The sequence below is a fragment of the Theobroma umbraticum genome, unplaced genomic scaffold (assembly GCF_002168275.2).
Source record: "Theobroma umbraticum cultivar Fairchild unplaced genomic scaffold, ASM216827v3 scaffold_81.0, whole genome shotgun sequence".
NCBI classification, from domain to species: domain Eukaryota; kingdom Viridiplantae; phylum Streptophyta; class Magnoliopsida; order Malvales; family Malvaceae; genus Theobroma; species Theobroma umbraticum.
In genome coordinates this window covers 3,806,573-3,874,289 of record NW_018397268.1, presented here as the reverse complement: position 1 = coordinate 3,874,289, position 67,717 = coordinate 3,806,573, and the positions used below count along the sequence as shown (strand labels likewise).

At 31.8% G+C, this 67,717-nt stretch overlaps 6 protein-coding genes and 2 pseudogenes across 9 annotated transcripts; all 8 read right to left on the bottom strand.

Moving 5' to 3' along the window:
• Window positions 1–10,339: 10,339 nt before the first annotated feature.
• On the bottom strand, window positions 10,340–12,635 carry LOC110425153 (protein NUCLEAR FUSION DEFECTIVE 4-like). The gene has a single exon (XM_021439968.2). It carries the CDS (start codon window positions 12,481–12,483, stop codon window positions 10,612–10,614), a length of 1,872 nt encoding a protein of 623 aa, XP_021295643.1. The 5' UTR covers window positions 12,484–12,635; the 3' UTR covers window positions 10,340–10,611.
• Window positions 12,636–20,784: 8,149 nt separating this feature from the next.
• Window positions 20,785–26,116, bottom strand: ATRZ-1C (RNA-binding (RRM/RBD/RNP motifs) family protein with retrovirus zinc finger-like domain-containing protein). Of its 4 annotated transcripts, none has more exons than XM_021439857.2 (4): window positions 26,026–26,116; window positions 25,764–25,911; window positions 21,439–21,929; window positions 20,785–21,178 (listed from the first exon to the last, which is right to left on the bottom strand). In XM_021439857.2, the coding sequence occupies exons 2-4, from the start codon at window positions 25,872–25,874 to the stop codon at window positions 20,950–20,952; spliced, it is 831 nt and encodes a 276-aa protein (XP_021295532.1). In that variant the 5' UTR covers window positions 25,875–25,911; window positions 26,026–26,116; the 3' UTR covers window positions 20,785–20,949. The 4 variants fall into 4 exon arrangements, with proteins under 4 accessions (XP_021295532.1, XP_021295533.1, XP_021295534.1 ...); XM_021439858.2 differs by having other exon boundaries at window positions 21,472–21,929; XM_021439859.2 differs by lacking the exon at window positions 26,026–26,116 and adding an exon at window positions 22,477–23,401 and having other exon boundaries at window positions 25,764–25,881.
• Window positions 26,117–26,710: 594 nt separating this feature from the next.
• SPD1 (P-loop containing nucleoside triphosphate hydrolases superfamily protein) lies at window positions 26,711–31,620 on the bottom strand. The gene is made up of 9 exons (XM_021440301.2): window positions 30,738–31,620; window positions 30,059–30,273; window positions 29,456–29,606; window positions 29,156–29,347; window positions 28,736–28,898; window positions 28,384–28,625; window positions 27,817–27,993; window positions 27,476–27,637; window positions 26,711–27,150 (listed from the first exon to the last, which is right to left on the bottom strand). The coding sequence occupies exons 1-9, from the start codon at window positions 31,203–31,205 to the stop codon at window positions 26,848–26,850; spliced, it is 2,073 nt and encodes a 690-aa protein (XP_021295976.1). The 5' UTR covers window positions 31,206–31,620; the 3' UTR covers window positions 26,711–26,847.
• Window positions 31,621–32,318: 698 nt separating this feature from the next.
• Window positions 32,319–37,312, bottom strand: LOC110425430 (ACT domain-containing protein ACR10-like). The gene is made up of 6 exons (XM_021440343.1): window positions 36,967–37,312; window positions 36,302–36,523; window positions 35,116–35,221; window positions 33,359–33,695; window positions 32,754–33,038; window positions 32,319–32,663 (listed from the first exon to the last, which is right to left on the bottom strand). The coding sequence occupies exons 1-6, from the start codon at window positions 37,118–37,120 to the stop codon at window positions 32,526–32,528; spliced, it is 1,242 nt and encodes a 413-aa protein (XP_021296018.1). The 5' UTR covers window positions 37,121–37,312; the 3' UTR covers window positions 32,319–32,525.
• Window positions 37,313–52,080: 14,768 nt separating this feature from the next.
• LOC110425531 (uncharacterized) lies at window positions 52,081–53,002 on the bottom strand (annotated as a pseudogene).
• Window positions 53,000–54,737, bottom strand: LOC110425433 (uncharacterized). The gene is made up of 2 exons (XM_021440353.2): window positions 53,460–54,737; window positions 53,000–53,372 (listed from the first exon to the last, which is right to left on the bottom strand). The coding sequence occupies exons 1-2, from the start codon at window positions 54,608–54,610 to the stop codon at window positions 53,000–53,002; spliced, it is 1,524 nt and encodes a 507-aa protein (XP_021296028.1). The 5' UTR covers window positions 54,611–54,737.
• Window positions 54,738–62,961: 8,224 nt separating this feature from the next.
• On the bottom strand, window positions 62,962–63,955 carry LOC110425359 (putative cysteine protease RD19D). The gene is made up of 3 exons (XM_021440257.2): window positions 63,912–63,955; window positions 63,440–63,683; window positions 62,962–63,233 (listed from the first exon to the last, which is right to left on the bottom strand). Exons 1-3 carry the CDS (start codon window positions 63,912–63,914, stop codon window positions 62,962–62,964), a joined length of 519 nt encoding a protein of 172 aa, XP_021295932.2. The 5' UTR covers window positions 63,915–63,955.
• A 1,545-nt stretch (window positions 63,956–65,500) lies between these two features.
• Window positions 65,501–66,106, bottom strand: LOC149526632 (putative cysteine protease RD19D pseudogene; annotated as a pseudogene).
• Between the last annotated feature and the right edge of the window lie 1,611 nt (window positions 66,107–67,717).

Below are 67,717 nucleotides of genomic sequence, written 5' to 3'. Positions count from 1 at the left end.
ATTAATAATTTTAATTAAGTATGTAACAATTTTTTATATCCCACCCTTAATAAATAATTTTCTTTTTATATTATAGACATACGATGCTTGAAAAGGTTTCTAAATTATTTTTAAAAAATTTAAATAAATTTTTTTTTTTATGAGTTCAATTAAATCACAATATTTTTATTTTGAGTCAAATAGTTTTTTTTTCATTAACATTCGATTAATTATTATTAATTATAATATCACTTATCATTTTATATCTCAAAACAATGTTGCGATGATGAGTTAAATGTTGAAAAATAATCATGCCATTATATCATATCATCATGCATATCATGTCATGTACTATAAAATGACAAATGATGTTTTATAATTTTTAAGTTTAAAATAAAAATAAGTTTAATTAAGTGTAATAAAATAAAACCTTTTGTAGTTCAAACTTTTTTTTTAAGTTTTTTTTTTATCAAATGTAAAAAGCAAAGAGCAATGGGAATTACAAAATTACTGGGGGTATAATTAGATGCAAGAATCTAATATTTTATTTTTATAACTAGAAAAAAAAGGAATTTGAAATTTAAACTTTTTTTTAGCCAACAAAAATTTGAAGAAAACAATAATTAGTTAGAACTAAAATTAAGATTTCTTAAAATGGTTAACCCTAGATTTGGAAACTCCTTTATAAATTATACACACCTTTTGTTTTCATTTCTTCTTGAGTAATTTCTAAACATTTTTTTGCTTTGCTTGTTAATCATCGGACCAATTTCTTCATAGGTCCACCTTTATTTTTTGTTATTTCCTTTTTTGACATCTATAATTATGTCTATATATCTTTAAACTATATTTATCTATAATATGGATATAGTTATTGAAAATGGTTTGAAAAGTGATCCCATATTTGAATCAACGCTTAGATCGTGTATTTAATTTTTTTTATTTACATATATTTGTAAATATATAATCTGTAATTATATGTTTAAAAAACTAATGGTTTAAAATTATATACAAACATAATACTCGATTCAATAGTTATAAAGGCTTCGATAAGAAAACCAACCTGTATTTATACAAAATTGGTTTTATTCGTTAGATTAAACATAGGTTAATGCCAAATTTTGAAATATCTACTAGTTTTCTTAAAGAATCTTTAATTCAAATATTATTCTATTTCCTGTAAAATGTGTCATATATATATATAGAAAGAAAACTATGAACAAAACTCTAAACAAAAAATCAAATTTTCCTACGTATACCTACCTATATATTAATCTATCCTTGCCTCAAAATATGCATTTGACACATGAAAATACTTGGTTATAGGACTCATCCTATAAACCTTATTGCAATATAAATTTCAATTAATTTAATTATAATTAATTAACAATTAATTACTCTAATTACTTCTAATTTTTTAAGAAAGAAAAATATTGCTCTAGTCTTGTTAATCATATAAATAAAAACATTACTGGTAACATATGACAGAGTAACCCGTGACCCACACATGACAACGGAACTAGTATACATAAAAACATAAATGTAGGTAAAATTTTTAATTGATGAAAAAGGACAATGTCACCTACTATATTTCTAATTAAATTATCATTAGAAATTAAATTCTATTATAATTTTGAATTTCTAATTTTAATTATTAATAGACTTTTAATTTATATTGAATTGCTTTTGTTAATTTAAAATAAACTCATCAATAGTTGAGGGGGCAACCTTGACAGTTTCTTCTCCCTGATTAATAGGTAACAAATTACCTTGATTGTTGTCACACAATTTAAGCTTTTTCAAATAAGATATGGTATTCTGGTTTTAGGTCAAGGTGTGCCCTGAAATTTCTATGGCATTTCCTGTCATGCAAATATCGCCGGGCAGTTAAACTTTTCTTCATATTTAATTAATTAGCAAGGCCAGTCATCATAGTTATTATCATAAACTACTGCCATTTTCTTATTCATCAATGTTCACATCTGTTTGCTCTCTATTTTTCTATTTACTTTGTTATGGCCAATGAGAGATAATATATAGCTTCCCATTGTTTTGTTACGTTGAGAAACATGAACATTAGATAATGGAAGTGCATTCGTTTTGTTATATAAATTGTGAGAATAAAATACACATAATATGTAAAAATTAATTAAAATTTAATATACTTATGTATTAGAAATAGTATAAGGAGAATAATTTCATATTTAATTACAAATAGCTATAAGTATTTCACAAATTCACCACTCAATAAAAATTGATCAAATTTATGAATTGAAAATAATTATAAAAATCATAATTAAATGTGTTTTATCACACAATTTATATTAAATTGAAATCCAAATCCTTCTTTTAAATTCAAATTACCAAATTCAAACTGTATTTTCAGTAACGAGATTTGAATTTGACTCGTTGGTTAGGTCAAATCTCATTTTCAATGATTGTCAAATCAAAATTTAGGATAAAATACTTCCTTAAGTTACTTTAAATTTTTACTATAGTTTCATCAGGTATATTAGTATTTAAAATGGACAATCCATTTCAAAAAAAATTTTTTTGTCTAACAAATAAATTTTATCATTAGTCAACCGTTAATGTTTTCGTTAATTTAATAACATGATAATATTTTTAAGATAATTTTACCTTTCATTAATTTGAAAAATTACCACTCTATAAAGTACAATTTCTTTCTCTCACTACCCAAGCATTCTCTCTCGCTCTCTCACTAAATTTTTTTTACCGCATACAGCTATGGCAAATAGCAGGACAAGTATTGATCAAACTCTTCTCGACCAAATCCCTTTACCACTAACATTCCCAACAACATAAACAAAGTCAAACTTGTTAAGATTAACATTATCAATAGCGAAACGCCTTTTAAAAATAGATATAGAAAAAGAGCTACTTGTAATGACGGACTTAAACATTGTTTAAAGAGGAATTGCAAGTATGATTTCCAAGTATAGGTGGATTTTCTTTGAACTTTTATGTATTTAGAATGAATTAAACACATCAACTCATGAGATTGATCAATGTTTTTTTTTTTTATTTTTTATGGAAGACAAAACCTTCTTCAAAGCTTTGCCTCTCTTTTTCTTGCTCTTAGTGTGTAATGAAATATCCACTTTCAAAGATACTAGATTTGCAACAAAGCAATCAAATATACTATTTACAATGATCAAAGAATCTGGAAATAAAATTTATTTTATGAAGTTAAGTACCAATGCACAAGTAGAAATTACAAAGACGATGAAATATTATATCTTATTTAAGTGGTCTATAACATAAAATAAACGGACAAACCAATTAAAAAACTAGCATATATAGTTGGACAAATCTAATATAAAGTTAAATCAAACCAACTCCTTGGGAAATTTTAACTTGAAATCCCAAGATTTCCGAATCTCTTCCTTATCATTGAAACAAGACTTCATTGGCAAATTTATTGCTTATCTTAAAAAACAAAATTTTATATGTAATAAAAAATTATATATTTTGGGCCTCACCACAAGGTCAGGTCTAACATCAGCAATGGCCTCACAGCTATTTGGGTTTGGTTTTGATCAAGAATCCCGACTACCAATGTAGGCTGTAGCCCATTTTTCTTGTTGATTTGCTTTGGGTGCCTGTTTCGGCCTCAAATTTGACCAATTGTTTTTGTTCTTTCCAAAATAGACTACTGGCAATTACAATTATACTCTATTTAATTCTCCCACGTGTTTTGTCCCACTGCCGATTTTCTTTATCTTCATAGTCAAGATGTTGAGGCTGCATATGCTGCCTTTTTTATATCTAAGGCAGATTCATTTATCACAGCGCTAATTGTTCTTGAATACATGGGCATCTAAAAAGCAAGAAGAAAAAGTTTATCTTCGTTTTCAAGGGCTTCATAAAAATCCAAAACGAACAGAGCAGAAATTTCTAGAATGGGTTTTGTAAAATGCTTGACCTAGACAAAAAGAAGTCAGTAAAGAAGAAATATTTAGAATGGACTTTGTAGTGTCTACCTTTGACAAAAAGAACAAAGTGAAATTTTCTAAAATGAGCTTTCTAGAATGCCCATCCTAGAAAAAGAAAAAAAGAATGGGTTGCTCGTCATAAATTCAAAAATGCCCTCACCAGCCCACATATCCGTCAACTAATGTTCCACATGGTATAAAAATTATAACGATCCAAGTCCAATTACTAATTCAGTAACTTTTTAAACTTAAACTATGTGACCCTCAAAAGTTTAAGTTTAAGTTGTTAGTAATGGTAAACTTGGATTATTATATAGGTCTTAACAATCACATTCACATCAGATGTGAGATGTTAAGTATCACAAAAATAAAGCTCCACGTGATGTAAAGATCAAATTCGGAACGATTTCTTTTTATATATAGTTATAGATATGTGATGACAATCTATTTTTTCTCTTGTTAGAATATTTTTGTCTCTTTGCTTTTCTGTAAAAGCAATATAATTAAGATTAGAGATAAGAAGAACTAAGTCAACAAAATGCAAAATCCTTTTATTATATAACATAAACATAATAATTATAGCAAAAAAATGATTAAATATCAACATAAACTTACATTATAAAATGACCTAAAGGGGAAAAGCTTGCATCTTGAAACATTGAAACATTGAAACATTTCAAGGTAACGGGCTTTTTCAAGGGCAAACTTGTATCTCTCTTAAATGCAACATATATGGAAAGAGATACTATACATAAAATTACAAAGTAAAGGCAGTTCTGAACTCACGCATCTTATTTTCTGAGAATGGATGGAATGAAAAAAATGAGAATGCAGCATGGTGAGAGGAAGAAGCAAGTTGAGCAAGGGCTAGGATAGCACCAATGGTAGATTTTTCCAAGAGAGGTAGCTCAGAGATGTCATGTGGCAACCATAAGTCCAACCTAACATAGTTTAATGAAGCAAGATTTTGCAAGGAGGGTTTTATGATGCTATCTTTTGAGAGAAATGAATAATACATAGTCCCAATGCAAATGCAAGAGTGTTTGTAAATGGCATCTTTTCCATAAATTATTTAGCCAACATGAGTAGAAGGATGCAAATAAGATAGATTAAACTAATTATACAAGTCAAAATTTGAATGATAATAAAAAAGATTTGATTTTACATACCTTTTGGCCATTAATCATTAATGTTAATGATCTGTTGAAATCATCAATCACAATACTTAACAATTACAAAAAACCATTAATCCCCATTTTTAAGTTCCACAATTGCAGTAGCAACAAGAAGTAGCACACAGTTCCCATCAATTGCTATAACTACTAAAGAGCTCTTTTAGGCCTTTTTAGATGACATCAGTCAACACCAATAAGAAGGTCTACATCCATTACTAAACTCTCGCTTCATGACATCAAATGAAAAAAAAAAAAACCTTTTCAAAGTAGGATTCCCACTAATTTCATGTCTTTCTAATTGCATGATGGTAAATGTTACCAAGCTTAGTATCCCTCACCATTTGAATTTGAAATAATTATAAAAATTATATTTAAATGTGTTTCATCACACAATTTATTTCAAATTCAAGTTACCATGTAATTTGTATTTACATGAATGAGATTTGAATTTGACTTGCTAGCTAGGTCAAATCTAATTTTTAATGATTGTCAAATTAAAATTTAACATATCCAATTGGCCTACTCATTAATTTTTTTTAAAAGGCATAATATGAATATTCATTCCTTCAAGATGTACAAAAATGTTGCCGTAAGTATTCTCCCTAAATAAAAAAAATACTTATTTTTGAAAAAACAACACTTTCAAACATCAATTAAAAAAAGGTCCAATGAAGCAACGAAAAATCATGGACCAAGACCTCACGGGGTCATTACCCTCTCCCCCATAAATGCGCTTACCAGAGTGCGCAGCACAACCTTCCAGCAACATCTCTGTTGCCATTGATCACCCTGCCTACCACTCTTGCCTACCCCGATCCATTGGGGTCGCTCAGCCTGGTGCTCGGCGTGGTCCACAGGAGTCATTACCTTCTCCCTAGCAAACGCGCTTATCAGAGTGTGCAGCACAGCCTTCCGGCAACATCCCCGTTGTCGTTGGCCACCCTGCCTAACACCCTTGCCTACCCCGATCCGTTGGGGTCGCTCGACGTGGTTCACGGGAGTCATTACTTTCTACCCAGCAAAAGCGCTTATAAGGGTGTACAGCACACCCGCTTATAAGGAGCCCAGGACTTCTCGTTCCTGTCCAATGTGGGATAGAGGCACTTTCCTCGTGACACTCTCTCCCACCGAATTTCGACAACGCCCTCGTTACCGTTAGCCACCCTGCCTACCCTGAGTCCCCTTGAGCCCGAGCGCTTGACGTGAGTCAGACAAGGTCCGGTCCGCTCTGATACCACTTGTCACGGGGTCATTACCCTCTCCCCCATAAACGCGCTTCCTAGAGTACGTAGCACAACCTTCCAGCAACATCCCCGTTGCCGTTGGTCACCCTGCCTACTACCTTTGCCTACCCTGATCCGTTGGGGTCGCTCGGCCTGGCGCTTGACGTGGTCCATGGGAGTCATTACCTTCTCCCCAGCAAACGCACTTATAGGGGTGTGCAGCACACCCGCTTATAAGGAGCTCATGATCTCCCGTTCTTGTCCAATGTGGGATAGAGGTACTTTTCTCGTGACACAAGACCCACCTAAGTTCAAAACATTTCAACTTGCTCACTGTACATTAAGTAAATAGGACCAATATCCAAAAATCAACACCACTTATGTTGGTTTTAAAAAGAGTGCTATAGGAGATGAATAGCATTTAAAAATATTTTTGAGGGTAGCTCTTGAAATTTAAAATCTATTTGAAAGATTTAAGATGGATGGTTTAAAATTTGTTGAGATTAGCAAACACTAAGTAACGAGAGGTTAAGAGAAGTGGATAAAACACAATATTTATAGTGGTTCGATCCACTTAACTTACAGTCGCTAACTTGATCTTTCCAATTAAGGATTTTCAACCTAACTTCATTAAAACTAGTAGAATTAACAGTTTTCATTAAACTTTTACAAAGTGAGCTTTTAACCCAAACTCTAACTTTTTACAACAAATCTTAACTTACCCAAGCTTAAACTAGTTCTTAGAGTGTCTCACACACTCCAAGTAAACAAGAAATAAAAGATAAAAAGAGATATAAATGATCACCTAATTAATCTAAGTTGTACAAGTTTCAGCTCAAACACTTTCACAAAGATAAGAATGGAATACAAGTGTAAAAGAGAAGGGTTTTACACTTTAAGCTTTTCAAACTCTTTGGAATTTTTCTCTTTGATTTTTAACTGTTAAAAAGGCTTTAAATACTTGGAAGACACATTCTAACCATTAGAGACAATTTCTAGTCATTGGAGGTAGTTTCTAGCTATTATTTTGTTTTCTAGTAGTTAAAATCAAATGTGCTGGTAATGTTCCTTTAATCGGTTAAGGATAGGTTTTAACCGATTAAAGCTTCTCTATTTGAGAGTTTGCTTCATTATGTTAAACGATTAAAGAGGGCTTCAATCGATTGAAAACTTTCAATTTTTAGACTTCTTTGATAGATGTTTTCCACTAGCCATCCTCTAACTGATTTGTTCTCCCTCTAACTAATCGAAGCTTCTCTCCTTTCAATCTTTAATTGATTAAAATAGACTTAATCGATTAAAAATTCTTTAACTTTAAATCTCGTGGTTTGATGCCTTTGGACGATCATCAACATTTTGAATTTGGATTTGATGCATTTGAAACTTCAAGCTTGACCTTTAACCAATTAACTCCTTGGGTTAACCGATTAAAAAGATTTTGCTTTGCACCTAGTATATTATTAATTAGTTATGCCTTGTGTTAACTAATTAAGGCTTTTCTTCCTTCGTTTGATGTAATGCCCTGTATAGCTTTAATTGATTAAGGCTCTGAATTAATCAATTAACATTATTTTGACTTTACTTAGCCACTTGTTCTTTGCTCATTTAACTTATTGACCATTCTTATAAGACAATAAGCTTTTTGACTTGCTTTCAATCAACCATTCTATTAAAGAATTTAAACTTTATCTTGCACACTTAAATTATGTAATTAGACACCAATGAATAAAGATTATTTTATTATCATAAAAAACATATGGAGTTAACATTTTTTTTTATAATGACAAAACATTTCTAAATTAAAAATGTAATGTCTCTGTATATCTTATATCTATGTGCAGATGGGGGATTGCTCCCTCTAATTGTGTGCTATCTCTTAATATGTGCATAAAAATTCAATTCTTTTTTTGCAAATTCAATGTATATCTATATACAGATATTTCAATATTAACCACTCATCAATTCTTTTTCTACAAATTCAATATGTACCTGCAGACACTTATACCCATGGTACCCAAATAAAAAATAATAATAAATAATAATTAAAATAAATAAATCACTATTAAAAAAACTAAATATTTTCATATTGGTTTTGAATGGATATTTTTTAAAAAAATTTTAATCAGATATCCATAGAAAAAAATTAAATATAGAACATAAAAATTTGAAGATTTATATATATATTTGAGCCTCACTCTATAGTCAGATCTAACATCGGCAATGGCACTATTTGGGTTTGGTTTTGACAAAGTATCCCCTACGCAGCAACCCAAGTAACAATATGCGGGCTGTAGCTTATTTTTCTTGTTGATTTTCTTGAGTTGCCCTGTGTCGGCCTCAATTTTGACCACTTTTTTCGGTTCTTCCAAAATAGATGCTGCATATGCTGCTTCTTTAATATCAAAGGCAGATCAATTTATCATAGCAACTATTTATTCTTGTATATATGGGCAGAGCATCTAAAATGGAATAAGAAGATAAAGTTTATATATCTTCGTCTCCAAAGGGTTTCATCAAAACCCATATGCAAAATGTGATCGCAGACATGGCTGAATTCGGCATATGCATGCAAATTTGTTTGTTAAGTAATTTCTGTATAGAATTTGGGATGTTGATCAAAACAAAGCAAGAAGTGAACTATAAGCAGTCGGCATGTATGGGATACAACAAGGACGTAGCATAAAGGCCATAAGACTTTTATAGGAAAAAAGAGTTGTACATGTGGGACAAAATCAATGAACATCCATGTTACTCTAGAAGGAGCAAGGAAACTCAAATGGAAAATGGAAGAAAAACAATTGGAATCTTGCAAAGTTTTTCCTTTGCCTTTGGACTGCTTTTGTTTTCTAAGAAGGACATGGTAGGCATAGGTTGAATTGATTAACAAGGAAATTACCCATAGATAAGTTAAATGCTACGACCTTGGGAGTCTTTGGAAAGTTGTCATAAGATTCCATTTCTTTTCCTTCTGTTCATTTGATAATTTAATTTGCATATGTGCCTATGCAAACTTAACTATAAAGGAAATTTCTTGGGAAGCCCCAGGGATGACAATTCTCTATTCCATTACCAATAAGGCAAGATCGAATAACGAATAACTTTGGAATACATGAAATGTTTTTTATCTAAGTTTGCCGGTAAAATTAGGGAGAGTACCCCCAATATTTCTTCATATTTAAAGAAAAAAAGGGTTGGTCCCAAGATATTTATATATATATATATATATATATATTTATCTGTAGGGGACCTTCACAGTGTCAATCGAAAAGGAACTTTGGGTCCACTTTGAATCTCGATAAGCATGATACCTCCTTATAAGGCAATTGTTATAATTTGATATTTTTATTAAGAAATTTTAAATAAAATAGATTTTTATCATGATTAATTATTATTAATTAAAATATCACATATCATTTTATATCACACGATGCTAATATGTTGATGCGATATAATAACATGATCATGTGACATTTTTATTATCACTGTTAATAAAATGTCGCATAAAAAATAACAAGTGATAATTTTGACTAATGATAATTAATCAACGGTCAATTATAAAGATATATTTGATTTAAAATAAAAAAAATTTAATTAAACATAATAAAAATATAAAAAAATTAATTAAAAATTTTAAATAATTTAAAAATATTTTAAAATATTATTACCCAAAAAGAATCATGTTATATTAAAATGGAAAGGATCCGAACATCTTATTTTATGCCTATTGAAGGCTTAAGATTATAAGTAAACATGGCAGGTGAGCAAGGGCCAATGAGCATTGAGCAGTCCTAGGCTTAATCGCTCCCCAACTCTACACTTAAACAAGGGATCGAAATATAATTGGTTTTTCATTGTTTGCTTACTTCAAGGAACTCATCTTTGCTGTCAATCAGGAATATTCAAATGGTAACGTTTTCAACGCATTGAATCATAATTCAATTATCTATTAATGGAGGCCTATGTGGGCAACCTTAAAATAAATTGATAGGAACTTGTATAGTCAAAGATCACCGTTGCCGACTTCCTTTTTTTTATTCAAAAACCCTGTAAATTTTATAAAATAACCCATGGAGTAATTTTGTTTCTCCTTTGTTGTTGAACACAAACGTCAATACAAATTATAGAGAAAAAAAAAAAGAAAAGAAAAATACAAAGAAAATCCCACCATATCAAATGTGCATTATAATTCAATGAGACTGTCTCCCATATTTTTCTATGCCTATATCTGTCCCACTTGTCAGAGGTTTACAACAGTAAAATATATATGTATAGATATCTCTACCCTGTCTTGGCCTCCGGTCCAATGCCGTTTCCGGTAGCCGTTCCGTTCGGATGACTGACCCCATTTGCGGTCGCCTTTACATCTGGCAACGCAATTCCATCTCCGTCGGCCGCCATCTGCATCTCGGTTGCTTTGGCCTCCTCTCGGAATTTTTTGTAAATGTCACTCTTATAAAACTTTCTGGTCCTAAGTGCCAAAAGAAATGCAACAACAGTGCCAAATAATGTGGCTGCTGCGATTATAATGAAGGACAATTTGAAGCACTCAACCCCATTGCAATCCAGATCCTCACCAGCCTTCCTTTCAATTCCCAAAGCTGCCATTTGCTTCTTAGCCTCTCTGTCATACAAATTCCCAGCCACTTTCACATTAAGTATATAGGACCCAATGGGGCTGGCCACTGACCCAAAATTATACAAGGTAGAATAGTACTTGAGGCCAAAAATTTCAGATATTATTGCGAAAAGTAATGGCCATTGAGCCCCAAAGCAGAACCCAATGATTACTGATGCAATATAAAGGCCTCCAGGGACACCGAAGGCTATCAAAAGGTGACCAACGCATGAGAAAAGCATGATCAAGGTGAGCATTAGGGGTCTAGGAAACTTGTACTTGGCCAAGAAAATTTCTGATACGAAACCTGCTGTAACTCTGCCAAGGTAATTCCATATACTCACAAGGGACACGAATGTGCTTATGCTTCGTGTAGGGTACCCCAGGGAGGTTCCAATCTGTCCCAGATTGTCAATTGCAGTTAAGGTACCCCCGACCCCACAAGTTGTGGCTAGGAAAAGAATTAACATGTCAAGGCTGAAAAGAGCCTGCAAAATTGTGTAGTCGTCGCCTCTGTTTGGTGGATTGAATGCTGTTTTCCAGCAGGAAACATTGGCTTGATCAGGGCCTGATTCGTTATTGGCTAAAATCTTTGCTGTGCTTGATGATGAGTGAGCCTCAGTGTTCTCCAAGGATACCTCGGAGCTTGGCTTCTCAGTGACAATATTCAATGGAGAAGGATCATTTAAGGCCCTATTCTTGGCCTCCCAAAGCTTGTATTCCTCCATAATCACAACACCAAGTGGCAAAAAGAGCAAGAAAAGAACCATGGCAGCACTGCCACCGTATTCAGGTCGTGTAAACACAAACTTTTTCTCTACAATGATAATAATCATAAGGAAAGAAGCAAGACCAAGAGAGATGTAGAGAAATTTGTAGAAAACTTTGACCTCATTAGACTGGTGAGCCACCTTCATGATCCGAATTGTTCTTACAAAACAAAGCGAGATAACAGCTGGAAGCCAACCGATGAGCAAGATCAAGGACTTAGAATCATCTCCATAAAAAGCATGGTACAATTGAGTTATGATTGCCCCACTTAGGCCAACATAACCTTTCAGGATTCCCAGCACAACGCCGCGGCTTTCAGGGAAATTCTTGACGCAGGTAACAAGAGATCCGGTGTTTGCAAAGGCTTGAGAATTGGCACCGATACATATGTACAAACACATGTGCCAAACTTGAGGCCTAGCGATTCTTTTGGTCACGCCCATCCAAATCATGAAGTAGCCAAAAAAGTTGAGGACTGCCCCAACAGACAACACGAACCAAGGCGGTGTGACCTCTGCCATCAGGCCTGCAAGGACTCCAACATTGGTGCCCAAATCCTTGAAGAAACTGAGCAAATTGAGTGTGGTTTGATCATAGCCTAGTGAAGTTTTAATCTCATTGGAGTACAGGCTAAACATGTAGGTTGCACCAGCGGCAGACATGATCAACAATGAACCGAAAACCATTAGCCATGGCCCTGTAAGGATCTGGACCCCAAAGCTCTTCATGTTAGGCATGCCACCACCTGGCCCTGCAACCACCATGTTTGCAATTCTCTTTTGATGTATTACTTGAAATAGTGTTTCTACAAGATTGTTGCAGAGTTTTTTGATAGCCTGCTGCTTAATATATAGAGAAGGAACAAAGAGTGTGGTAGTGCATATGCATGTAAGAAGGGAAGGGACTTAATGGTTGACTCGTAGAGTCTCTCAGGAAAACTTTGGATAATTATTGCCAGAAATATAACCTTATTTGAAATCTTATCCTTATGAAAATTTACTTACCATAATGGTAAAGATTGAGAACTTGGATTTAACTAAGAAGGGTGGGATAGTATTTGCTCTCTTAAATGGACAATTAAATATTTTTTTCCTTTTACTTGTTTGAGGAATTAATATTTATAAGCCGCCAATTTGGACAAGGCTTCTAATTTATTCTGTCTTTTTTCTGTTCCTTTCTCATGTTTTCAGATTGGAGATAGAAGGGGATGGTGGAATTTGTGATAGGAAGTATCATACAAATCAGTGTCACCACCCGCTTTGACCTTCACTGTTATAATAACAGCCACCATTTGTTTCCCCATTTAGTCACCTCCCTCCATAACTGTTCTTCCTTGTATCTTTCTGGCTCCATAACATATATATATATATATATATATATATATATATATATATATAAAGGATTTTTCTATTAAAAGAGTGAAAGTTGAATTTTCTTTTCCCAAATATTATACTTGATTATACCAAAAAAAAGTTACACTTGATAAAAGATGAATAAAATTATTATTTATCAATTATCTTTTAACAAGTGTAATTTTATTATTGTACTTTTTAATTTCATTCAAAAATAATTAAAAAAATTAACTCCAAATTAAAAATACGGTGATAAAATTACGTCTCATTAAAAACTGGATGGTAAGTTTGTTACATCATTTTAAGTAAAATGATAAATTTAGATCTTATTTGAAACAAACTTAATGATTATTTATGGTAAATTTAAAAGTATTTGAAACGGTGCATTTTCATAATAAAATTGTAAAATTTGACAAAGTAAAACGGACGATACCTTGTTAATATCTTATAATTAATTAGCACTTTAGCTAGTATCATATCATGCAGGTACCTCTTCCATTTGACTTAGCCTTATAGTATTTTTTTTTTTTTTAACTTCTAATAGAAAAATGGCAGATCCTTCAATTAATTAAATTAAACAATGATTCATTTCTTAATTTTTTATTTTTATTATTTATCCTTACGTACATAATATACAATAACATCGGAAGAAAACTAAAAAAAAATGGTGTTGCTTTCTTTGGACTGAACTACATCTTATTAGAAATACTCCATCTAAATATTTTAATTCCTTCCAAGTTGATTTTGGATGTTTCTTTATTTTATAAAAAGACAAATTGACTTGTAATTTAAAAATTAATGGTGTATTATCCTGGAAACTACTTGAAGGATAAGATTTGGATGAAGTTTTCTTATGTGAAGTTCATAAATTAAATCAAATTTTAAAATGAAAATAGAGTTTGGAAAATAAATTAGGTATAATGTAAGTAATTTAATCAAATTTTAATGCTTTACATAAATAGGCGATTTAATTAAAAATTATGATAAAATTAATTATTATCACTATTCAAAAACTATTGATTTCATTTTGTCATAGGGAATTATTTTTAATTAGTAATTCTTTATATTTTATCTATTTATATATCAAAATTGTAGCAATATATCAATTTTTATTTTGAATAAGGTTTTAATTAATTATTTATAATAGAAAGTATCAGGAAATTCGCCTATATCTTGCCCATTCTTGAGAAAATACAGAGATGGAATGAATGCGTACTATCCGTAGACTAAGACAATGACTCCTACAAGACAACTTAATTAGAGCTAACCTTTTGTGTTGTCTTAATTCATCCAACAAGGACCAATATTTCTCAAACCCTTAAACCTAACCAATCAAACAAATGATTCTCTAATCTGTGTCCCTGTTTCAGCAAAAGCTTTCAGCACACCATCAAGCATCCATCACACATTAATTTTTATGACAAATAATTCTGATTTGATATGTAGATAAAATTACGTATTCGTAAAATTATTCTTAAAGTACTATTAATTGATTTAATTTTTAATGAACCCTACCATACACAATATCAGTTATTAACTTGATTCAAAAGTTTTTATTATTTGACAATCAACCTTTTGTGGGGTTTCGGCAGTCGAATTAATCTGTCCGAATAACAACGTAAGTGTTTATAAATATTTGTTAAAATTAATTAAATAATTATTAAAAAAAGATAAGATTAAATTATCAAAATCTTTTATATAAATATTACCTTAAGTATACCTGTTAATGTTTCCCATTGTTTTTAATTGAAGGTTAGAAAAGGACTATAGAACATCATCATCATCTAGAAAAATGGTTAAAGAAAAATATCCTTTCTGGTGAAGATTCTTGACGGCAAGAATAATATGATCATCAAGGCTTTCTTCCACAATTGAATTGATAACTCACAAGAGATTCGTGGATGAATTCTTTGGGAAAGGGGCTGCCATCAAATGAAAGCTTCCCTAGAGAGTTACTTGCCCCCTCCCACCATCCTTCCTTAATTCATTGTTTGATTAATTAATTAATTTTTTTGGATTAATTACTTTTTAATCAACCAATTTTTAAAACCCATTTTCAGTATTTTTATAGGTGTGTGTTCACGTTGACTCACAGACATATGATTAAGGCATCATTATCGTTGCATATATATACTTTTTGCAAATAATTGTGAATAATAATATTATGATGCAAGATATCGATATCACTTCAATTCGAATTAATTATACGAGAAATCAACTTTGAAATATATGAATTTATTTCTCGTCGATCGTAATCAAGTTTTCACTATTAAACTTGTGCAATTAATATTTATTAACATGTGATTGAGTGAAATTAATGAGTTAGATTATGTTAGCAAAACTAGTTGAAGGAAATCAAGGATAAATATCTTCAAAATATATAGTATAATTTGCTAGTGCAAAACATCATAGGTGAACACAAAAACCCTGTGAAAATTTAGGAATCATGCTCCTAAAAGAAGGAAGTTGGATTATTGTTTTTCATGTTTCTCTTACCTCAATTAAATTGCTTCGGGACATGTAGGGCATAATAAAACTTTCTTCATACGTTGATGAAAGCGAAATTCTATTTAGATCACAAATCTAAAACTAAGCACATAATTTAGATCACAAATCTCACATTTATAAGAGATACAGCAAGCTTTAAATTTATAAATATAAAACTTTTATAGTCGATTAAGTATGTCTTTTGAACTTATTTAAATTCTATTTTTCAAATTTTTTTTTATATATCAAAATCAGAGATGTCCTCTTTCCCTATTTAACAGTTTAATATATAACCAAATTAATAAATATTTGTGGTTCATATAGGTACATTAATTTGTGGTTCATGTACGAGAAAGTAAGTCTGGGCAATCTCTGCGTCGATGGGTGGAGATCGTATGCGGGACCGTGTTCCGTGAGGGGATCGACAGTCTTCCTGCCTTTATGGGCTCAAACTTGTAAAGTATGGCCAAAAATAGATACGACAAGAATATTTCTGTCTCGTTCCCCACGTTGTACCCATGCCCCTAACTAATTATAAAGTAATAAAATCTGTTACAATCTCATATTCTTTTATTTGGATAATCAAATTCCAAGTCAGCTCTCTTTGGATAAAGCTTCATACACCAATTTATTAAAGTAAATATTTATATATGATAAATTGAGATTATTAACTCAACATTTGAGAGTTTTAAGTTTAAGATAAGGTTAATATATAACATATCACATGATTAATTTTACAACATATTGTTCATACACATTTATTATGTTTCATTCAGTTCAATACACTTTTACTATATTTCTATTCAATTGAATAACTATTTTATAACAATTTGCATTTTTTTTCTTTGTTCTTTAAGCAATTTATTATTTACTAAATATCTTTTGTGTTTACGATTAGTTTCTTTTTTTTTTCCACCATGAGAGGAAACATGGGGAAAATGATAATAATATCTCAACAATATTAACAAGAGGCAAGAAATGTGCATATGGATTGTTGATTAGCTGGTAATATTTATATTAAAAATAAATTTATTATTTATTCTGTTTATCAATATTGACTTAATTTATTGACTGAATTGCTTTTGATTCAATAACTAAGTAATATTTATATTAAAAATAAATTTATTATTTATCTTGTTTATCAATATTGACTTAATTTATTGATTGAGTTGTATTTGATTCAATAATTAAGTATATATATTTTACTCTTCAAAGAGTTAAATTCAAATATTTCATTTCTCAAATCAGACAAAAGGTAATTGGATCACGTTACTTAAAATTATAACCTTTTTCATTCCTTTATAAGACGTGTAAATGAAGTTTAAAATTAATTAATAATTTATTTAATTAAATTATGTAATTAATCTCTATACTCTGATAAAAAAATAATAGATTTAATTTTTATGTAATAATTTATAAAAATTAAGTTCATCTACATTCTAAAATTGACAATATCAATTTAATTATTATTGGCGTTAAAATTTTTAATTATTTATGTTAAAATAGTATTTGAATATACTAACGTGACATATTCTTACTGAAGTGGTATTAAATCTTATAACATGACATTCAAGAATAATGATGCAATGATTATGTTAATATGACATTAATCAAACAGATCCATAAAATTTTAAATAATAATATAATATTGTTGTGTTGTTGACGTGATATTTTACAATTTATACGTCATTTTTTATAACGATTAAGCATTGTGTGAACATTTGAGAGTGTTTCTAAAAAATCTAAAATCATCTGATGGAAAATAGAGGACGCATCTGACCAGATCAAAATATACCTTGAATGAAAGTCTTCTTATAAATTAATTTTCAGGGAAAGAGAGCTATGAAATGAGGATTATGAAAACTCTATGATTTGGTTACAGTTTTATTTAAAAACTCTTTATGAGGCATCTTGTTGGATGGCAACTAGTAACAGAATCTTACATTATTTGGGATTAAACAAAAATAAATCCTAAGCCTTTATGTTTCAAAGAATTGATTTCTAGGTCAATAATATCAATAGTAGAATATTATTTTATTTGACCCATTCATCCTTTTCATTTTTATTTGGGACGCATCATCTATTTGTTAACTACTCTGAAAAGCCTAGAAACTTGGATATCGAATCTACAAATATGTTTCTTCATATTAAACATGATTTGAGGGATCTAATTGGAATATTTGACTCGGTAATAATCTTAAAAAATAACCCTTTTTGACTTAAAAAATAAAGAAGAAGCAAAACTACTTAATTATAGTCATAGGATTAACCTATAGTTTATTTTTTATTAGTATTTAACAAATGTTACCTCTCTAGGTAATCAAACCTAGAGTGTGAAGGTTCATGTACCATTCAAATCCGATAAGATTAAACAGTTGTTTATAAATTTTATTAAAGTTTCATTTTCATCTATGATTATCTATATATATACAAAAAAAATTATTAATCCTTATCGTTCAGGACAAATTCATCCTTCCATTAATCGTCCGTTACAGACGTGTAATATTTGAACACATAAAATTCATTTTTTTAGTCTAAAAAATTTAATTAAAAAAGGTTTCGATAATAAATTTGAGGGTTTTTTTTAAATTTATGGATTAAAAATAAATTTTCTTTTTCAAAAAAGTTCAATGAGTATACAGGAACTTAATTTACTTATTGAAATCAATTACCCCAAGCTTTACCATTACGTGTTTCTCTTTTTATCAGTTACTTCAAACATATATACTTAAAAAACTGATAAGTATGAAGAAACACCGAATAAACAATTATCAATTGGCAATCCTCTTTCGTTATAAACATCACCATCAACTAGAAATGTATTGTTTAGTTACAATAATCACGAATCGATTCTTTGAGGATGCTCTACAGCCTCATCAGATTTTTCAAATATAAAACCAGTCGATGCTCATAGTTTGCTGAAACTTTGGTCAAATGTATTATTATGTGATTGATTGTAATTTGCTTACACTTATTTAAATGGACTTTATGGATTTGATCTTGCTGCAAGTAGCCTTCCCCTGGGATTTTGGGAGGCTACCAATTTGTCGTGAGCATGCAATTTTAGTCAAACATAATTTTCTTACAAGAACAAAATAATCCAAAGCAATTGAATTATTTACAACATACACGGCATGCGATTATTTGGAACATGACATCGTTAAGTGGAAAAAAAAAGTGATTTAAAATGAAACGTAAATTTGCACGTCTTAAATTCAATTTTTTATTCAAAATAATGATTTAAAATCAAACTGCGTATATATATCTCGTTATTATCTAGAACAAAACGTATCATATTTTAAACATGATTGTTTCTAGAAAAAGAAAATTTGATATGAATTTTTTTTTAATTGATTCCACATACTCTATGGAAAAGGACTTGGAGAAAGATATCGATGGCAAAATCTTTTGCTAAATGGAACTTTGACAACTGGGGAATTAAGGGTTTTGGCTTGATGCCATGATATGTATTTGGTAGAAGAAAATGTGTATTTAGAACCTGCTTCACTGGTGGGAATACTTTTAAAAGCCTTAAGAAACGTGCAGATTCTTTAGAAAAAAAATGAAGTGAAAGTGCTGATAGTTCTTAATATGTTAAGATGCTAAAATTGACTTGATGAAGTATTCTTTTTCAGATATAATCTGATTAGGAGCTTAAACAATGATTGTGATCTTCTGGTATTGCTCAGCATATTAATGGCTAGGTCTCAGATTCTTGAGAAAAAATTATTTTGGATTAGCTGTCAAAGGAGATTAAGTAAAAGACTGTTCAAAGATTTGAACTAATCAATCCCTTAACCTAATGCATGTGCTCGCTTGAAGAACAGCTCAAATTGCGATTAAACTTTCTAGTTAAAACCATCCCTTTTGTTCTACTTCATGTGCATGGAAACTAAGATATCAATGATCATATTAAGTTCGAACAATCATCAAAATTTCAAACTCAAAAGCAAAAAGGAAGACAACTTGCTAGTATTCCAAGGGATATAGCTGCATGCTTACTGAAATGTGGAGGTTAGTGGAACTGAGATATAATCAGTTCATTCAGTCAATGCAAACTTTTCTCATTTAGAGATCAGTACTAAAGCATAGCATGCTTTTTATTCTTTCCCATGTCCTTTCTAGCTAAGAAGGTCAATGCCAGTGGCTCAACGGCATCTTTGCATTCTTTTCTCTCCCACAAATCCTAATGGGGTACATTGTTTGAATATTCTGTGGAAATAACAAGCAGAAACAAAGACAAAAATCTGTGTCATTGAGGACCAGAAAGCAATCCCTTGGAATTAACAGTTATTTGCCCACTTGCATATTTCAAAAGTTGTGTTCTCACTTCTAACCCTTAACTTCTGTTTGAATTTCGTTCCCATTATTGAAACTTGATTGCAAGAGTTGTACACTTTGGGTATTTGCTCTTCGGATATGTGTACCACCTTGACAGATGAACAGGCTCTGAAGTCAAACCACGTGGGTAGAGACTCGAGCTGTCCAAGTAGAGATCTTGTATAGGACGAGAAAAACCTACAAATTGAATAATAACCCTATTTATATCCCCAACACCTCAGCGTTTCTCATAAACAAAATCACATCATCATGATGTAAGGAGCCAGGTAAGACCAGATTTGTATTTGTTGCACCTCTTGCATCATCTACTTGGAAAAGAAAACTCTCAGTGCGCCATTTTCTTCTCTTACTTTAAACAGTCAACAGCCCAGAGTCTTGGGCAACAATCATATTCTACTGGTTGCTTCTCCGAAGGGATAAAGCAACATATATTGTACATCAAGGAAGAGTGAAAGTGGAGAAAGCAAGTCAAGCTCGCCGATTTATATTGTGCTCATTTTCTTCAGCAAGCAATATACAAGTCAATGTGTTTACACAAAGAACCCCACGTGTGTACTTTTGTCGTTCAATGAAGTACACCCAATCCTCCAAGTTGAAAAGTTGGGAGGTAGAGAGTACTATTTCATGATTATAAAATTAATTAATAGATTGGCATTCAAAATGGGTTTGCCCCTAACCGTTTGAATTTTGATATTGAGTCATAAATTTCCAGCAAATCTTCTAGGCTTCTGACCCTCTTTATAATGGCTTTGGACCAGTTTAGCTGTGGTCCTGTGATGAGGGGAAAATACATGGAAACAAGCCAGGAACTTTCAAAGTCTCAGAGTTTCATTTGACCCCACAAGTGGCCACATTTTGCGCCATTTTGATGACTACGGAAATGCATTCATGTAGCAAGAAATAAGTGAACAGGTTCTCTAATTAAGTAAAGTTGCATACGTCAATCCTACCATTCACCGAAGTTCAAGCAAATCCTACATGATTGATAGACAAAACGAGTACCTAGCATACAGTTCAGACCTAAAAGTTCAAAGAGTATACTGAAAACACTTAATAGCGGTCAAAGGAAGAAGGGCGTCCTCCCCTGCCTGGACGATCATAAGGACCGCCCCTGTTCCTGTAGCTTCTTCCATCATTGCGTGCTGGCCCTCCACTTCCATACCTATCACCACCTCTTGAAGCAACATCACGAAAGGCTCTCTCTTTGCCATAACCATTTTGAGGAAAATGATCTGAACCACCATAACGATCACCAAATCGATCTCCACTAGGGGGATACCTGTATTGTTCACGGTAGTCATTAGAATGTCTTAAGGAAAGCAAATATGGATTCTGCATGAATAGGAGTTGGGTTTCAAGGATAAGGATTTATATAATGTCATAACATCATACTAAGTATCTTTCAAAGATTATGTTAAATTTGTCCAACGGCGATAAGATTACCCAAAAAACAAAGGAAAACTGAGAAATGAAAGATGCTGTAAAAAATGGCTAGAGAATTATTGGCACGCTGCATTAACATCAAGTAAAACCTTATACCTGTCACCAATATACCGATCGCGGCTTCCATACCTATCATCTCTGCTGTCAAAACGGTCCCTATCCCCATAGCGTCCACCATCATAACGGTCATCAACATACCGATCACGATCTCTGAAGCGATCGCCACGGTCATCAGCCCCTCCATACCTTGAACGTGAAGAAAACATGCCACCACTCCCACCTCGGCCACCACCACCAGCTGAAGGGCAATCTCGGGCCCAATGCCCAAAGCGTCCACATTTGAAGCATTCATCCTGTCCTACAGGCCTGTCTCCACCTGCATAGCCTCCCCTGCCACTTGATGAGTAACCTCTATAGCCATGGTCAAGATCTTCACCCATTTTAGGTTGAGCCTTGTTCACTGATATTATGCGTTCTCCAAACTCCCGTCCATGCATCTCCCTGATAGCTTCATCCATGGACCGACGATCTGCAAATGTAATAAATCCAAATCCACGTGGACGCCTTGTATCTCTTTCCAACATGATCTACACGCACACAGACACAAGAAGCTAATGGCAAACAACAGAGAAAATCTAAAGCAAGTAATAGTACCTGTAAAGCAAGTAATAGTACATGTATAGCATACATTAGCATTTTCTCATAGAAGAAACAAATCAGTAACAGGCCTTAATGGTACACTAAGGGGTAGAAGAAAATAACAAGCATAGAATACACTAAAGATAAGATTATTAGTAGTAGAACAAAAGTCTTTATGCTTTTGACGAAATCATGCTACACAGCTTGAGACATTTAATATATTTGAACATTGCTCTAGACAATAATATGTCTGAACTATCATGCTTCTATCACTTATAGCACCAGATAGTCTTCAAATTAAATTTTAAAAGGAAAAAAAGGGGTGGGAGGGGGGGATGGTGTTATCTGGAAAATTGTAATATTCATTAAAACAAAATACATTTACAGTAAAAATTAACCAACTTCAACTATGTAAAGGAATTAAATGGACTTCAAAACCACGGTCTACACAAATAGTACTAAAAATAGGGAAATAAAGAATGAAACATAACTTACTTTCTCCTTGTTATAGTAAGGCATCGATATGTGTTTGATATTGGAAAGATTCTTAAAACAAAACAGAAGATACTGCACATTTTTCCTTTTTCTGATCTGATAAAGTAGGAGAACTCTGACCTGATCTCATTTCCCAAAGAATCTGACATTACAGTTTATGGATACGTTATCATAATCCCCATACAGTCAAACAAATGGTTTTCTTTCCGATTTTCTTTTTCTCTCTTCCTCTCTTTATGATACAAACTGGACATCCTGATTAAACCAGTAATCAGTGCTAGTATTTCTTTCAAAGATGGTTACATTCCCAATGGTAAGTGTTAACAAACAATAGACAGGTTTCCATGTTGGGCCAAAATCAAATCTTTTCCAAGCCAAAAAACTTCCCATATCAACTGGCTTTTCTGCAATCTATTATTGACATAAGAAGCAGATACAACATCATCAGGCCTCATCACAGTTTTCTTCAATTTGGAAACCAAGCCCAAAAACTAGCTGCTTCTAGGATTGGCTAATCCAGTCAGCAGGGAGACCAAAAAGGATCTATCAGAGGTCATAGTAGCAGAACTTATCAAAATCAAGAGAACAATCGTCCCGCTCATCAACCACGACTTGTTAACAAAATGCATTTCCTGATGAAGTTAGATTACGCTTGCAAGCATAAGCTACCCTAAAATAGCATACTTCTCATATCCACATGCCATCAGCTTAGGATAAGAAATCTAAAAGCTGGTTCAGCTGGCCGCCACAAATATTGAGTGCAATATCTTATAACTTCAGCAGTTTGGGTTGCACAAGTAGATAACTTGAAAAAGCTCTTGTTATCAATTCTGAAGGAGATAATGCAGTCACGGCAATGCTATAAGCACCCAACTTAGTGCTACAGAGTAGTGCAGAATCTATTATCTTCCATACAGATGCAGTCCTAGTAAAAGAACATGGTCGGATCTCACATTAAAAACAATTTCTAGTTCCTGAGGCTTCCATCAGAGGCAAGAGCGAAAAAACAACTAATTGGGGTGTGCTAATCAATTCACTGAACATGGTCCACGCATGAAAATGTAAAATTTGAGTTCACTATACAGATATTCAGGGATTAGTCTTAGACTGATCTGAAATTCACTTTCACTAGTTTGCAACATTAGACAAGAGGAAAGATTAACACAACTGCATCAATACTCCAAAGGAAATGGTGAAACTTATCCTGAACATGTTCACTACTAATCCAGCACTGACCGCATTTCTAAACTGAGTCAATTGAGAAATTCAAAGCAAAATCAAAAGAGAAATCTCGACAGGATTAGGCCGAAAAGCTGGATCTTGGACCTTGGGCTCACCACATCAGCAGAAACAAGGATGTCAATCCCATCCAAAAGCAGGAAACTTTGGCCCCAGGAAAAACTGCATAATCATGCATGAGTATACACAAAACTGTTTTGCATCTTTGCCATCATTTGAAAAATAATGGCCCAGAAAACTTTATGCTAGAGAGTAGAGACAAAGTTGGCACACAAGGACACTCCATAACTAAAAAGGTCAGGCACATAAGATTTGTATAAGGTAAGGTGCCTCAAATACTTCTGGACTAAGAAATGTCTACAAATGCTTCGTATACCCTACAAAAGTAAAATTTATCTTGACAACCCTCTGGGTCCTCTTGGAAGGCAAATTGACACTGATCATTACTCGTTTGTTTCCATGATGAACAAGGACGTTAGTCTTGCAGTAAATTTTTCAGAAACCAACTCCACGAAATCTTCATTTAGATGCTTTAGCACAAACAGCCACTTAAGAAACAAGGAATATTCTTTAGGCAGTCTCAACAATCATTTTAGGCTCTCCAAATTTCAAGCACGAGAAAAGTAAATATCACAAATAAAGTAAAAAATATGGCTTGTGGCTTCAGCCAAAGATCCTTTAATCCAAATAAAACACTTTCTCCATGACATAGTTTAAAAGAATCAGTTTTAACTTCAGCTCCCTTCCATGAACCATACCCCTTAAGTTTAAATGAATTCTTTGCTCTTGAACATTAGAAACAGAGATGACTATGCACTTCAACAACTTGAGGCAGTCACTCTGACCAAAAACACTTCTTAAAAAACCCATCCACAGCATGTCAAAACGTTTTTACCAGCATTCCAACAAGACAAGAAACAAGAAAGAAAAATTAATATGATGAAGAAAAGAGAAACAAAAGCAAACCAAACATATTATTTATAACCCAATATCACATAAGCTGGTAGAAAAGGTTTGAATATTGATGTCTACAAGCAGATATAAAGGCATAGATAATCCACTTGTTATGGTGGCATGATTAAAGCATAATGGAGAATTTAACATAATAACCTTTATCCAGAAAAATAGGCAACATATTATTCGTAAACACAGAAAAATTACATGATATTGTCAAACAAATGTCAATAATGTCTCAATATAGGTTTCACTTCCTAACGATCTGGCCCAATATTTTGCCTTTCGTTATTTAAAAAATAATCCTTTTAATGCTTCGGATTATCCAGGAATAATATTCAAATAACCAAGTATGGCAAAGGACAAGTGTAAAATTCAAATGGATTTTAAAATCTTGTGCTAGTGAAAGTTTTCAAGTCAAATAAATCTAGATAAAAGATTGGAGTGAGTTTTTGCCTGCTCACACTTTGTTAACTATTTGAAAGGTATATCCTTATGAAACACATTACTGTGAAAAATCTTTAGCTTTGTAAAGCTTATCCAGGGCTCAAGTTTCTATAACACCAATATAGAATAATACAAGCTTAAACAATTACAAAAAAGGGTTTCTTCTGAGATGAAATTCAAACAAAAAACGAAGAAGAAATACAGAGTATTCCACTCATACTTTTTTACATGCATTTAAACAATTAGATAAATAAAACCAAAATTTCTTCATTTTCTTTTTACGTGCAACAACAACTACAGCCACTTAGTTTTTCACTTGACAAAAACACCAGCCCAAGAGATCACTCGCAAATTCAGTAATTCACTGCATGCGACCTACTTGCGAAGAAGAAACACACAAAAAACCACTCAAAACTATAGACCCAAAACTAGAATTTTGAAATTATACTACTATGATTCTGAGTGACAAAAGCCCATTATAAAATAATAACTACAACATCCTACCTAAATGACGGCAAATTCAACAAACCATTTTCCCACAAACTTCAAAAACTTGTTATTTTCTCACCAAATGCTCTTCAATTTTCTAGGCAACCAAACATAAGGCAAGACAAAAAACACTTTATTTTTTTAAAAAAGAAGGATACCTGAGATTCAAGGATTTTGCCAAAGCGACTAAACGCATGCTCAAGCTGTCGCTCCGTGACATCCCATGATAATCCTCCTACAAATATTCGGTTCTCTTCCTTCCCCGCCATCCCTCACATATAATTTCCCTTTTCCTCCTTTAAAGACCTGCAAAATTGAAGCAAATAAAGCAAAAAGATTAATAAAAATAAAGCCTTAGATTGTTTTCTGAGAAACAAATCTGAACTTTCCCAGAAAAAAAAAATTTTCCTTTTGGTTTACCTCCCCTCTGTCAGCTTTGGGGTTGCAGTGAAATTGTGAATTCTATTTTTTTAATTATTTTGGGAGATTTTTATGAGAAACCCTAGTAGTTAGGCACGTGAAAATCTTTGGCTGTGTGGGTGTTGTACGTTCTTGAAATGGGCCTTAGGGTACAATACTTATTTAGCCGATATTGGGCCTCTGCGTCTGGACCGGCCCACCATAGAAGGGATTTGAAAAGAGAAGTATTTGAAATAAAGGGAATTTTTTACCAAAAAAACAACTTAAATTTGAAAGTAATCTTATTTTTTATCCACTAAAAATAATGATTAAATTCATGCTTTAAACATATTTTTAGCTAATCTATGATTAAATTAGTAGATTATGGTAACTAAACTAATATGTTCATCGAATAATAATAATAACCAATTTCGAGTTAAACTCGTTTATGTTCATTTAATAAGATAAAAAGATCAATTTCAATTAAATTTAAGATTTATTTTATAGAAGAGCCGAGTTTGGGTGTACATGTGTCAGGTTTGTTAATGATCACGAATCAACTCGTTTATTATCTATTTATAAAATTGTTTATAAATCTTGTAAGAACTTGTTTAAAGCAAGCTTGTTTATTGTTCTGTTAAAATAAAATAATAATTTTTTTATATAAACTAGGAGGTTATGATTCACAGTTTCATTGAGAAAGAAATGATAATAAATGGCATTATAATATTATAAAAGGTAAAATAATTATAAAATGAGATACATAATATACATAACTGTACAAGAATTGGTACATGTATCAATCAATGATTGAAATATGTTACAGTTGGAGACTTTGTTAAATTATTCAGGCAGGAGAGGCAGCCTAGTTACACTTGTTCCTCCACTGCTATCGGTCAGAGGCTTCAAGCCAGGTTCATTTTCTACAGTCTTGGTAGTTTTGAGGGATTTAGATGACCGCTTTTTGTTCAATCTCTGAGGAAGAATCTGCAACCTGGGATTAAGCTCAGTTCCTGAGTTTTCTGCAGCCAATTGATAGCTTTTGACAATCTCAAGTTGGCGGGCAATTATTTCGGAACGTCTAGGGAGAAGCTCCACAGGTTCACCACCAGGAATGACAATATACTCGATTGCCAGGCGAACCTCCTACAAGAACATTTATATAAAAAAGAGAGAGATGTTAATTAACAAGAAATTCATGAAGAGTAGATTTGAAGTAAGTTGGATGATGTTTAAGTGGAAATTATTTGATTGAATATAACAGGCACAGAGTTTCAAAATTTTCCAGCATTAGAAAGTTGCAGCATCACTATAAATTAATATAGACATACTACTTATCAATGATAATCGCTAGCATTACTAGTTTAGTACTGATTTCAATAAATATGCATTTTCACCAACAAGTATTCAAGAATAATTGAAGAATTTTGGAACTCTAATGAACAAATAGAACAAGGGAAAGATATTGCACCTCTAAGGCATCAATCTCTTCCAAAGTGGGTTTCCTTTTTGGTGCATCATCTTCAATCTCAATATCAAAAGAATTTTTGTTAGGATGTTTTAGTCTTGAGCCATATGATTCCCTTTCAAGAATCATGCGCACTGCCTTGACCATTTGTGCCATGGTATTCGACTGCAATTCCAAAAAGCAAACTTATATCAATTAAACACATCTTCAGGAGCAGAATGTTTCTTTTTTTTCTTTTATGATTACATTACACATCACCATAAAAGATTGTAGCAGGAAAAAGAAAACAAATACGAAATTCGTTTTTTTAGTGCGATATTTTGTGAACATAGTTATCAGGATACCTTAATGACAAACATTGGCAACTTGTGGAACTTTGCTATTCCACGAATCCATGGATTCTGCTTTATTTCAGAAGCAGATGCTAAAATTGCATCTGCCATCCGAATGTCATCAGTGACATCTATTTCATCTTCAAGTCCCATTACTGTTGCTACTTGTAAGAGATCAGCTTCCAAGATCTAAACGGCACAACCAACCAACAAAAATCATATTAGCACTGCCTTGCACATCAGTTATAGTAAAGCTCCCTGTTGCTTCAGGGGAATTACTGAAAAGTTCTTTGAAGTTCTTGTAAAGGCCAGAAGGGTAACACATTTCATCAAGCTTATCAATCCCACCTCCAATATCCTATAGAGTGATATCCAACAAAACACGAATCATGATCCTTTCCTTTTTTGGGAAAAGTTCTAACACTACTCATAAATTTAGATCAAGCATTTCTCCAAGTATTTCCTTTTCCCTTAGCCCACTTCCCCCCAACCAATTTTTTGCACTGTGGCCTCAAATTAAGATACAGAGTGAAAAAATTATGAAAAAGAAGTATGGAAATTAAAACTTGTATCCTTCACCTTGTAAGTATAAACACATATCGGTGAGATCCTTTTGCTCACAGATTGATTAAGCCTTTGTTTCTTAATAGGATTAGGAAGACTGTCTTCATCTTCATCATCAAAATCTACTTGAGCAGATTTTTCTTTATTAACAGGAAAGTCAGACTGTTCAAGATGGTCAATTTTAAGCATTGGAGTTGACTTGAGAGAAACATTAGCTTCAGCCTCCATCTGCCGGATTTCGAATAAAGCAGATTTTCCTGGCACCCACAAATGTTTCTATTTAAGATATCTGCTTATATAAAAATTTTAATTCAAAAACAGTAGGTGCAAAGAAGGCTTCTATAGAAATAATGTCAGTATACTCTACCAGCCAGTATAGCATCCACTGTGGCATCGAGTCTATGATGAACACGACACTCAGTCCTAGATATCAACTCAACAGCACATGTAAAAGTCGGTGGGCCCTTCCTTTCAAGAATTGTCTTTTGCACTTTCCTCTTCCTTGCTTCCTCATCACCCAGAGTCACACTCTGTTTTCAAATGAAAAAATGACTTGTAATCTAATGAACCTACCGTAAAATGGCATAGACTGGGTGAATTTTACCTATCTACGTCAAATTTACTTGTTCCATAAATTTCCCTACAATATGTTACCCAACAAACAGACTAGAACAAACAATGTAAAATAACCTAAGTGATAAATCCAAAAGGCAAAGTAATCCCACTGGGAGTATATTGAAATCCATACGAATGATACGAAGTGAAGACAAAAGGAGTTGCTTTGCACCTCAATGCCACCAACAAGGATCTGTAGAGAAGGGTTCTTTATTATGTTGTCAATAGTCATTCCATGAGCTGTTCCAACCAGCTGAACTCCTCGTTGAGCAATAGTGCTGGCAGCTAATGCTTCAAGCTCTGTACCAATTTCATCAATTATGATGGTTTCGGGCATATGATTCTCGACTGCCTCAATCATAACCTGCAAGGTAGTTGAACCCAACAACAATTATAGTTAATGAAAACAATTGCCCCAAGCTTAAGGCATTTTGATGTATAGCAATGAGTAAAGCCACACATCACCACTCACATTATGTTGCATGTTAACATTTGGAACTTGCATTCTCCTTGCACGCCCTATTCCGTCATGGGGGACATCTCCATCACCTCCAATCTCATTTGATGTATCTACAATCACAACACGTTTCATGTGTTCATCTGCCAACATTCTAGCTATTTCTCTGCAAAAAGAAAGATTCTTCAGACACCAAAATCCTGTACCAAATAAAACTAATATAGTTTTTAGTCAAATCTCATAATGGGATAACAGAAAGGATTGAACCCAATAAACTGCTTTCAAGAACTTTCAGGAAACTCAACTAGTCGGTTATAGTGACGCAAGATAAGACAATATTAAGATTAAAAGACTTTAAATTGAATCCACAGTCAAAATAGAAAATAAATGAAACAAAATAGTATTGAAAGAGGAGTTATCTCATCTTAACACATTGTAAACCTAAGCAAAAGAAAAAGACATGTTTTCATGAAAATTTAAAATTAACGTTATTTTAAAAGCTGAAGAGAACATTTCACAATAATTGTTTACACAACATATGATATTGAGCAACGGAGAAGACTTCAGAGGAACTTCAGCTCAGTAGATTGATTTTTAAAACATTACATAGGTAAGTACCTGATTAAGGTTGTTTTACCAACTCCAGGGGGACCTATGACCAAGATGGAACCTCCTCCCTCAACCAAGTCCTGTATAATCTCAGCACTTCCAGACACAGCACGACCCACCCGACAAGTGAGGCCAATTATTTGCAATTTACGGTTCCTAATAGCACTTATGCGATGCAAAGATCTATCGATACCCGAACGATTGTCATCCGAAAAGTCACCAACCTAGAACAAAATAAGGAACTTCACTTCACTTACTTGCCAAAAGAAGCAACCTCACTTTAAAAAGAACTCATTCAATCCGGCCACCCACAAGAATCCCAGTTCCAACAATACTATTAATATTTATATGCCAATTTTGTTATCATCATACAAAAGATGCTGACCATGTTTGCAACATATAGAAAAAGTGACTGGATCTCTACTTGTTCATAACAGAGCAAAGCTAAACAAAACTACATCAGAAAAGTAAACTATACTGAAAAGATAGTAGATGCTGTCTCGCTCCACCCTGCGCCTAAACAAATGAATAAATAAAGGAAAAATGTAAAAGAGGATGACTCAGTTCCTTAACTAATACTAAAATACGTTCATGGTCTCAATCTTCCTATGCCTAAACATTTAAACTTGCAACAACAACACAATTTGTAGCATAACAGAAACCAAGAGTAACCACCCATTAAAATTACCTTAGATATTGCATGGCTTAAATCTTCATGCTTAACAGGCTGTTCCGAAATAACCCAATCTCCAGAAGGAAACCTAGCGAGAGGCTTCCTCCCCAAATCCAAAACCACCTCAATCAACTCCCCAATCTCTTCATGCCCACAAAGCTCTCTCCTCATCCTCAACGGCAACATTTCGACGAACAGCTCCAGCTCCGTACGGGCCTCCACCCGGGAAGTCGAAGTAGAAGTCGAAGCCGGGTTCGGGTAATCCAAAGACGAACCATTCGAGAACGTGGTCCGTTCAGACGGTTTCCGGATTTGTGGGGTCCGAAGAACCGACGGCTGAGATTGCTTTATAGATGCCGCAGCTGCTCCTCGATGAGCTCCACGAGTCCTCGTTATGAAGTGGGAATGCTTTTGGCGTTGGTGCCATGACGTGGCGTTGTTGGTGATGTCAATTAGAACAAACCTCGAATTCAAAGCTCTCATTTCCCTTTTTCCTTTTAAAGTATATTTTTCTCTGCGGTTTTTCTTTTCGTTTTACAAGCTGGAGGGAGGAAACAGGAGAAGAAGAAAGAAGATATGGGAGGGTAACCGGTTAGGAGAAAGGAGAAGATTCGGAGGGATCTCCTCTGGGATTGGAGGGAAAGTGGGACCCAAACGGCAAAGATGGACGGTAACGACCGCGGAAGTCAGGAGGTTGGCTCTGGTAACAGGCCACGTGGGGGAGGTTTGGATTTTGGACCACATACGTTTTTGTTTGGAAGAGAGAAAAACAGATGCTTTTGTTTGTGTTGCTTCATTCGTGGAACTCTTTACAAGAAGACTCTTCCCAGTTTCTCTTCAACCAGTTCAAAGTCAGCTTAACGTCCCCAACTTTGTCTGGGCATCAAATTTGACTTGTTTTTTTATTTGCAACATGTAGAGGACGAGTAAGTTTTGATTTTTTATTTCCTTTTCTCACGTGACGAAATTTTAAATCAATTTTATACTATTTTAAATTGTAAAATACGTCACTTATTAAAATTATTAAATTTAAATTAAATAATAAAAAATAAACTCTCTCTCATCTCAAAATTTTAAATTTTTAAAACAAAGTTTCAAGTTCTCAAGTTTTGACTAGTTCCGTTCACATTTAAATGATGAAAGCAATATTTATTTCTACTATTACAATTGAGTCAAATGTTCCTGAAAGAAATAATTATTATTGATCTCGAACCGTGATGGAAGGCAAAATTTAATAAGACCTTACATCTCAAAAGCTTTAAATTTTCATAATATATTTTTATTTTTTAAAATATTTATAATTTTAACTTTATAAAAATTAAACTAAACATAAAATCTTGACTCCGGAATAACCATTGCACCCAATCATTTTTCCTGAGTTTATTCTTATTTATTATGGAGCAAGTTAAGATTATGTCGGATTGAAATGACTTGGGCACGGCCTGGTACTTCCTTCTACGCTAGTTTGGATGCTCAATGTCTGTTCAAAGTGCTCATCAGGCGATTCTCAAAGGAAGAGCAGTTACGCTTAACACAAACTAAACCCCGAAGCTTTAACTGCTCAGTGATTGCTTCATAGGCAATGCAGAGTGGGGGAAACAGAACATCTTTATCATCTTTCTTTCCCTTTTTTTGGAAGGAAAACATCTTGTTTTCGTTTTCTTTTAAGGCAACTTTACAATTTACATTTTCGTATCTACTTAGTTCCTAGCTTTTAGCAGGGACTCAACAAGACTAAAAAACATGTGCTGTACAGTGACCGTGAAGATCTTTAGGCGCCAAGGCAGATTTAGTTACCTTAATCTATTCCCAACCCATTAATATTTTCCTCACACCCTCTTCGATCTTATTCCTTGGCACCGGATAACCATCTCCTTCATCAAGTAGGATCCTGTACACTTCCCATTCACGGTCATGGATCATGTGTCTCCCTATCTCAACCTGAGAAAACCAAAAGTTAAAACAGAATTGTGATTAGAACCTGGAACCAGCATTCATTTATGACACTCATTAATGGATAGTGGTTAATACCGAAAAGATCTGGGTGTTAAGATTCTTAAGAGCAAGGGTAATGTCATGAAAAACAAGAGGCCGGCCTCTGCCAGACAATTCAACAGGGTTTGCCACCAGCAATTCAGTGTCAGGGCCCCGGCTCACCACAGCCAGTCTGAGAGGACGCCATACTTCCATCCTCAGACGAGAGCATAATGCATTTTGCTTATTGCGGTCAACGATTTTCTTGCCATCAGCTTGCACAATGAACAAGTCCATCTCACATCCACCTTTTTGGTTTGCAAAGAATCGTCCGTAAGAAACCTGACATGGAATAATTAATTTGTAAATGGAGCATGTATAGGAAGGCAATCAGGGAGAGAAGCCAAGCGCCATAGTTTTGGAACCTTTTGCAGTTATGACAAAACTCTTTATGACCAAGTTCTTTGCTTCTCAGACAGAGTTTAAGAAGGTATTATGCAATTTTAAAGCACAAACTGTCAAAATTGGGAGGAATGGACCATTTAAATATCATGAATTTCCTTGTTCAGATTTAACCATAGCAAGCAAATACAAAGTACTCTACATTAATGCTAAAAAAAAAATCCCATTCAATAAAATGGTTAATAGTTTAAGATATGTACCTGGATATTATAGTCCTTCAGGGTTCTCATGATATCATATATTAGACCTTTGTGGTCATGGCAGAGGACTTGAATAAGTGTGTGGGAGGGACTAAGGGTGTTGTCCACAGTAATTGATATGGGGTTTGAAGCAAGTAACCCACAGGGATATCGTGCAGGCAGCTCTAAACTGAACATGTCTTCTGTGATTGCAGAAGGAAGAAATGAAGTGCCTTGTGCACGTGCAGTTATTTCTGGGCCAGCTGATTCAATCTCACAACTTTCCAATATATCACCTAGTGCAGTTTTCAAGTGAAGAATTGTTTGACCCTGTCGTTCTTTTGTATGGAGAAGTTCCCTAAATTATAAAAAGAAGGGGGAAAATCTCAGTTATACAAACATATAAATAACCTCCCCCCCTCTGTCTCACATATTGCATGTGCTTGCAGCTATGTTAAATTGTTTGGCCATAACATACACAAGCGCCTGCAACATCAAGCACACACACCCAAATATACATCAAGAAGCAGCAAAAACATGCATTGCCCCAGAAAATTAACATAATGGCACAAGTTTCCACAACCTTCTTTTCTTTTTTGATATTAAAACACACTCACACTCCATCACAATGTGCTCGGCAAAGAGGTTCTCTCTCTTCCATTTGATATAAATTATTTTCCTCTTAAAGTCAGATAAATTACATAAAAGGGAATTTTTTTTATTATCTCAAAAGTCCTACATGTAGGTCCAAAATACTAATTAAGAATCAAACTTCTTTTTTCTAACACTTCAAAAATCATCAATTTAAGGATCATATGTAATGGACTGTGAAAAGTTCCATCAAATTTAATGAAAAAAGATCAATTATAACTAAGGGATACAGTCATATGACAACCTCAGGCATATAAAGCAGTGGTGAAACCAGATACAGTGCTCTGATGTGTCTCCTTTTAGAAAACCACCACTCAACAAACATCACTTTAAACAGATAGCATATCTGCTCTCTTAAGAAATCACATCATTTTAGAAACTAGTAGAAGTAGAACATTCCCTTTGAAGAGATCGGTTTGCTTTTGTGTTTAGTCAAAAGCAATGATTCACAAGGAAAGGCAACTAGAGTTTAATTATGCTTAAATTAATCCAAATTCTAACTCCAATTACGTTGCTATACTCTTAAAATTCTGAGGGACTTCATAGAAACTGGTAAACCCAGCAGTTTCATGATGCAGTCAAATTATAAAGGAAATTCTTGGCACAATGGTGCATCCTATCATTCGCTTATTTTAACAAAAGTATTAGTAACATAGTATACTGACTCCAAAAATTTTCTTTCGGAACTTATCTGAAGCAGCTGCAAAATAATAGTATGATATTTTGGTGGGAAATAATAATGGCATATGTTGATGAAACAAAGGACTACTCTACATATGCCATTGAGTCTCAAAGTAATTTCCTGATTACCTTATCTCAGAGAAAATTGATACAAAAACAGGTTAAATTTTTTCTACGCTAGATCCACTATGTTAACCTTAACAGCCTTCCCCTCTTCCACATGCAAAGCACATGCCATTTTCCGTAGTACTTCATCTTCTGGTCAGCTGATGCTGGTTGTGCAGAATCCATTTTGAAAAATTCACACTCTTAATATTCCAAATACTTTACTCATGTTTGCCTATATGTACTAAACGATCAAACAGGTCTAAAAGAACTGAGCAACACTGAAAAAGAAGATCAACTCCAGCTTTCAAGTTAGACAAAACTTCTCAACACTGACAAACCTGGTATCAGTGATAAAAAAGAGGTCCATCACTTTTCCATCTGGAGTAGTGGATACCTTCACTTTCTTTATTGTAAGCTCCAGCTCAAAAAGGACCCGAGTTACATCTACCAAAACAGAAAACGCAAATTGATATTAAACTGAAAGACATGGAAACCAATTACCATAAACACAAAAGAACTCTTAATGAATCTCAAAAAGCAACCACACTTAGTTATGGAGCGGCAAGCATAAGCAATTAAACAAGTAAAGCAATTAACTTATTTAAAATAAACTTAAAAGAAAAAAAAAACAAACAGCAGATGGTAGAGGAGATGTGTTGTCTTTATGAACCTCCATGCTTAAAAGAGCAAACAAATTACTTGGCTATGACGGGTAGTTCATTAAGAAGAAAAGACTTGGCAATCTAGATACTCATAATGTTTTCATTTGAGAGGCTGCTTGTTTTACAGAAGTGTTAATAGTAAAACCTGTTTCGCTTCAAAAAAAAAATGCACACGTGTCTTTTTGACAAGTGATGTCCTTCTAAACAAGCTCACATGTATTTTTTGATACCTGTTTTCTTTCTTAAAATGCTTGTACTTTAAGAAAGGCTCCAATTTCCTTTCACAAGACAATTTCTAAATTCCATAATGCTCCAAATGAAGAACCTTAAAATTCTTATCCTAATTTTCCTTTATCTCCTCCAATCCAGACAAGATTCATACAAAAGTTTTACTTTTTAATACCTATTCATCAGAACTCATGCAATTCTCATTTTTTTCCATGCCTTTGGGTTTTCTAACACCTTGAATAACACTATTTAACCCCTAAAATCTAAGTCCCAAGGAAAAATAAAACCTAAAAAAAAAGGAAAAAGGTCCTTCCCAAAGGTATTTGATTCTCATGGACATATTTCCAGTTAATAAACAATTTCAAAAGTTATCCAACTCAATTTAATAAAGTTATTTTTCTTAATTGCAGCACAGCTGGATTAGCTGCAAAAATCCTTCTGCTCTATCATGCACCTACAAGAGAGGACAAAACCTCACTTTAAATCTTAAGCAATTAGCCAAAACAATATTCAATTCTCATGATAGTTTGAAAATGAAAAACAGTATAACAATTGAATGAGAGATGGCTAACCGATTGCCAATCTAGCATCACATTTTCTCTAAAAGATTAAATTTGAAGAGAAGAAAGTTCACCATTTAATAGGCCTTTCCTATCACAAGAACACCAAAACTTTAGAAGAAACACATCCAATGGCTTCGGCTGCTGGTTCGCAGGCTGGTAATAGTCAATTCCAGATGTCGAAAAATAGGATGGACAGACTTCCAATAGCCTTTCTTCCAACAAATCCCACCTTGTGTTTGTTTTACCAACCACCCAAAGCACTACGTAGCACCATTTCCCATCCGTTGAAAAATCTTATCCACAAAAAAATATGCAATCACTAATTGACTTACACTTCCAGAATTCTTTGTACCATCAACAAAGAAAAAGGAAAAAATTGAAAAAGATAATAACAATAATAGAGTAAAAGTAAATGAATGGGATATATCATGAGGAACATGATCAATCAAGTGATTTTGCTTGCTCAATAAAGTGTAGATATCTATATATTAAACCAAACAAATAGTAACCAATTTGATTCTCTGTTCATATCCCCAAAAGAATTACAAAAATAAAAATTAAAAAAAAAACAAAGGACTAATGTTCATCCAGTTATAACTTCCTATGAGGATTTTTAAAAAAAAAAGTGAAAAAAGAAAAAAAGAAAATCACAATGACCCATTTTTTTTTTTTTTGGCTACAACTCCAAAACACACCAAAAAAAAGCCCAAAAAGAAAAGAGTTGAATGAAGCTTACCTCCTCTAGCAATGCTTAAGCCAAAAAGCAAAATAATCCTACACAAATCACAGCCTAACCCAGTCTTATCCGGGCAATTCACCGATATCACAGTGGAATCCTCTGCCTTCTCAGCTGGACTGATCACTATAACATCTTCTCTCAAAATGCCCATCTTTCTCTTTTCTTTGACTATCTCTCCACCCTGCTCTCTTGCTCTGTTTTTGCTCTGTTTCTTCTTATACCTGGTAGCTCCAAAGAGATGGGTTTTTTCCCCTTTGTCTCTCTCTCACTCTCTCTCCAAAGTTTTCTCTTTTTATCCTTTGCTTTTTTATTTATGTTGTTGTTCAGTTTTGCGGCAAATGGATTGGAGTTCCCGTCAAAGACAGTGAACAGAAACAAAACACAAGACAGAACTCGGAGACAAAAGAGATTTTCTCTTTTTCTTTATCTCCGCATGGGATTTTCAATTTCTCGTCCCCATTTTTGAAGTATTTATTTACTGTAGGGAGTTGAGACTGAGAAAAGATATGGAAAATTTTCCTTTCCCTTTTTGTCCTTCGCGAGTTTAAAACGCGAGGGTTTTTTTATTTTAATTAATCAAGTGAGATATGCTAAGCTGCATCTCTCCACGTGGCATTTTTTTATTGGATACTGAATAATGAATGTCAATGCAACTTCTTCCAACTTTAAGATTCATTTTTCCGGTCCATAATTAGAAAAAATGAAAAAAAGGTTTGTAAGACAGTCTGTCTCATAAACATTACTTTATTTCACAAGATTTAGACATGAAATTTACATGTTAAAATATCAAAATGTAACTAAATGAATTAAAATGTCTTTATGAGATATTAATTACAATTTATAACTAGCAATCAAGATTATTCTTACACTATATAAGGTAATAACAATGGATATATTTAGAAGGAAATAAATGTAATTAATTTAGTCCAAAAATATATATATATTGAAAAAAAAATTAAAGGTGTATTCACTCAAATCAAATACATTAATATAAAAACATGTAACACTAAATTAGACTATCGACATATCATATGCAATTTACATATAACTATTTCCTTTCTCGTGGAGGTTTTGTTTTTTATATATTTATATTAGATTATAGCATTGCTAATTATGAGAATTTTTTATAAATTATTAGAATATACACTTTTTCCAAAATAGACAGTTGCTTTATTAAAAGAGAAAAAAGAAAGAAAGATATGTAAGCTAAAAACATTAACTTTTTTTTTTAAGGAAAAAGACCATATTTGAAGGAAATCTTTCAAAAGTAATATTTTTGGTAAGACAAGTCAAAGACAAGGCTAATAGGATAGAATCCTTGTGCTTGTGGTTGTGCTACCATTCTCAAGAATGAGAGTTTTTTGCTTTGGGTTGGTGGTTGGGTGATGGTAGGTGGTAATATTTTGCTTTGATTGGGTTGTCTTTTGAACATGCATAAAATTAAAATGTATTTTATGGAGTAGCTTTCTTGCTTTTCCTTCCATTGTAATCCTTTCTTTCTTTTCAATATCAACTACTACTACTTTGTACTCTTAATGCTCTTTATTTTCTTTTGTCTTTTTCTCCATCTTGTAACGTTCAAACTCAGTTACTACCAATTTTTTATTTCCACAGCTGCTCACTTTTGTTTCTTCTTTATGGAATAAATAGAAAAGAATATAAAGGTGGAAATGGTTTTGCATTTAATTGGATTTAGTTCCAATAATAAAGAAAGAACAAAGTTTTAGAATAATTGTGATTTTCATGAGTATATTTTCTTATGGATAAGGAAAAACTTAATCATGTTTAACTTTTTTCCATCCAATAAACTCCTTTCTTATACTTCTTTTATTCGATAGATGTTGGTATATTTTCAAAATCAAAAGTTATATAACATAATGAAAAGCTATCTTAACTCAAAGGTTATGTCGTATAAAGTGACTTAATGTAAATATTAGATTATAAGTAGATTTTTCATATGAATGGTTATATCTCTTAATAAAATAACATGTTAAAAAAACACCTTTAAATCTAAAGGTTATGAAACAAATTGAAAAAACACCACAACTCAAAAATTTAAATATGAAAAATTATTGTTTCAAATTGTAGCTTAAAGATTATGCTTTATAAAATGAATGGTTGTCTTTTTATAAGGTGATTATTGAAACAATACTCTTATCCAAAGGTTGTGTCTTACAAAAGGTAAAGATATCTTTTAGATTAAGTGGTGCTTTGATGAATGGGTTATGTCTTTGAAAAAGAGATACTTGTAAGCCTATGTAAAAGGCTTGTGGTTAACCATTTTGACATATCAAATTAAAAATAAACAAGACAAAGATTAGAAAATTCAAGAAGTAATAGAAGTGTCATGTTCTGCAAATAAATATAAACATTTGACTTTCAATCATTTATCAAAGGAATCCTTATAATTTACTTGTTACAAAAAGTAAGTTCAAAGGCCAAACAACTTTGCAATCCCTTAGGTGTATTTAGTGGTCTACTCTCATAGAGTGCAAAGACAAAGTTAGATGTTAGCTTCATTTTATTCCTAAGGCTATTCGCATAAATCCTCTTTTATATACCGATTAAAGGGGGTGAAATAAGTCTTAAAGTTAGCATCTGTTACCGCTGGCCATGAAGTTAAGTTTGTCGGTTTTTTGAATTCCATCTAAACCCCATATACATCAATAATAAAGGATTCTTCAACTAAAAGGAGTGGAAGTGTTGCAACAAGTGAGATGCTCTAAAGACGACAAAAAGAAAGATTGAAGCAATCCTTAAAGTGTTAGATGCTTTCTAATCGAAGGTGAGGAATACAAAATAGAGAGCAAGTAAAGAAGGCGTAATGGCCAAGCATGATGGAAAATATGATGGAAAGAACTAAGTAAGAAGAGTATCTAGGAGAAAGTATTTTGATCAATTTATAATCCTTTACTAAATTGTTAAGCTCTTATATATATATATATATATATTCACCAAATAAGAACATTTTCCTAGAAGCAGTTGGTAGAAAGTGCTTATTAAATAAATGAGAGGAGCACATTTACATAAAAATCACTTTTTATAGAAAAATATGTTCATGATGCAAGTTCTTTATTGAAAAAATGACTTGTTGGATGAGCACGTTATCCGATTATGTATATTAGTAGGACACGAATGTTTTGTTGGACATATAGTAGTATTTCATAATGTTTCAATATTTTATAACTATCTTAATTTGGTGCAATATTCACTTTAATTTAACTTTGAATCCCCTAATTTGGTACAATTTTCACTTCAACTTTCAGCCAACAAATACCAATCTTTACCTCAGTTCACAACACACCTCTTGCTTTTCTCTATTTTCTACTTCTTTTGCCTTCCTTTTCTTTACTTTCTACTATTATTGGGTCCTTTCTAATTTTATTTTTGTTGTTCCCTAGTATCCTTGATTTGTTTGCATTTCTCTATTTTATGCTTTCTTTACTTTCCTTTTCTCTACTTTCTTGCTTTTGCTGGGTTCTTTCTAATGTTATTTTTGTTGTTCCTAATATCCTTGATAGTTTGTGCAAACTAATCAGAAAGAGTGTTGGATCTTGGGGATAATGCTACAATCTTTTATACTGAGTTTAATACTCAGAAGGGGAGAAAATATCCTTAAAGACAATGTTCCATGCCTCAAACTTCCTTGAATTAGTTTTGTACTTCAGCATTTTTCCAACAATCTAAAGAATAATGGATTCTTACGTTGATAATGCTATGGCTGTTGTCATTTCTATCATTAATGCTTCCACCATTGTAAACGCTGTCAATTTGGTCTACAACAAAATCTAGCATTGTCAACAAAGGTACAATAATAAAAAACCTAATTATAAACCCAAAGATACTCATTCCATCTTCACAATGCATGAAAAGAGCTATGGGAAATGACGGACCTACTAATCCAATAGTTAACTTAGTTGAAGCAGATAAATCCAATAACATAATTGCTACAGTCATTTCTCAATCTAATATGGTAGCCAGTGCGAAAGAATAGGTAGTAGACTCAAGTGTTAACAAGCATATTTATGAAAACAAAAATGCATTTACCCCCAATACTATAATAGGAGAATGAGAAAAGATAATATATCTTGATGATTCTCAAATTACTGTAGTTCTTGATAGAGGAAAATTCATTTTCAAGCTTACATCTAGCAAGACCCTAGTTCTGAATGATGTTTTGCATGTTTCTAATATAAGGGCAAATCTAGTTTCTATAGCTTTATTAGACAAGGTTATAATGAAAGTATCATTTGAATTTGACAAGATCGTAATGACAAAAAATAATGTGTTTGTGGGTAAAAGATATTGTAATCATAGACTTTTTGTATTTAACATTGCAAATGTTATGAATGAAATTGCTAGTTTTTTTACTTACATGATTGACATAATTGATTTAGTAAATGTGTAACATGTGTTGAAACAAAATTGACTAAAAAAACTTGTATTTCAGTAAATAGAGAATTTAAAATGTTAAGTTTAATTCATACTAATTTAGGAGATTTGAAACAAACTATAATTAGAGGTAGTAAGTAATATTGTGTTACATTTATTGACGACTACTCTAAATTTATTAAAGTTTATTTACTTAGGTATAAAGATGAAGCCATTGACATATTTTTCAAGTATAAAGCTGAGATAGAAAATCAACTAAATTAAAAGATAAAAAGAGTTAGATTAGATAAAGAAGCTAAATATATACCAATTAACAATATATGTGAAAAGGAAGGAATAATTTAAGAAATTACTCTTTTATATTCCCTTAAATCAAATGGTGTAACTTAAAAAACAAAATAGAACATTAAAAGAAATGATGAATTATATGCTTGTTAGTTTTAATGCATATGAAAATTTACAAGGTGACATTCTATTATCTACATGTCATATTTAAAATAGAATTCCTTATAAGAAAATTGGTAAAACTCTTTATGAATTTTGGAAAGGCTATTCTCTTAACTTAAAATATTTAAAAGTGCAAAGGTGTTTTACTGAGATTATGCTTCTTGATTCTAAGAAAAAAAAATAGCTCTAAGATGTTTGATGGCATATTTATTAGTTATACAGAACATAGTGCTGCATATAGATTTTTTGTATTAAAAAATGATGTTCTGGATAATAATACAATTGTTGAAAAAAAAATACTAAATTTTTTAAGCATATTTTTCCTTTGAGAACTAATGTAATTTCGCATGCAGATTTTAGTAAAAATAATTTTCAAATACAAAATGATAATTTGAGAAAGAGTAAAAGACCAAGGAAAGAAATTACTTTTGGTAATAATTTTTTCACTTATCTTGTAGATAATGATCTTTTAACTTATGTTAATGTAATTTCTTTTGAAAAAATCCATTTTAGATAGAAGCTATACAAAATAAGATTGATTAAATTTTACAAAATCAAACTTGAGAATTAATTGATTTACCACTTGGAGCTAAATTAATTTATTGTAAATGGATTTTTTAAAAAAAAACTTAATTCTAATGATTTTATTGATAAATACAAATCTAGATTAGTTGCTAAGGGTTTTACTAAAAAATAAAATATTGACTATTTTGATACTTTTGCTCCAATAATAAGAATTTCATCTATTCGTGTTTTATTTATCTCAATTGCGATTACAAACTTATTGTTCATCAAATGGACATTAAGATAGTTTTTCTAAATGGTGATTAGAAGAAGAAATTTATATGACATAATCCGAGGGATGTATTTTTCCTAGTCAAGAAAACAAAATTTATAAATTAATTAAGTTTTTATATAGCTTAAAACAAGCAATAAAACAATGACATAAGAATTTTGATCAATTTTTTGTTAGTAATGGATTTTCTACTGTTAGAGTTGATAAATATATGTACACAAAAACTATTGATGATGAATGTGTGATTATTAGCTTATATGTTGATGATATACTTTTTTTTGTACACGCATTTATGTGGTAAATTAAACAAAATATTTTTTAATTTCTAAATTTGATATGAAAGATTTGGGAGAAGCTAATGTTATTTTTGGTGTTAAAATCATAAGATGTGATAGTGACCTAATGCTAATACAAAAACATTATATTAATAGGTTACCTAAAAAGTTTGGACATTTTAATGTTTCACTTGTGAATACTGCTTATGATAGTAATTACCTAATTAAAGAAAAATAAAAGTTATAGTGTGGCTCAATCTGAGTATGGACAGATTATTGAGAGTTTGATGCATTTGATGAATTATACTCAACTTGATATAGCTTATGCTGTGAGTAGACTGAGTAAATATATACTCCCAATCAAGATCATTGAATTACCTTGAGCAGAGTAATGAAACATTTGAAAGGTATCATAAATTATGGTATTTTATATAATAGATTTCCTATTGTATTCGAAAAGTACAATGATACTAAATGGATCATAGATTCAGATGAGACAAAATTCACAAGTGGTTATATATTCACTCTTAGTGGAGTGTTGTTATTTAGAAATCAACCAGACAAACAATAATTGCTAAATCCACAATGGAATCAAAATGTATAGCTTTAGGCTGTGTGATTAAGAAACCTTTTAGTAGATATTCTACTAGAAATGAAACCAACACCTTCCGTGTCTATGCATTGTGATTGCCAAACGACAATAGCCATTGTAAAGAATAAAACTTTCAATGGTAAGAATAAACACATTCGCTTAAGATATGATGTGGTAAAGCAGCAACTTAAAGATAGAATTATGTCCATTAATTATGTGAAGTCAAAGCTAAATTTGATCGATCCTTTAACTAAACCCTTGAGAAGAAAATTAATTAATGATACATTGAGGGGAATGAGACTTAAGTCAATTAAGAAAAATCAACAATAATAGTAACCTAACCTATGTGAGTGGTGATCCCATGAATTAGGCTCATATGAATAATAATAAGTTATTTGTTGATAAATTGATGCACAATTAAAATTATTATCCCTTTTATAGTGGGTGAATAATGCAAAACTGCAATGCAAGAGAGATTGAGTGAAACTCTTAATGAATTCCATATTCCTTATCGGTGGTTTATTAAATTGTAGTATACACTTAACGAAATCACTTATATGAGTGTGAAATAAGGCCCCTCTTATGAGAATAATGGTAAATTTTTTAGAGCACTTATGAATAATCAGACACGTGCATGACCTATTCACACAAAATTGCATTGAACAATAAAATTTGTAGGACTGTAATGTGATTGATGAAAATCATATTTCACATAAAAAAATTTTTGTTCATATAAATTATAAACTTCGTCAAAATTCTATGATTTATGTTCCATTCTCATTAAACCTAGTTCATAGCTCAAAAAACACCAGTTTCAATGCATTACACTCGAGTGAAATTAAACCGAATAAAAACTTTATCTATTATGGAAACTTTATGAAATATATGGAGGATTGTTGGACATATAGTGATATTTCATAATATTTCAATATCTCATATTGCTAAGGTACAAAAATAGATAAGTGTTTTATATAGGCAAACACATTATAGGCTTGTAGGAAAAAAAAGTGGGTTCACGCACATACGAGATTTGGCCAAGCCTTGCAAAAATGTGGATTTCCCCTCGAAGAGGTAGAAATCATCTTTAAAAATAATGTTCATGTCTCAGACTTTCTTGAATTATTTCTATGCTTTGATATTTTTTCAACATGCTTTGGATAGTAAAACTAATTAGTGATATTTAATAATATGTCACATGTTATCTTAAAAAATGAAAAAAAAAGATATAACATGTATACTTAGCATAAAATGCAAAATAAATGTACATTCTTCTCATACAAATTTGAATTGAAACAATTGTGTGAATCTGTCTTCATAGTTATTGAACAAACATAAACAATCTTCAAAATATTGCTCAAAGTAATTAAACATTCTAGTTCATCATTAGCAAAACGCCACAAACAACCTTACTTAAAGCTTCCATTTCCTTGGCACATAAAGCTCAGACAATATTGCTTCTTATTTTAATTTTTTTTTAATCTTTTAACTCTAAGACTTGTAGTAATCTTCTTTCTTAAATTTGTATTATCCCTTTTACTAAGTTATCCATTTCATAGGGTGCTTATGTTTTCTTGTTAGGTAATATCTAATTCTTGCATTTAAAGGACTAGCTTACTATATATAGATGGATGCTACTTTATTTTAGATAATAAGCTTCTAATTTAGGATAATTAAAGTCATCAATCAATAAGGGAAATACCAAATACTTGTCAAATTTCACATAATTAACATGTTTTCTTAACAAAATTTTTTAATATATGAAGAAATTCAAGGGAGGAGAGGATTCAGAATTTAAATAATCACACTAAATTAAGTAAGAAAGCTATTTTTCCTTATCTATAATAAATTGTTTTGAAGTGCCAATAATTGCCTTTTTGTTGTTGCCATGGACCACACTGCAACTAACTAAACCTACATAATTAATTTGGTGCAAGTTGCATTAGACTAATTATCTCAAGGCACATGTTATCTCTAGTTTAACTCAACTTTTAAAGTTTAGTTAATTACAAAAATGCTCTTAATTTGTTTTATTTACATATTTTATTATATATCAAGAGGAAAGTGTACAAGTTTTTTTTTTTTCCAATTGGAGGAGTTTTGTGGTTGTAATTTTGATGGGATTATTGTAATTTGTCCATCTTCCACGACAATGTGACTTTGGTCAAGCAAAAACTAGTGCAAGTTCAAGTTCAAAGAATAAAGCCTTGTTATTAGTACAAAGTTAAAATAAGTTCAAAGTACATAATATTCTATAAAAATATAAAATATCATTCCACCTTCTAAAAATTCAAATTATATTGACAATTTACAAAAAATTACTAAGTTAAATGTGTTTGGTGTAGATATTTGATGTTGGTTACCGACTTATTATTTCTTTGAAAATTGTTTTACAGCAAATGTAATACTATACAAAAAATAAGAAGGACAATTAAAACAAAATTTATTGAGCTAATGCAAACATATTTCCACACTTAACTTTTCTTTCTATTTCTCTTCCACTTAGTCATTCTTTACTTTATTTTTAATCTTATTCTATTCCTTTGATGATACTATTACTCTAGCACTCGTCCATGTTCTACTTATTCTCAATTTTATTCTGTGCTCACCTTTTTTCTTTCACTTTCAATATTTTAAAGACTGCTCCAATCTTCTTACTCGTCATCTCTCGTGCATCTTTTTTTTAATTTGCAACACCATATCTCTCCAAGAACCATTTACATTCGGCTAATAAATTTTTTATTGTGTCTAAAACTTATTCATGGATTATTTTACCAATTAGACAGTCAAGTTTTATTTTAGTCAAATTGAATTTGAATAATGATTTTTAAAATTTTAGACACATTCATAGATTTTTCTAATTATGCTTAACAAGTAATTATTTTTTGGATTCATTTTTTTGTTGAATATTATCATATTTGAATTTCTTTAAAAATATAAAAAAATAAAATTGGTGATTAATTCCCCTATAAAAAAAGTATTGTCAAAAACCAAGACAAGGAAACTCTTGAATTTCGAGCAATGTTTCGGATAAATAAAAATAGATATTTCCAAATCGAATTAATTTTTATAAACTATAAACAACAATTAAATAGGAAAAGAAAATATCGTCAACGATCAAGATAATTTGGACGGCCCGGAACAGCGAGCTCTTGAAAGTCTTCGTAATAACCGATGTTAACTTTCTAAAAACTCCTGCCATAAAATGTCATGATATTATCGTTTCCGGATAACTTGGAAAATTATCCCGATAAATTTGCGGTAAATTTGGTGAGTCTCTGATCACCGAACGCTCGAAATCTTATCGCTAAGATTCCGCCACGTGGGAAATCTCTCCCTATGCTGTCCCTTTACGTGGTTTTTTTTCACTTGGCTTGAGAGAATATTCGGTGCATCAGGCTGAGTTTTCTTTTTTCACACCGGGCATGGGAATCTGCCATGTCACACTGTTTATTGACTTTTTTGCTTTGCTTGTCTGCACCGACATTGGGGATAGTTTAATTGATGGAGGGCTAGCAGGGCCTAGGGTAGGCTCAGATGTAGTCAAATGATGACAACATTATTGAAATGCTCTTCGAAATTGATAATAATTTAATCATTTTTTTTCCAATTTTTTAAAAGAAAGATTTCAGCTACTTGGAATCAAATTTAGTGTTCACTCTGACTTCAATGTAATTCCAGCTTTTTTTTTCCTCTCATTTCCCATTAAATACTTACATGCATATGCATAATACATGCCATCAATATTATAATTTGTATTTAATATACATCACATTTGAAATCCCAATATTGACTTTTCTTTTTATTAAAAAAATGAGATATTAAATCTTATATTCACAATATATGGAAGAACTTTTTTTAAAAAATAATTATAGAAGAGAATTTATGTGCAGTTTTATTATCTTATATTCAATTGTTTGATAGATTTTTTTATAAATATGGTTTTTTAACATCCTGTTGGTACTAAACCTCTCAAAGATCCTCTTAAGACATTGTTTTAATTTTATTAAGCCATATTATGAAAATATCATTTTCAAAATTATTTCGATATAAATATATATATATTTTTTATTTTATAAAACAATGATTAGTTTCTTTTCTTGTTATATAAGACAAATTTTACGAAGAAGAAAAATTCAAATATTGAATTTTAATCGATTATATCTACCAAAGTAAGTTAGGGTGTCTATAAAACGTAACAACAATCTTGAGTTTAGCTTAAAACTCCTTATATGGTTACATCTAGGCATCTACTTACTCTAATTTGAGAAACATAATTTCTTAGTTCAATAAATTAAATGCAATTAAATTCAACCAAATTGATAAATAATTCGGTTTTGATTAAAATTTGTTGTATTAAATTACCCACCCAAAACTAGAGATGTTCCATAATTGTTGGGGTAGGAAGGAGAAAGTTAGACAAGAAAATTTGGTTACAATATATTTAATTCTTTGCTATTAAGGTGCAATGGTTGGTATAATATAAATTCTTTTTGCCCTAATCATTTCTAGCAAAACCAAAAAAACAAAAAATCTAATGTTGAGGAGAACCTTATCCGCTGGAATCCTTTGGTTGTCACACGATTTAAAGTTGTCAAATCGGATGAACATTTGTATATTTAGGAGATGGTCAAACTCATGCATCAATTATTTAACAGCTGCCTTGAAATTGAAATAAAGTGGTATCATAATTCGAAAAAAAAAATAGATTGCATGAAGTCATGTCACACGACAAGAGTGACATAGGACTTGCCCGACACACGTCACTTGTTAAACCAATTCTTGCAATGAACCTTGTACATTTGTCTTTTTTTCCTAAGAGGGGAAAGGGTAGTTAGATGTGAAAAGCATATTAGAATTTAACATTGAAAAGAAATGGGTATTCTCGAAGAATCTATTATGAATACGAGAATATGATTTTCGATTTAAGTTTTAGTATATTATTGAAAGAAAGAGATGCTCTCGATGAAATTTTTTAATTAAGTATCTTGCATTTTTTGATATAATCAAGTTTGAATTGAAAAATTATTAATTATCATAAATTTGAGTAAGATTTAAATAGTAATTTTACAGTACTCACTACTTGAATTCAGTTATCAAAAATAATTTTTAATATTAAAATTTTATTTTATATATTATGTTTGGGTTATAAGTTCTTTATAATTAATGGAAATTTAATAAATTCATTAATATATTTTTTATGAATTAATTTTAATTTATTAATTTAATTTTTATTAATAATATAAATAAAAATTAATTTTAAATTTAATTCAATCTAATATGTAATGAGTATGGATATTTAGTGGATGGTGTCTAGTATACTCAATACGGGTTCGTATAGTAATTCAAAAATTTTAATGAGTTATTTCTAAGATTAAAGTCCTATTAAATAATAAGAACTCAATTAAAAATTATAAAAAATAATAAATACTCTACCCCTTAATAATCCCTAAATTAATACTTTCTATTTTGGGTACCTAATACTTTTATAAGAAATTACGTCTTAGAAAATAAATTCAAAATATGGAAATTTATATCTTAAAAAGAAAAGGCAATATTTTGGGTACCTAATACTTTCTATTTTGACTGAGAGCACCATTGCTAGTACCTTAGGAGACATGGAACGCCTTTCCTTAACCGCTAAACTAAGAAAGAGGACCCACTTTGAAACTGACGTTACAAATCCGTAAGGCTAGTTTCTGGATGGATAAGACATACGGTAACGAGATCAAATCAAATCATATATAGTCATTAGGTGTAAAGTATATTTTACAGTGGAAGAATTCAAATTCACAAAATTATATATTAATTAATAAATTAAATATTTGAGTATATTTTACTCAATTTTATTTATTTTGTAAACTATAATATAATTATATTTAGATAAGATGCATATTCGTTTTTACTTGTCAATAATTTATGTCTTTTTGGTTAGGATGTGTGCAATTTTTTTTAATTGAAAAAAAAAGAATTGAACACTATTATTTATAAAAAAGATCATTTACTAATCAATTAATCAAATATTCGAGTGCTAATATGTGTATAACTTTTGTATAAGAAAATTAAGATTTTAATGTAATATCTTGGGTAGTCTAATTTTCATGTATATTATCTAGTCACATGATAATTGATAGGGATAAAATATCCTTATTTTTTAAATTTTAATCTAAATTTCAAATGGATTTATTAATTTTTCTAAATAGATATTTTATTTCAAAAGTGTAAATATCATTAATAAAAAATATGAAATTTTTTTTTATTAATTTTAAAAATTATTATTATTATTATTTTAAAAAAATTTCAAAAAGCATTGATTGGTGCTTCCCAACTCACTAAGAGAAGGGAGCATCGACTAATTTTTTAATTAACAAAAAATATAATAATAATTTTTAAATTAATAAATAATAAAATTATCTTTTTAATATTATTACGTTATCAAATTAATGGAAACAGTAATGATTGACTAATAGTTAAACTTATGTGTCCACTGAATGATATTATTTTTTGAACGAAATGTTCACTTTAAAAATTAATAAATTCACTTGAAATTTTTACTAAAACTTAAAAGTGAAGGTATTTTAACCTAATTAATATATTAAAATTAAAAATCTAAACATGCATGAAAATAAAATTACTGTAACTTGTAAAACAAAAATTACATTATCAATTTATCTTGTATTTTTTGTAGGTGTTGATTATATTTTATTTTATTTTTTTGTGTGTGGCATAATATTTGAAAAAATCTTTAAAATATTTAAAAAAATTTAAATAAATATTTATTTTTTATTATATTTAATTAAATAATTATATTTTTATTTTAAATCATATAAATTGTTATAATAAATAAATAAATAATTATTATTAATTAAAATATCACTTCTCACTAAATGTAACATGATGACATTATCACATTGTATTTTTCACATCAACATCAACTAAATATAAAACAATATATAATATTTTAATTAATAAAAATTAATTAATAATTAATTATGAAAACCTATTTAAACTTAAAAAAATTTTAATTAAATGTAATAAAAAATAAAAAATATATTTAAATCTTTTAAAATAATTTAAAAACTTTTTATACTATATATATTAATTATAATCAGAAAGTATCCTTTGCATGTAAATCCCGAATCTGGACGTATCTTACAAATTAAAACACGCAACTCTAAAACCGATTCTATGGACCCTTTTCGCCTTTCTACTTCTACTTTTCCTTGAAAGGCAATAGATAGAAGAGAGAATATGAATAAATTAATCAGATTTTAGAAATGGCGTAGGCCTTCGACTATTTCTATAATTACCTTAAGATGTCATTGCCCGCATCTTTCTATATTCTCCTTCTTTTTCCTGAAAATGATTGAACAAAAGGAGTTTCTATTTACCACGGCTCTTACCAATTGTGTAGCTAGTACACACAGTTGTTCAAAGACTGGATTATCTATTGCAAGACCAAATTTAAGTTGGATTTGAGTATAGATAGATTTAAATTCTGTACTCGATGAATCCTTGGGACATGGTCTATAAATGGCAGCCCAGCTAAATTTAGAAGGAAAGTAAGTTGGTGAAAGGAAACATCATTAACAGGGAAACGTAAGCGGTCCTTTAGGATTAGTTGGTGGGTCTAGTTTCTCTCCGTCGAGTCCCCCTCAAGCTTGATGTTTCCCTTGTCAGTTCAATTACAATTCAATGAATTTTGCCAGTTCCCATCAACCAAGAGTTCAAAATATGTGTGGTCTGGAAGATACATGATTACATTGCTCCATGGTTTTTGCTTTGAAGTAATAGTAGAAACAATCAGACTAAGCGACAACTCATCCACTCAGTTCTAGTGTATGGCAAGGCTAAGACGGTATCTGTTTCAGAGTAATGTTACTCTATTTAATACAGAAACATATTTAAATAAACACATAGATACCTTTTGAGCACCATCAGTTTTTATTGGCCTTGTGGTTGATTTGGTCCTATCAAACCGTCGAATAAAGATATTAGTCTGGAGTCGTTGGGCTCTCCATGTTCACCACACTCTCAAAGATGCTGCTTTAAAGGTGGAGGGCATAAGCAGCAAAGAAGTTTCAGGTGATGTAACCATTTTCTTTTCACAGACTAAGAAGGATTCGTTCTCACCCTGGATCCGGAAAGTTAAAGAAAGACCAAGATAACAATGTAGAAGATGAATGCTAAAAATAAAGCTCCGATCAAGCAACTCCAGTATGATGGTTATATCAACTGTACCTGATAGCCCTGCCATAGTAATCAACCTCAATGTAGAATTCAAGTGTCTATGCAGAAGACTCAAGATCATCTCTACTAGGCAGTTCTTCCCGAATAAGCATGAACATTTGCATATCCAATAGTTCCTCTGCCGACAATGAAATTACAGAACACGAGATTGTCAGCAAAAGAGTTGATTATAAACAAGTCTCTAACTGGAAAAAAATAAGCTCACCTGAAAATATCAGGTTGTTAATCATAACCAACATGCAGCCCACTGCTGCTATCTTTCCACTTTGTTGCTGCAATGCCGTGGTGTTGATAAGACATAACAAAGGAAATCTATAAAGAAAGCGTGGGGCTAAAATCAAATTTACTTGCCTAATCCAAGGTCAACGGGAAACAACTTAATCTCTTATAGTATAGATGGTAGACCAAGTACAAAGTTCTCAAGTTTATCATCCCCGTGCACTTAACAGATATCAAACAGGGTCAACATTCAAAGTAAAAGGTCTTTTCTGGACAATTAAGAATTTTATTATCCAAGAAGCAGCAAGCTCAGGCATAAGAAAAAAGGTAGCAAAGCTGCCACAGAGAAAAAACCAAGGCTACAAACAGCAGCAACAACAAAGCAACAACTATGCCAACTTAGAGTCACGGTATTACATAAAGCCCTGTTGATAGTAAAATTCCTAGCCCCTGAAGCCTAAATCTAACATCATCATTAACAATGAAACAAAAAAAGGGCAAAAATCGAATTTGCCTTCTCTCCATAAATCCTGCTGTTTTTCTCCCTCCACAAGTGGTAAATATAAGAACACCAGGCAAGGCAAAGGATGACTGAAGTAAGTACTGTTCCCTTAAGTTTTTCTTTAGCCCACTGGCCACTGCAATTCAGAATGCCAGTCACCATATACCACGAGCATGAAGATCTTTGTCCTAAAGCTGCCTCGAGAAATCATAAGAGAAGAAAATTTGGTCCCTTATTTTGCCACAGCTTGCAAAAGGGACAGTCAACAGAATCCAAATGCACACCTCAAGAACGAAGTCTGCTTTTGGTTGATGACCTGTCCAAAATAGCTATCCAAGTGATCAAGGCATGTCAAGGAATATGGTATTGAAACCAAATGAGTCTATGCCATTCCACATTTCTCTTGTTTGTGACTGATTTCATTCCAAACATGAGCGGCCTTGTAAGTAACACCAGGAGAGCTCCAAAATTCAACCCCACCTTTCTAAAAGTTAATAAGAAGCAGAAGCAAAGAATTCTAAACGAAATAAAAAGATTGAGACTATTCATTCGGTCATATTCTAATCTTTGGCACTTTGTGTCTCAGTGTCTCCATTTTTCTCCACTGAAGCACTCTTCTCTTCTGTGTTGTCTGTATTATCATCCACCTTAAGACTCATCCCCTCTATCGTTTCTACATTGCAATCCCTTAAATCAGGGTAATTTCTGTGGTTTAGAGAATGCAACCATAGGGCTACAACTCCTTCCTCACGTTCTGTTGAGGCAATATGAGAATATATAAACTTCATTTTGAATTCCTCTGCCTCTTCTTCATAAGCTTTCATAGACAATTCTTCATGACTATCTTTCCACTTTTGGTTATATGATGCAAAGAGGCACTCATCCAAGTACAAACCAACCTCGGGTGCTGTAGGTACGTTGATGTTCACATCCCTGAAATTTATTAAAGATATATATTAAGCCAAAAACAAAAATTCAGTCACAACAGCAACACAATTAAGAAGATACAGAACTACTTACTTTCGTAATGCAGTTTCAATCAGTGACTCAGAAGCACAATTCCTCATTACCGCAATGGCCATTCCAATCATCTTTCGAATCTGATGAAGCATGAAGCTCTGACCTACAACCTCACACTTGACAAAGTCAATGCCCTCAACATTAACAACGTTGTTCGCGTGAAATGATACGATATAGCGACGTGCAGAAGGATCTTCGGCTTTCGTTCTTGTAGTGAAGTTATGAAAGTTGTGAGACCCAACGTAATGCTTCAATATTCTATTGAACCGCTTCTTCTCTTCCTCACCATAACAAAACCTTCTTTCCTCCGCGGGTTTCTTTTCTACATTAGCTTTATCCACATCAGTAACCTCATTTTGGACAGAACTATCAGTAGCCTCCTCAAGTTCAGATGCCAGGTTATCTTCCGTAATTACATTTCCAGATTCTCCATTTTTCGAAGAAACGTCAGACTGAACTATTGTCGACTTGGATTCGAAACTACGCTTGCCCATAACACCTGCGACTTTACGGCCTCTTTCTGAGCACTCCAAGCACTTAACAAGCTCATTACCCGATCCTAAACTAGCCAAAACACTTTCCCTATCCCTATGACAATTTGGATCAAGAGCAAAAACAGGAATAAGATAAACGTACCGTCGCCGATCACAAAACTTCTTCGAGTTAAACGACGCCGTCACACGCTTATAGCCAAATATCTGAATCTGGGCAGGAAGTATCCGATTAAGGCGCTCCACTAGCCCTGGCGGGTCGATGTAGAACCGCCCAGAAACGACCTGGCCCACGGCGCTTACGCCCTTATCCGTTCGGGCCGAGCGAGCCCAATCATAGCGTTTTGGGTTGCCGCGGTCTTGCTCGGGGACGGCGCCAGAGTGGAACAGTGCTTCTTCAAGGTCGCCTTCGATGGTTTTGGCTCCTGGATTTTTTTGCATGCCTTGATAGCCGACGCCACAGTAGGCAAAGAAAATGGCGATCTTCCGTCGTTTGTATCTCTGTTTTTTGGTGCCGTTGGTGGCGGAAGCGGTTTCTTCGTCGTCGGAAGTGGTTGTAGTAGACATTTTGACCCTTTTGGGGTCTGGTTCTTGCGTCGTCGGAGACGGCGGCGGGGGCGATTTAGCTATTTTTGTGTCGGGGGTATCTGGAGTCTCCATGTTTCTAGTGTTTTAAAGCGATCGAACTCTCCACTGGCAGTAATGCAACTGTTGGGCCTTCAAGGTTGCGTTCTGTTCTTTTCTATCCCCTGATAAAACCCTAGCACAAATATATCTTACTATATATAGTGAAAAATATTCATGTTCATTTCAATATATATATTTTATAAAAAGGATTAGAACAAGTTAACTACATCATCAGTATAGGCCATGTAATACTCAAAGTATCAGCTAATGAAAAAAAAACTAAACTAGTAGTGAGGATTCAAATACATGTAACCTCAAAAATAAATTATCATTATGAGTGATCATTCAATTAGTACATTAATTTGTTTTACGATGAACATGAGATAGTAGGCATTCTTAATTCCTTTGAAGCGACTTGTTGATATTACTCAAAAGATTCGCATGAGGATCCAATGCCTTACTCTAGTTATACAATTTTTGGATAGCTATCAAGGAGTTCGTCTACACTTGTACCTTTTTTAAGCCTCTTTCCCAACAAAGTTTTAACCGCTGGTAAAGTGCCCCTAACTTGGCTGTCAAAAAAAGAAGACTCCAACTTTATATGTGAAGCCAACAATACAGTTGCCTTTATCATCACAGATTACACTTCCACCAGCTGCTTCCCTATGTTGGCCCTTTGCGCTACCATCTGCATTGAGTGTAACATATGATGGCCACGGCTTTTCCCTTGCAATCAGCACCTCGTGCTTAGCTTAACTCTTCTTTGTTCACGGCCTATATTGTCCCATGCCTCCTTAGCTTTTGTCCAGATCTGCTTCCATGCATTACTTGGCCAGATAAAAGACTTATCATGAATAGCCAAGTTACTCCAAAACCATACAAACCATAGTGTATGCACAAAAATCCAACTCCATGTAACATTCTCAAAAGATACGTCATATGATATGTTCCACATCATCCAGTCCTTCAAGCTCAAATAAAATAATTCACTATTAACAAGTTCAGGTCTAATTTGAATCCATAAACGTTTTGATGAAATACAGTCCCACAAAGCATGTATGATTGTCTCCTCAACAACTTCACAGCATGGACACAAAATAGCTATGCCCATGATATTTCTGTTTAACCAGGAGAATGTAGGGAGAGAATTGTGCATAACATGCCAGGGAAGCATGCAAACCTTCATGGAGCTTTTAAATTTCCAAATTTTTTTCCAATAATTTTCAACAATTATATTAGTCCCCATTTAATCTAGTATGCTATCTTAATTGAAAATTCACCATCATTTGTCATAAGCCAAAGTCTAGTATCACTTTCATCACTTGAATGATCTATAAATGTAGCAGCTATCATATGAACAACATGAATAGGTGATACCTGTTCAAGGTGATGAAGATTTCACTTTCTTTCTTAATCATAAAAACTCATAGTAGGTAAATCGGCTTTTATGTCAGAGAGCTCTACAATGGCAAAGTTTATCAAAGGTCTACAACTTAGCCATACATTTGTCCAAAACTTGATTAAGTGACTATTACTAATATTCATCCCAATACCTTTCTCCAACACAGATCGTGCCTTTAAAATGCTCTTCCATATATATGAGTCTGTAAGATTGGCTTGCACTGCCATAAAGTCTCTTGCTCGTAAATATTTCATCTTTAAAATTTCCACCCCGGAGCATTCTTTATCTTGCCAAATGTTCCACCCAAGTTTAGCAAATAGAGCCAAAATAAACTTTTTAGACAGATTTTATCCTAGCCTATAGCAAAATTTTCTTCTCTCCTTCCAAGTGTCCTTAGATGAAATTTCTGTTGAGACGATCCATTTCTTGAACAATGTTTTCAAGAATCAAAATAGTTTGCTTTAAATAAGATGCCATAGAGCTAGTGACAGATTGTACCAATGCAACCCGACCTGCTAGTGATAAATTTTTACCATTCATTTTGGACAATCTTTGCTTCACTTTGTTCACCAAATCCAAGTAAGTTAATTTATAGACTCTACCATGAATCATAAGTTCCCCTAAGTATTTACCAAAATCTTTGGTGAGAGGAATTTTCACTACCTTGCTTAGTAGTTTAGCTTTTCCAATGCAGACATTAGAAGAAACTAGCAGCTTGGATTTCTCCAGGCTTACTTTTTGTCCCGAAGCTTCACAAAATCTATCAAGTATATTCATCATAACCCTGACCTGATTTTTTGTAGCTACATCAAATAGCATCAAATCGTTAACAAAACATACGTGAGAGAGACAAAGGCCATGTCTTGTAAAATTGAGTGGTTTTCATTGCTCTTCTTGCACAGAACATTCTATTAAATGTGAGAGTTTCTCTAACTGCATCACAAATAAGTACAAAGAAAGGGGATCCCTTAGCCTCATTCCTCGGGATGGGGAGAAATTTTCTGTATGATTACCATTCCAAATAACATAAAATTTTGTAGTCCTTATGATGTGCATAATTAAATTTATCCAAGAATATGGTATCCCAAATTCCTCTAGCACCTCTTGTAGAAAATGCCACTTCAATTGATCATAGGCCTTCTCCAAATCTATCTTTATAGTTAAGGCCCTTCCTTCATAAAGAACTAAATTATACTCTTCAAGTAAAGCAACCTCCAAGTTTTGAAGATAGTCATTTGGCTTTTTGTAAAGGTACTGTTAAACTCCTTGGAAGTCTTTCCAGTAATCATTTTTTCCTTTTAGATAAATCACCAAAGGACTCATATTTCCATATGTCCAATGTATTTGCTAATTTCTTCAAGGTTAAAGTAAGATTACCACCATCTTCGAAATTCTAAGTCTCTCTCACAACTTTATCAAATCCTGGATGAAACAGCCAAGTCTCTTTAAATATGAATCTCTTATTCAACTGTTTGCATAATGAATTACTTTGGCACTGCATACAATAACATGATTAGAGCTGTCAATATGGGTTGGCCCGGTCCCCCGCTCCAGCCCTTGTGGGTAAAAAAATATGGTTGGGTCAGGTCAGTCCATTTTTTTATATGGCCATTAAAATCTAACCACCCACTTCTTATTAGCTCATGTTGGGTTGGGTCAGCCCATTTTTATTTTTTTTAAAAAAATTATTTTTATAATTTTATTTGATAAATTTTTTATTAATAAAATTATTTATGATTTAATTCATAAATTAATAATAAAAACATGTTACAAATAAATAATAATTATACAAATATAAAAAAATAAATAAATTACATAATAAAGTTTAAATCTTTAACACAAACTACTATCTTATAAACATAAGTATATAACCAAATAATAAAAATTTCAAGATTCATTTATATCCTCCTCAATCTTCATTCTCAAGTAAAACATTTAAATCTTGTTTAGACAGCAATGATGTTTCAAGGTCTGAATTATTATCAATTTATCATCTAATATTCATTACCATAAAAGAAAAAAGAGATAATAGTTTTAATTTAAATTAAAATTTTTAATTTGACAAGTGAAGATTAAAGACATTGAAATATATAAAATAAAAATACTATTAGTAACAAATTATTGATTTTTATAATTAAATATATAAATTATTAATTAATTAAAATTATTTTTTTGACCCATAAGGCCTGGCCGCTACCTAGCCCACTGATTTGCTGGCTGGCCCATTTAGGCTCGATTAAATATGGATTCACAAATTTTCAACCCAACACACCCATATTTAATAAAAAATGAGCCGCGGGATGGGCTCGCCCATTTTGATAAGTCTAAAGATGATGATTGGAGTGAGCTCAAGGGAGGTTTAATACATAAGTATATGGAAATAATTGCAGCGGTGCTCATTAACCATTACTCTATCCAATCTTTCTCTAGTGTATGCCAGGCCATCTCTTTTTTTGCTTTTATGTGTATTTTGGATCCAGATGCACTTAAATTACAAAAGCTACAATAATTTAAGTAGTTAATCATCTAGTTACATTGAGAAAAATTCACGCTATACCTCTTTATCTTTTCATCAGTTGAAATAACTTGGTTGAAATCTCCCATCATCAACCAAGGCAAAGAATGTAGTTCGCTAGCTAGGCATAGAAATTGCCAGAGCCTTTTCCTTTCTCTTGTCTTAGGTCTTCCATAAACTACTATTAAAAGCCATTTACCTTTTGATATTACAACTATAGCATGGATTAGTTGTGATGAGTATGCCAATATTTCAACCTGTAAATGAGGCTTCATCTCTATTCAACCGTATATAAAGGCCTTTTATTGCTGCTTCATTGGTTTCTTCATCCGAATCTAAATCATCAATTAGATCTTCTTCCACTTCAAATTCCTCATCAAGTTGTAAGGTTTCTTGGTCTCTTTACATAAGAATATTACGATAAAACAATTTGGCAGCGTCTTCTGCATCTAAAGCATGTTCAGCATCAAGGGAAACATTTTGTTGAGTTGAATCAGAATTTGAATCCAAGCAAAACCTTCCTCTTTTTAATCCTACTTTTATTGCATTCAGTTCTTTATTTTTTGCTACCGGCGGTGGTGGATCCTGAGTTGGATTTGCCTCCATGAGGCATGATGTGCAAGATTTTTCCAATACGGTGTAAGATAGAAACAATCTCTTAACGTGTGCCTGTAGAGAAAACCTAAACCTCTAGTATTTTACGAAAACCTTTATTTCACTACATTTTTAAATTATCATTTTTAATATTTGCATTATGGAAATTAATAATATTTATTCAAATTGTAAATATTTAAAATTTTATTCAATGCATAACTAAAAATTCAAATTGCATTGAAAAACTTTCTTTAATTTTTTTCTTAATTATACAAGTATTAAATAATTTATAAATTAAAAAAATAAAATTTCAATTATATATATAATAAAAACATTAATTATCTTACAATATAGTCATCGTTTATTTATAAACAAATTAACTTTACACTTTAGAAATATGTATATTTTATATATAAGTATTATATAAAAATAAGTAGAGGCTAAATACAAGTACAATAAATACTATTTTATTTAAATCTACTAATTCATTTATTTATTGTTGTTTTGAATTATATTTAATTTATTAAAAATTGTAAGAGTAAATAAAAACACACTCTACGGTTGGAGGCAGATGAATTTCCTCCTGAGATTTGAAAAGTAGCATTAAACTACCTTGTGGTTAAACATTGTCAGCTTATTTTTTTCTTTTCCTTTTCTTATTAATTATCTTGAAATAAAATGTGTTAATAATTTCAAACAAAATAAAGCTCAAGTTGGTTAATTTTCAGTTTATAAACCTTAGATAATTTTTTTTTGTAATTTATCAAATCATAATTGCAATATTCAAGAATTTAGAATTAATGATTTATTATGAATAACACAATTATAAAATCATAAATGTAACATATCATGGAGGAAAGATCAATTTATATCAATATAAATTTAATGGCATAATGCTAAAATAAGTTTCTAAATTATTCAAAAATATTTAAATAAACCTTTATTCTTATATTATATTTAATCAAACATCTGCATTTTTATTTTGAATATAATAAGTCTTTATTACTAATGATTGACTAATTGTTATTATTGACACTTGTCATTTTATATTCACATAGCACTGATATGGCATTGACATGGAAAGTGAAAAATGTTACATGATCATATTATTATGTCAATCATCAATTATGATATGGCATTAATTATGACTAATTAAAAGTATTGACGATAATGAATTCAAGATTTTACATGAAGCACCTACTGTTCCGTGCTTCAATGCCAGCAACCGCTGCATACCAAAAGCCAACAAATGAGAATGAATCAGATTCATTGAACGTGATGCATTTTAGTGCGGTGCAAGCAAGAGAATGTGTGCACAGCATGTTTTTTGTAATTGCATTCATTCATTCTGAAAATGAAACTAGCAAAGTTTATGGCAATAAATTTCATGTAATCATTATTATTAATATCAATTCAACCGAAGCAAAGAGGCATCAATATAATTCTACATGAAAATTTGATGTATTGAAAGTATGAACAAGAAATCAAGCCTATCCTCAAAAAAGAAAAAGTAAAGACAGAAAGAAAAAGCAAAGTGCGTGCTTCTTACACAAGCAATTATTCATCTGAGATTACGCATATAGTTATGTTAAAAACACAAAAACTTAACTATTTTAATTTATTTCATGAAAATGCAGAGCAAGAGAAATGGGTTCGCTAAGATTTAAGTTATTTTCCTTATAATTCTTGGACTTAAGAGTTCAAAAAACTTGTAAAATGCACATTTCTAAAGCAGGTAAAAAGGAACAGCATGTTATCACTTTCCCAACCTTTCTTGGCTACCAAACGGGAGACGATCAAAGAGAAGAGGAGGAGAGAAACCTTGCATACCAGAAAAGGAAGCTTAGAAGGGGTTTTTTTGGAAGGTTGTCAAGACGGAGTGAAGTATATATATACAGTTGGGCATTAAAACTAGGGGCTTGGGCTTGGGCTTAAAATGATCAGTACTTCTGCCATTACTCTTGTGCTAGCACTGGCAAGCCTGTGCCTTTTTGCTTAGGTCCAAGTAAAAAAATAATGTAGACATGACCTGCCTAGACCGCATGTATGGTCTGAAGGAACTCATTAGCCGTTAGCCCAAGCTAGGTCGAACCCGCAGCCATGCCAAGTAAGCGCGGTTATTCATACTTAGCCCATATATCCATCTTTTTAATTTTTCTTTAATTTTTTAATCTTCTTTGAAAGTATTTATGAGTATTTTGATCCTATAATTAAATCTAAATTACATAATTTTATCCAATTTTTGATTCATCGATTATAAATAAATGACATGTGTATAGTATATAACAATTTTATTAATATTTATTTAGTCGGAAGAATCAACGTTTCCATTAATAAGTTTTTAAGAACATGTTAGTTGGCCTTGGGCCATGTTACTTTGATTGCCCCTATTTATGAGTTGTGTTTGTTATGAAATTTTTTGTAAATTTTATTTTGAATTATATAAGCCAAAGTAGTTGTTAATTTTGAGAGGGATTTTAAAAAAAAAAACCTTTAAAGATAAGATATTTTCAAAAATAACCTTTTTATAATTTTAAATATTTTTAACTAAGTTAGACAAAAATACCCTTAATGAAATTACATGCGATGATATTACACATCATGTATAGAAATATGTTACACACTATGGTTAGGTTATTACACGTCATGTACAAAAATGTATGACACACTATGTATAAAAACGTGTGAGACGTCATGGTTAGGTTATTACACGTCATGTACAAAAACATATTACACGTCATAGTTAAAAAAGGTTGTTACACGTCATATTAAAAAAAAAAACTATTGTTACATGCCATGTTGAAAAAATATTATTGTTACATGCCATATTCAAGAACATTTTGTTATACTTTAATATCTAAACTGTTATTTTTACTTATAAACCAAAACTTCAAATCCTCTCAACTTTCTTTATTTCTTTTTTTTTTTGACAATTTGGTACCTATTAAAATATTTCTAACATATTTTTATAAATCAAAACATAAATTTTCTTATCAAAAACACCTATTTTGACTAAAAATGAAAAAAAAATTCATTTAAAACCTAGATTTATAAATTTTAAAAATTTGAATTTATTGATATCTAGATCCCGAATTAATCCAATTAAAAGCTATTTCAAATATATGTAATTATTTTTATTTTTTAGTTTTATCCAAAATACCTAAAAATTAAATTCTTCAAATAGCTATCCACTCAAGCACATTAAAATCATCGTTTGGTGTCTTCAAAGTCCTAAAAAGAGAAATCTGAAACGCTAGAAAGAGAAATTAGGAGCATAGTGGACAAATGCCAACAAAAGAAATCGATAAAATTAGAGAGAAAAGGATGTTGAGAGAGAGAAATTGAAAGCACAAATGAAAAAAAAATTGTGATAAATAATTTAATTTATTTAAAATAATTTCAAAAATATTTTTATCAAATGATGACTAAATATGACTAAAAACAGTTAAATTTATTTTGATGGTTTACGAAATGTCATTATCAAGAAAGGTTATTCCTCACAATTTTTTCTAATTCTAATTGATTTTAATTTTAAAATGACAAAACATTCAGCTAATTTGCTTGCTGAATCATATTGACAAGTTTTATTTGATAATTTCTAATGTACATAAGGTTTTCTTTAATGCTTAATCAATGATTCCTCATAATTTTTGAAAAAGAGCAGAAGGATACATACGGTAATTCTTTAAAATTATAGGTTTGGGCTGAAAATAATAAAAGAGTTGAAATTAAGATGAGTTTTTTAATAAAGAACATATAGATAGGATTTTCCCTATGTTACTTTTATCATTACAAACGTATATTTGGAAACTACTGCAACAGCTAAGCTGCTTAAAATGAACTATATATCAAGCAAAAGACTATAATTAAATTTTAGTAGACTTTAGTTGCTACTGCTGAGACCATTGTGTTAATTCCACACATAGCATGGCCCCGGCAAAGGCGATAATAACCATGTTCTCCCCACCTTTTGCCCCATGAATTCTTGATGATCCAATAGGGCTGATAGCCAAACCTGAGAATGGAGAAGCCCTTTGCTCCATACCCCACAAGTAAAACTCCATGGTTGATCCATCTCTTGTCACAAATTATTGGACATGAGACACCACCAATGTAGGTTTGCATGAAGAAAGCATTCAACCCGACTGCAATGTAAAAAATCATTTCATTAGTCACATCCAACCTGAAATCCATTTTCGTTTTCTAGATTTACAACCATTCTTAAATCAATATATCTATGAGAGCAATCTAGTCATAAAATGAACAGTTGAAGATTTTATGGTGGCATACATCTTTGCAGAAAAGGATGTCATAGAACAAGCTCTGGTATTGGTTTCGCAGGAAAACTCACCAGCTAAAGGACCGTGAAGGACTAAATTCGCTGCAATTTGGTTTTCGTCAATGGGGATATTAGTAAAATTCACAACTTTAACAGCAACTTTTTCTGGTTTGAATTTGCAGTCTTCACGTCTCCCTGTATATGGGTATGAATTCTCATCCTCTAAACCCCCTGACTCGATCAAATACTTATAGGCATTCGTCATGAGGCCTCCACTGCAACCATTGTCACATGCAGTCTTATCCTTTACATCACACTTCATGAAAAAGCAAAGCATCAAAATGGGGGGCAAAAGGAGAAAAAAAAAAAAGAATAAATGCACAGATCAGAAAAGATTAAGAGAAGGGAGAAATGTCAATGGATAGCTTGTAGGTAGTTAACATAGAACTCCATTGAAGAGGTTTGGCCCGTTCAATATGGTATCAAGATTATGAACAATAATTCAGAGTATATATATATATATATATATATATATGAAACTAACCATTTGATCACAATCTACAAGCTGTTGTTCACTTAGACTTAAAAGCTTCCCGGTTGCTACAAAATTCGCTCCTTCAATAGCCCCTGTGGTGCTAAAAGCCCAACATGATCCACATGCGCCCTACATTGATCATGGACAAGCTCCATTAGGAATAGTAATAACAATGATGACAAGTTTTCCAACATATGAATTATCATTTTATTAACTTCAAGCCTAAGAAAGGAAACAAATCAATAAAGCCTGAATCAAAACAAGTGTGGTTTTACCTACACGTATGAAGAATAGAGCTGAGGGTCTATTCTTTGCAAATTTTTCACAAATTTTCCTTTTTAAAAATGGCATAATGGAACAATACGAGAAGAAAATTTTCCTTTGTTATTTTCTTCTTTTGACAAGATCAGATATTGAACTTGCTCATATATGTTCCACTCAGAGTCTATATTTGAATACTCATGGCAATTTAATATATATATATATATGTATATATAATAAGCTCATTTGGTAAATCAGCAAATTTGCGATGCTTATAGCATCCTGACACCTTCAGCTCCACCAAATTTTGTAACAAGATACCGAATTCATTGATTAAATTATTGGTTTATCAACAGCCCAAAAACTGTCAACAATTATAGATGAAAAAGTGAAAACTCAGCGCGTCAAATGAATATATCATACAAGTGTTTTGTACATCATATATTTGAGAACATAAAGAGAGTATTAACTCATTAAAAAATGTACGAATTACTTGTATTAAAGCTGTCAAAATTGACCCGAACTCAAAAAAATTACCAGATTCTCTCAAATCTAGACTCGACCTAACTAATTTGATCAAAACAATTCAACAACACAAACCACCCAATCGGCCCGAAACAATTAGAACTTAAATTGAATACAATTATATTTAAATATTAATTTAATTAAAATTAATAAATATAACACTAATGATTAGTCTACTAATATTTAATAATTTTAAATTATCTTTTGAAATCTTTTTTTCTTTACTATTGCGCTTTTACATCTTTTTGGATATTGGCTAAAAAACAGTTAAAAAAAACAATTTTTTCTGTTAATATAATTAAATTCAAGTTCCACAATTACGTCATGAATTTTTTTTTCACCCTTAAAGAAATAAAAAAAATATAAAGAGATAATATAATAAATTTAAAAACAAAAAACGTATAATTCTTAAATTATTAAATGAGTTCACTTTTTTTTATATGATTTAATTATTTTTTATTATTTTATTTCCATGATATGATCATCAAAATTGAAAGTATGCTACAAGTTGGAGAAAGTATGATTTTGAATAACTTAATTATAGTTCATAAATTAAGGATTAATCTAAATTAATGATCCATCCAAATCCATTTGAATGACCAGAACACATATATCTCAAGTGTCAAATCCAAATACTCAAAACTCAAAACGATCTAAACCCGACCAATTGCACCATTGCCACCTCTACTTATATATCTTAATTTTATGCTTGAGTTGAAATTCACAATTATCAATACATAATCACTCAAGCAATGCTTGTTATGGGTTGCTTCACAAAAGTTACCTGCACTTCTTCCATATATAAAGTATAATTAGTCACTTTGGAAGCCCCTAATATCTATCCCTGGTATCATCAATTTAACAAAAACAGTATACGAGTGTAGACAAAAGGTGATGTACCCTACCTGCATCTTGACCTCAGTTACAGCTCCCTTCTCTCTCCAATCAAAACTCTCAGGCAACCAATCAACCTCCACCATCTCTGCTTCCTTCCCAACACCATCCATCAACCGTGGCGCCGCCGCCCCCATGCCGCCCTTCACCCCAGTGTAAAGCCTCTCAAATTCCTCCTCTGACAGATCAGAGAACTGTGTAACCCCATGCACAGCCATGGGATCAAGTACCTGGTGCTCGGCAGCCCTGATCAAGTTCTTTGCGAAGATCCCAAGGCGGTGCATGTACTCCTCCCTTGTGGAGTAGTTCTTCCCATACTTTTCCACGAAAACTTGGAACTCTTTGTGAATGTAATTTCTTGAGAATTTCCTATTTAAGGTTGGGATTAGATTATCTGTGACTTGGAGTATGGTGGGTTCTTGTGGGATTTCAGCGAGAGCTAAGCAAAGAGAGAGGATGAGGCTGAAGATCAAGGCTGCAATGGCGGTGGTGCATGTTAGAGTTAGGCTTTGTCTTCCTTTCATTTTCTTCTTCAGGTTTTAGCTTTTCTTTTTTTTCTTATTTTAGAACCGTTTTGCTTTGATGATTTAAAAGAATTTATGGTTTCTTTCAGAATATATGTGATTACTCTATTGTCCATGGGAGGGAAAACCATAATTTTTTTTTTACTTAGAAAAAATAAAAATTTATATTTTTATTATTAAATTAAATACTCAAATTCAAATAATAATTTTATCTACATAAAAATATACTCCAAAGTTTGAATTTGATTTTCTTTGTATCAAATATGAAAAACTTGGAAATTCACAATTAATAATTTAGAATGTAAGCCTTTTTAAGGGATTGTAATTGTTAAGCATAAGACATGCATGTGATGCATTACATTAGGGAAAGAAGAAGTGAAACATGGAGGGCGTTTTTCTTTTTTAAAAGATTTGTTGAAGGGTGTATTATTAGGGGTATAATATTTAAAATATCATTAAAAATAATATTTTGAATTATTTAATATATTAAAAAATATTAAACTCTCCATTTCAATGTATTTTGTCGTCAAATTAATTAAATTTTGACTATTATTTTTTGAAAATATCTTGTAAGTTTTTAATTTTAATTAAATTTAAGATTAGAAATATTTGAATTCAAAATTTTTAAAATCATAGATTTTATATTATATTTATTTGATTCAAACAGTAAACAAAGATAAACAAATAGAGCAAGAAAAAATGATTTACTTAATGGATTATTGAATTTAATAGTGGAAGGGTATAATGGTAAAGTGCGAAAAGTCGGTGCATGCAAAGGTCTGTGGCGAGCAGGGGACACTTGGGGTTCCTAAAAGAAGGGTATATGTCCTAGGCTTGCTACGTGCATGCCATGCATCGCTGCCTGGTGTTGTCAAAGACCTTTATTTTGCCCTTTTTCTCTATTCTAGACTTCTAGTCTTTCTGATTATGGGTCGGGTCTAATTTTATTGCATATACAAGTTTAAGTTCAACTACAGGCCCGGTCCATTCATTGTTATTTAAATATATTTTTTAAATTTTAAAATTTTAAAATTAAACAAAAACATATTATTAGTTAATATAGTAATAATATTGAGTATAGATATTTGTGTCCAAGCTTAATCGAGCATGCAGCACCGACGGAGCCAAGGGAATAGCAAATGGTGTCATTTTTTAATTTTTAATTTTATTTATTATTATATGTATAGTTATAATATAATTATTTTTTAATTACGTTTTAATTATCTCTTATCTAAAATCTTGAATTCACTATTAGATTTGAGTGGATGTTCTAACTCTTGGATATCTCAAATCTAAAGACATTCTCATCAATACGCATATTATAATAACAATTTTCATATAATAGTAATTGACAGATGATAATATTATGATTTTAATTATTGTATTAAATGAATATATATTTTTTAAATAATAAACTTAGTAAATGCTTCATCTTTAATGAAATTATGATCATAAGATCATTGGTGAATTCGAGACTTACATTAAATCGCAATTTTATTTTATTTTTCATATGATGAAATTTTGTATTAATGTAGCACCGAAAATTAACTATAATTAAAATAAAATCACAAAACAAATCATGTATGAAATTTATATGAGTTCTTACAATAA

Coding starts and splice junctions, on each gene's coding strand:
- LOC110425153 (XM_021439968.2), bottom strand. CDS start 12,483: ATGGTGGTTGCAGGGCCAGGTGGTGGCATGCCTAACATGAAGAGCTTT.
- LOC110425430 (XM_021440343.1), bottom strand. CDS start 37,120: ATGGGCATTTTGAGAGAAGATGTTATAGTGATCAGTCCAGCTGAGAAG. Junction 33,039..33,358: donor TGAAGGACTATAATATCCAG/GTACATATCTTA, acceptor ATTCCATGTCAG/GTTTCTTACGGACGATTCTT. Junction 32,664..32,753: donor TTAACACCCAGATCTTTTCG/GTATTAACCACT, acceptor TGGTTTTCTCAG/GTTGAGATAGGGAGACACAT.
- LOC110425359 (XM_021440257.2), bottom strand. Junction 63,234..63,439: donor CCTTCACGGTCCTTTAGCTG/GTGAGTTTTCCT, acceptor TTTACATTGCAG/TCGGGTTGAATGCTTTCTTC.
- ATRZ-1C (XM_021439857.2), bottom strand. CDS start 25,874: ATGGCGGGGAAGGAAGAGAACCGAATATTTGTAGGAGGATTATCATGG. Junction 21,930..25,763: donor GCAAAATCCTTGAATCTCAG/GTATCCTTCTTT, acceptor GTGTGCGTGTAG/ATCATGTTGGAAAGAGATAC. Junction 21,179..21,438: donor GATCGGTATATTGGTGACAG/GTATAAGGTTTT, acceptor TGAACAATACAG/GTATCCCCCTAGTGGAGATC.
- SPD1 (XM_021440301.2), bottom strand. CDS start 31,205: ATGAGAGCTTTGAATTCGAGGTTTGTTCTAATTGACATCACCAACAAC. Junction 27,994..28,383: donor TATGTGTTTATACTTACAAG/GTGAAGGATACA, acceptor TGTGCCGTTTAG/ATCTTGGAAGCTGATCTCTT. Junction 27,151..27,475: donor AAGAGATTGATGCCTTAGAG/GTGCAATATCTT, acceptor ATGTTCTTGTAG/GAGGTTCGCCTGGCAATCGA.
- LOC110425433 (XM_021440353.2), bottom strand. CDS start 54,610: ATGGAGACTCCAGATACCCCCGACACAAAAATAGCTAAATCGCCCCCG. Junction 53,373..53,459: donor ATTGAAACTGCATTACGAAA/GTAAGTAGTTCT, acceptor AATAAATTTCAG/GGATGTGAACATCAACGTAC.